The sequence below is a fragment of the Bacillus rossius genome, chromosome 7 (assembly GCF_032445375.1).
Source record: "Bacillus rossius redtenbacheri isolate Brsri chromosome 7, Brsri_v3, whole genome shotgun sequence".
In the NCBI taxonomy this organism is placed as follows: Eukaryota; Metazoa; Arthropoda; class Insecta; order Phasmatodea; family Bacillidae; genus Bacillus; species Bacillus rossius.
Window position 1 is genome coordinate 19,450,387 of NC_086335.1, and position 57,364 is coordinate 19,507,750.

General features: G+C 39.2%; 1 protein-coding gene across 3 annotated transcripts; it reads left to right on the top strand.

Moving 5' to 3' along the window:
- The first annotated feature begins 13,701 nt into the window (after positions 1-13,701).
- Positions 13,702-54,915, top strand: LOC134533695 (sialin-like). Of its 3 annotated transcripts, none has more exons than XM_063371253.1 (10): positions 13,702-13,904; positions 16,235-16,386; positions 20,238-20,462; positions 21,845-21,929; positions 23,374-23,582; positions 32,968-33,123; positions 38,012-38,144; positions 42,992-43,147; positions 44,698-44,783; positions 54,731-54,915. In XM_063371253.1, exons 1-10 carry the CDS (start codon positions 13,889-13,891, stop codon positions 54,899-54,901), a joined length of 1,389 nt encoding a protein of 462 aa, XP_063227323.1. In that variant the 5' UTR covers positions 13,702-13,888; the 3' UTR covers positions 54,902-54,915. The 3 variants fall into 3 exon arrangements, 2 of the variants coding, with proteins under 2 accessions (XP_063227323.1, XP_063227324.1); XM_063371254.1 differs by having other exon boundaries at positions 13,726-13,904; positions 32,971-33,123; XR_010075371.1 differs by lacking the exons at positions 13,702-13,904; positions 16,235-16,386; positions 20,238-20,462; ... (4 more) ...; positions 42,992-43,147; positions 44,698-44,783 and adding an exon at positions 50,260-50,490.
- Positions 54,916-57,364: the final 2,449 nt, after the last annotated feature.

Consider the following 57,364-nt stretch of genomic DNA (forward strand, 5'->3'; position numbering starts at 1 on the left):
ATTATATATATTCTTATATTTCGAAATTTTGGGGCTTTCACTTTTGCGGAAAGTTGATGTTAAGGACCTCGAATGGTTTGGAACACTCCATCTCGAAAGAATAGATATTTGAAATTCCTGAAATTGTCGAAATTTTGGGGCTTTGTTCCCAGAGGGGGGCGGGGGGTTCGAGGACCCTGAATCGCTCTAAAACACTTAAAATCGAAAGAGATAGATTTTTAAAAAATTTTAAACTTTCGAAATTTTGGGGCTTTAACCACCTGGTGGGGGGGTGATGTTGAGGACCCCGAATGGCTCGGAAACACTCCAAATCGAAAGAGATATAAAGGAATATAAGAATGTATGCATTTACTGTAATCCTATCTACCATAATAACAATATTGACAAATAGAAAGCTTATTACCTACCTATGAATAACTATCTAAATAATTTAATAAATAACTGTATGTTTAAGAATTTACGTACATACATAATACTAAACTTCAAACTATACACATAAAAAAAACTAAGGATGTTTGTGAAACTATTTTTTATTTGTCATAATGTTTAAAACATTTGTAGGATTTGTTTATATGTAAAACTGTGGTGGCAATATTCCGCTTATCCAAAGGAGTATAGAAATTAATAGAGATATCACTCCCTGTACACACCACAAATCTTTGAATTAAGTAAAAAAAAAAAAAAAACATAGTCCAAAATGAAACAAAAAGTATAAATAACAACTAATTTGACAAAAAAATATTATACAACTGTAATGACAATGTTAACATCCGCCTGAAATTTAATAGAAGTAAGTAGGTAAGAATATATATATAAGAAATTAAATGAAATTAAAACATACATAAATAAAATTATCTCACACTCAACCAAACATAATGTTTAATATGAAATAAAGGAAGATGGCAATTACACGTAACTATTCTAATTAATAAAAATAATCAACTTTCCTGAAATAGTAAAATTCAAATTTTTCAACAATATATTACATAATTGATAAATATTTCTGGTCTTCGGTCTCAGCAGCCCTAAGTCTCCTGACGCTCAGCAGATAAATTATAAACACTAAACCAAACTCCTTGCAGTTAAGTAGGTACTGTAAAAACAAATAACAATATTGACAAATAGAAAATATTAGTAGGCCCTACCAACCTATGAATAAATTTCGAAGAAATTTATAAGTTTAAGAATTTATGTACCTACATAATATTAAACTTGAAACTATCCACACAATAAAAACCTAAGAATGTTAGTGAAAGTAATTTTTTTTATTTGTCATAATACCTAAAATACGTATGTTTCCAAAATGAAACAAAGTATAAATAATGACCAATTTGACAAAAAATTATTGTACAACTCGAATGACATTTAAAACATACACGTGATATTTAAAAGAATTATGAGTTCCCTAGGTAGGGAGAAAAAATATATATAGAAGAAATTAAATAAAAATAATGGGTGCATGTACTTAGGTACGCGCATGTGAAGTTATACTTATTTGGCATCATTAAAAAATAGTTTTTAATTAAATGCAAAAATATTGCGTGGAGTCCCTCCGCGCGGAAGAAGTGAAACTTCGTAATGTGGAAATGAAAATAGGAAGGTGTAGAAATTGATTATTAGTGAAATCATATTGTATCAAATCAAACTAAAAAATTAAGGAAATAAATTTGTAACGATTCATAGATTGATCTTCAGAGAGAGAGAGAGAGACCTATTGAATGTCTATAAAACTAACTTTTTTATGAGAGCAGATTTTCATGAAATAAATCATGAAAATATTCAACGAGAAAACCTGTTTATTAATTAAGCGGACGGGTTCGCCCCAAGTAGAAAATAACGCGGCGAGACTTCGTGGACATAGAGAAATGACACACTCACTATTTATGTGTCTATGAAACATGATTTTTTTTTCTGCAATTTAAATTGTAATATACAAAAACGGTATTGAAAATTGAAACAAATATGACGACACTACAAACTGTCAAGATCTTTATTTTTTTCTTACTCTCTACTTAGTTCCTTACAATAGCAAAACGTAACGTAATGGCTTGAAAGCTATTGCTCGGCAGACATAGAGGAATGACACTAACAATTTGTATATCTATGACACACATTACATAAAATTAAGATATATTTTTTAACCCGTTTAAAGATTTTTTTTAGACAAAAGATAGCCCTTGTCCATCCCCAGGATATAATCTATCTCCTTGCCAAATTTCATTACGATCCGTTCAGCCGTTCAGCCGGGAAAAGGTAACAAACAAACAAACAGACAAACAGACAGACAGACATACAGAGTTACTTTCGCATTTATAATATTAGTAAGGATTTTAACATTGAAATTACGGGTTCGAGTAATATACCTAACATCAAATTACAAAACAATGAATAGGCACTAATTTATTTCATAGTTTACCAACTTTAATTTAATATATAAATATGCTTTTACTAGGCCTAACCATTATTGATATATAAGTGAAAACAAAAAAGAGTACCGTGATAGAAATAAAACTTCTTTGGCAATTCAAACCTCGACTCGTAAGAATATTGTTAGGGGTGAAGCGGCAGAGAGAGAGAGAGAGAGAGAGAGAGAGAGAGAGAGAGAGAGAGAGAGAGAGAATTGTATAACTAGAAAAATCTAAAAAAATTATTTCTCACTTTCAAATAACTGAGTTTTTTTTTCACGAAAACTTTGCATTAAAATTCGGCCTTGAAATTTCACTCTCATCGCATTCAAAGAAGTTTCACTTCAAAAAAAAATTATATATATGTTATGCCTTTGAGTTTAGCTCCCCTCAAAGAACCCATGACGTTTGGTGCATTCATCTTCAAACATCTCCGAACACAGCTCAAACGTAAAAAAAAAAAAAAAAAGTTTTAAAAAAGTGGTACACAAAAGTCTGTCTTCAATCGTTTTGAGCATTCGTTAACGGGGCTAATGTTGCGCGGCGAGAGATGGTTGTGTCGGGGCTCAAGCTCCTGATGGAGGGCGGGTGCTGATTGGTCGAGAGTGGGGGGAGGGAAGTGTCGGCTCGACCTTCGCAGCCCGAACAGCGCACTGCTGCAGTCGGCGCGTGTCTGCGGTCGAGGCGAAGCGTCGCTTACGCGCGGCGAGGCAATCCGGCGTCTCTCGTCACTCGTGCACTGCAGGCGGGGCTCAGACAGGTTCGCAAACTGCTCTAATGACGCTGGAGACTAGGGTACTTCATAAAACACTCAAGTCGCAAGACATCACCAACCCTACAACTTCAAACCATAAAACTCTAGAAAAAATTTCCAACGGGCTTATTTTCATGATAAATGTGTTTGTTTTTCCACGAAAACATGTGAGTTACTTAATAATTTGCTACGTTCTTTGAATGCTCCCTGCGACGGACAAGATTGGTTCAAACCATTATTTTGGAAATACGTCATTGCTGGTTTGTCTGTGTTCGTCTGTGCTGTCTTCGTTTAAAGACATCGCTGGGTTCGCATGTGCGTCCCTGTATTGTCGGTGTGTTTCCCGGATTATATATTTAGTGACGTTGTTGAGATCCTCTGTCTGTCGCAGTGTTGTCCAAAGTTTTTGTTTGTTTTTACTGTTTTTGTTGCAACTTTCTCGTCGTTGCCAGCCCACTGTGTTCTTCTGTGCTGTGATAAATATCTCACTTAATCCTTTCACGGAATTCTCTGTGCTGTCTTTACATTTAACATTCAAAGTCGTTGGATTTTGGCACGTTTTATGTATGTTTGTGTATTTATCTTTCTTTATTTGTTCTTCGGGTTTTTGCATTGTGACATTCAGTGCAAACAATCAGTGGCGGTTGTCCAAAATTATTTGAATCACACTAAATAATTTGATTCAAAAATATAAATTGCTTTCAATGTGCTATAGTAAAATAAGTGAAAACCTGATGTGTGTGTTAAAAATAAAATCGTAGCCTTCTTTACGCATTACGGAGCACTTCACGACAAATAATGAAGGCGGAAACGCAAGAAGTTGAAAGTTCGCTGATGATTACGTTTCGTTTTTGCGTCTTACCTAATATATTTTTGAACCGGTATATGAAAACATGGTTCTTTAATTTTCATGCAGCTTGAGTTTATTGTGTTCTTGCGTTCCTTGCGTGGTTAATAAACCCGGCCTCGTTGGACTAACTTCATACACGTTACAATTGTACAGGTAACAGGTGATCGACATGTTTTTGTACTGTCAAATCTGTATTTCATCAAACTTCACGAGCTAACAAAATTTTCATTAAAGTTATGTAGATTCGTACGGCAATTTTATGCATATTTGATTCGTAAAACTTTCTAGCTGACTATAAAGAAGCAGACAAATATTTCAAATGTTCACATACATAGTGTTATGAAACGGATGAATATATTTTGTTCACATATTTACACATTTGTAGAAAAGTCATCAAAAAAGTGACGAGTAACCTGTCATAGTGTAACAGTTTCTTGCTGCATGCATGAGTAACATGGGTGATTATTTTCGTGAATTTTAGATGACATACATTTTTCTTAGCTCTGATGTCAAGTCATTAAAGAAATGTAAACGTTCATGGAACATGGACATGTCATGACATACTGGCAACTATGACCATTAAAAGTAGATACTTGTCGCACATGTCATAACTATTAAATATCATGAATTGGGTTCGAAGTAGTTGTTGAGCCACCTGAAAAGAGGAGAAACTGTCATAGAAATAAAACAATAAACCATTTCATCTGCTGTGCTTCTCCGCTCTCGGTAGTGTGTGTTAACTTTTTTTTTTATAAAAAGGTCTTGTCGGACCCAAAAATAATAATTGAGTTTGAAAATGTTGTAATTTGTTATTAAATGTGTTAACATAAATGCAAAAAAAAAATTCAAAGCAGTCATGAGGACTATCCACAGAAGTGAAACTTAACTATAAACAGTTGTTATTTTTGGATATCCAAATTAATTGTTTGATCTTAAATTAATTGTAAATCAAAGTAACTATTATTATTATTCATAATAGAATTGATAAAATACAAATATAATTTGAAATAAGAAATACTAACTTTTTAAAAAATAATTGTGTAACATAAGAAAATATTTTTTGATAAAAATCAAAGACTTTTCTCAATTTTTACGAAAAAAATATTATCACACAACAAATTAGTTTTATCACGTCAGTAAAAAAAACTCCTAAATAACTATAAAATACACATTGCATAGTAATTGTAGGTATTAGAAAATGAATAGCCTAATGATGTTCTTAATTTTTAGGTTATATTGCTACAAAGACTCCATTTTCTTCGTTATTCAAACTATATATCTATATGAGAATATTAATATATTTTATACTCACTTTTTACTCCACAGTAATCGTATACTTAAGATTTAAAATAAAAATTGAACAAAAACACAATTTGAACACTAATAGGAACAGATATAGTGTTATCGTTAACACGTCACGTGACCATGTCGATGACGACTTACATGAATAGTCCCTATCTAAACCTTCCCATAGAAGTTTTCACTTCTAAAAAGTGCTGTAATTTTCCTGCAGAGGTAGGCCTACATGGGTAAATGCTGGTTTGGGGTTCTTTCTAGTAGAACGTGCATATAATTTTTTTTTATCAGATGAGTCGTAAGATGTAAATGTCATCTAAATTAGAACCTTTTTGTTTATTCTTGCTGTACTTGGGACCACGGCAAGCACGCACCGTGAAAAGGGGGGGGGTGATAGACTATGGGCTCTTGCTCAGGACGGCCCGGTATTACATCTCCGTGGAGTGTTCAACAAGCGCGGCTCCAGAGGAAGGGCGCAGGGGGCGATAGCCCCTTCCGAACCCAAATTTTACTTATTATTTCTTTGTAGGGAATATTAATGTTTTCTTAAATACTTTCGTTAATGTTCTAAACTCTTCTTTCAATCAAAATTTGTACGAAAATACTTAATTTCAGTATTTGAGACCATATATTTAGTGAATATCCCAAGGGCAATGTCATGATTATTAACTGCATCCTCCTGTGTGTGAGAGCCCTGCCCGAGAGGTCTTTCTGGAGCCGCCATTGGTCTTCAAGTCACTCTATGAACACGCTCAAGACGGTTCCTCGCGCCGAGACTGATCCATTCCTCTTGAAAGACTCCGCTTCCAGGTCGCCACAATTCGCGAAGATAATTCATCAATTATGTAGTTTCTTCCTTGCTGCGCCACGTAAACGCTGATACGCGCGGCTGTTACGGGCGTCTAGAACTTACACAGTCTCAACTGAACAAGTTTCCTATCACCAACCTAATCGGTTCGCCACTCTGCCACTGGGATACGATTTGGTTCGTCGAGGTTTTTGAAATTAAACTTCTTTGCTGAGGAAGGGGCTGCAATTTTCGAGCGTTACGAAGAAAATTCCGATCGCATGAGGGGAATAGTTAGGTACGGGGAGGGGGAACCGATAGAAGAGACGGCAGGGGAGAGGTATAAATGACGTAGTATAGTTGCACATTTGCATGCCTGCACAATTGCATGGTTGCATACTTGCATACTTGACATATACATACTGTCAGACGTTCACACTTGCATACTCGCATCTATATTTGACGTGATAACGTCTAATAAATCGATGAACGCCGGCTGCACGCACGAAAAAGTGTCCCGTTGCGCTGTGTCCCGTTACGCTCATTGTACGCTTGCGCCGCATTTATCTCTCTTCCACTCGACTGTTTATAAAGTGAAGTGAAAAGTTAATGTGGTTTTCATTGCTTATCACAACAACAATTTCGGCAATAAATGTTAATTATTCTTGCATTTTAAAAATATGATTACTAGTATAATTTCAAGTATTTATTCTTTTATTATTTAAATAAAAATTATTAAATTTTATTCATAAAGTATGCAATCATTTCATAAATGTTTTGTTATGACGTTGTCACGTTAAACTATCGTTCGCAAACCAACTTTACAGACAACCAATTTTTTTTATCTGAACCTCAGTCCTCAGTCAATTAGCATGATCTATCCTAAATATACTTACGCTCATCACTGAGTTAATGATCGCGTAACGCTGTAGAGTATATAATTTGTATTGCTCTTTGCTAACCTGTACCTCCTAGCATTGCGACAGAGTCCGTGGCGCAAAGATAATACTTTGACTGCATCTTGGTGTAGGGTAAGCCATTTTCCTGCACATTATAGGTGAGTTAAGTATCTTAAATGTATGATTCTGTATGTGAATTATTATGTGTTTGACCATTATCTTCCCATATAAATTGTTATGGTAGGAAATACCTACCTAACGAGAATTCCCTAAAAGGCAGGACAACAGCAATAAACGGGAGTCTAAGAGGTTGTATAACTCCTAGGCCCCAGGAAACCCGGGATTCACCGGCAGAGGCGACCCGAGGCTCACAGGCGACCGAGCCCTTAGCAACAACGCAGTGAGCGTTGATTGGCTCTAGATGATGTCACTTCGGGTCTGTGCTGATTGGATCTTGATGACGTCACTTCGGGGTTGCGCTGATTGGCACTTGATGATGTCACTCAGGGCTCGCCGGGTATAAATACGTGTTTGTTAGCAAGCAGCAAGCAGAAGGTGCCTGGCTACTAGCCCGAGGCTTCGGCTTACACCACCGCTCCGAAGAAGACTACAAATCGTCACGCTGCCGCCATCGCCCACGACGTCCGCATCTTCGCTGCACCAGGACGCTGCCGACTTAGAAAAATCCGCACCCGGGGCAGAAGCGATCGCTGCTCCGCCACGAGAGACAGTCACTCTGCATCCAGTTGCACCAACCGGACTCTGCCTGCAGCGGCCGCGTCATAACCTCCGGAGTCTATCACCTCCGTCCGAAGCCGAGGTGGGACTTAGCCCAATTCCAACAAGGCCGTAAGTGGAACTTTAACTTTTTCACTCTGGATCGGGACTTAGCCGCAGACGACATTCCACGAAGAAACGGACTTAACCTCAGACGCCACGACAAAAAATAAAACTCGCCACCAATACTCGCCAGGAGCGAGTAGGAACTCGCTCGGCGAGTAATTTTGAGGAAAGCTGCTAATCGAATTTGACGTCCTCAGGGGTAGGCGAATACCCCCTTAAGGTAAATAGTGAGGGGAGCAGACTTTTGATTAGGGACACTCGCTCAGCGAGTGCCGAAGGAGCGAGTCGGCGCAACGAGAGTGGAGGTCGACATCTACGTCGTCCGCATACGGCGACGAGGGTTTATAGGCAGCGTTGGCGAACTTACCCGAAATTGACTTTGTACATAGAGTAGTTAACTAATAGAGACCGGACCGAGACGCCGGAAGGACGGAACTAGGAATAAAGACTACGAGTTGGCCGCACCTCAATAGAGTGTAGGCGAAAACGCCACTAGAGGTCTGATTTAAATGTTTGTTATATAAATAGAGGACGGACCCAAACTCGCGGCGTAGGTTAATAGTGTAAGTCTAAGTCAAGTATATATTCTGAATTGTGTGTAAGATAAAGTTCTTGTAATTTAAAGTAAAGTTATAAGTCCAATTTTGCAACATAGTTTTTGGAAGTATCAGTAAAATAATTCAAAGAATATTTTAATACAAAAGTTACATTGTTTGTTCCCATTGCTATCATAATCTCTAAACGTATCTGTCAGGGTTATTATTCGTTCTGTGTTGGTACTCGTTGCATGGAATTAAAAGTGTGTAATTTGTGTTCACAGACACCGTCAGCCATTTGCTGTTAACCGACTTCAGCTATTGAAGCAAACGGCGACGTATAAATATCAAGTTTGCATGTTTCTCGTGTGTTATGTTATAACCAATAAAAGTGTCTTGTACACAAAACTGTTTAAGTTTTTTCGCAAGATAAAAACCCACCCTATCTCTCTTGTCAACTCTGTTCGAGTCGCTGCAGGAGATAACAATATGGCCATTATTATTCCATATAGCCTACATATATATACATATATATGCTCATTATATTCCCTTATGTCGTTATATGTTTGAATGATTAATGTCATAAAGTAGATGAATGGTCTTTTCTTTTTTTGGGATCACCTTTATATGCATTGAAATATGAAATTCATATTTTATTGTTCAAATGTATATTGAATCAACCAATAGCAAGGGAGATTGTTTAATCACCAGGGACAATTAATGCGTGATTGAAATATTTTTTTAATCATTTTATATATATAAAAAATAATTTTCATTTGCTATATTTTAAAATATATTAAAATAAATGTTATTTATATTAAATATTTCGTGTATATTAAATTGAATTTTTCTTATATTCATAAAATTTGAGCGGGTGCCTTAGGCGCCTTAAAGCTAACTACAATTCGTAAAGAATTAAATATTAAACTCAAATTAAATGAAATATTTTTTTGAAGTTACACTTCTTTGGGCGCGTTATGGAAAAAAGATGAGATGATGCGCGCGCTGCATGCAACGAATAATTGAGACAAGCGTGTCATGAAGCATAAATATCGGCCTACTACATAGGGATGTGTATAAAATAGAAAATGGAAGGGTAACTAAAGAGTAACATTTTTAATGCAGTTACATAAGTGGATCATGCCTTATTAATTAAATTAAAGTGTTTGTTATATTCATAATTGTTCAATGAGCGCCTTAGACGCCTTACAACTAACAGGTACCTGATAATATAATAAGCATGAAGTTTCACAACTTTTAGCGCGTAGACTCCACTCATGCATTTTTGACGTGACAACGGCTAATAAATCTATGAACGCCGGCTGCACGCACGAAAAAGTGTCCCGTAACGCACATTTTCCCGTTACTCTGTGTCCCGTTACGCTCATTGTACGCTTGCGCCGCATCTATCTCTCTTCTACTCGATTGGCCTATGCGTCCGAGGAGAAGAAAGACAGCGGCAGCACACAACTTACATCTACACGTGAACTGTTTCGTCGACTATTTATAAAGTGAAGTGAAAAGTTAATGTGGTTTTCATTGCTTATTACAACAACAATTTCGGCAATAAAGGTTAATTATTCTTGCATTTTAAAAATATGATTACTAGTATAATTTCAAGTATTTATTCTTTTAATATTAAAATAAAAATGATTCAATTTTATTCATAAAAGTATGCAATCACTTCATCAGTGGTTTGTTATGACTTTGTCACGTTAAAATATCGTCCGTAAACCGACTTTACGGATAACCAATTTTTTTTTCAGGCCACTCTACTGCCTGGTCCACCGTCACCTCGACGTAGGTGTCCGGCGAAGCTTGCCAGTACGTGTGTGGGTGTGTGTGCGTGCGTGCTAATAACACGTGGCGGCTCCTTGCATGACCAACACCAAGTGCCAAGTGTCCTGCAGTCTGCTGCCGGGCTGGCGACCTTGCCCCCCCCCCCCCCCCCTTGACTATCGGCCAATCACGGCCCGCCGCTACTTCCTCTTCCTCTGGTTACTGCAGCGCTGCCACGTTGCCGAGATCACCAGTTTATTCATATATTTTTACGTCACTTACATTTTACATTATATCTTTTGCATGAATAGTTGGAAATTAAACATTACGTCAGTAAAATATTATAGATAATATAAAAATACTATAAAATTTACGAATACTTAAGGCTTTGGCACCTTACGCCCTTCTTCTCTGACTCCCTTGAAGTGCGTATCTGTGAGTAGCCGCCTCAGGAAACTTAATGTTCATTGTCCCCGAGTCAGAAGCTTGAGTAATCAGCGTTCGTGCATCCTCGGATTTTTTTGTGTTGTAAAAGTTAGAGTTAGGTTAGATTTGTTACATGCATAAAATTCTCGCAAAATTCGTTCCTTTTTTTCAGAATAGTATGTTAATACACGTCTAGGTGATTAACTAAAATAAAAGTTTAGTATAGCCTACTTAGTTTAGTAACATAAATAATAGGTACTTAGAATCGTTAAAATATTACATTTTTAACCATTTATCGTTTTTTTTTCTGAAGGTTAGGTTTCCGCTTACACAGGTGATCGTAACGTAAATGATAAATTGTTTATTCTATAGATTAGCGACATTTAAAATATGTACTTTAAAATCGTGAAAATATATGACATATTACAAAATTGTATTCTTATACCCCAACCGTGAAGTTTCATGGGCGAGCAGAGAACTTCTGATGCGTCTGGAAGGACCCGGGGATTTTCCCATCCGTCTCTCGTGCTCTCGTGGTCAGTAACAATGAGTACCGAGATAGAATAACAAACTTGAGGCAGTGATGCCAGCCTCAGAAGCAGACAAACTGAAGAGAGTTAGCCGGCATCGACAGTGACGAAGTCCACGCCTCCTTTCCTTCTTCAAGTGCTCACGCTGTAAATGTTTTTTTTTTTTGTAAATGGAACAGAAATGTTCATGTAAAATTACAGATATTTGTACATTTGTACATTTAAATAAAAAAGTGTTGGGGGTACTAATACTGGGTTCGGGCCCGACCTTAATTGTCATAGAATTTTAAACTTCAATACCTGAGTAAAATTGAGCATCATATTTATTTCCAAGCTTGAGAAATAGAATTAATTTATACATGCATGCATTGATGGCTTAACTTTATAGAATATATTGAATCTAAATGCAATTATTTAAAAAAAATTGGTTGTCTGTAAAGTCGGTTTACGGACGATAGTTTAACGACACGTCATAACAAAACATTGATGAAATGATTGATCCAGAAGAAAAGGAAATATCATATTCGGCCTGAGACTGAGCCGTAATAGGTTTTTTCAACCAAACCATTTAGGTATTAAAAATATTATATTCTTTGAAAATTTTTTTTTTAATTTGAATAATTTTTATTGAATTATCACTATTTTGTATGGGCACAAAGGAGTGAAATTAAATGTACAATTTAATTAATAAATTTACTTTTATTTGCATTCATTTATTCAAATATATTTATTTCTTTTGAAATGTTGCGTGCGCCGTATTTATTTTTACAAGTACAAAAAAAACTTTGCAGCTGCCGGGATTCGAACCGACAATTTTTGGAATGGGATTTAGCGACGCTGATCGCACGGGCACGAGCCCAAATTTAATATATAATAGTTTCAGATGTCATATACATATTTATAAAAAAAAATTTCAAGGTAGGGGAATAGGTTTATTTCGTTTTTATAACACGATTTTATAACAAATACGCATCCCAAATACACCAAACCTATTTATAATGTGTTACAATATTTTTTTAAAACATTGTGCAAAATATCCCGGGTGTAATTTGAATTATGTGTAACTGTAAAACACCATTGTTGGTTCAAAATTATTTGAATAGTCAACATTACTTTTAATTAACCGTACAGATTGTGCTGAAAATCTGTGGACGATCGTTAAATTACATAATATTAATAATTCAAACGACGAAAATATGATTGAAAAGTCAAATCGATGGTTGTTCCAATCGAGTGGAAGAGAGATGCCACGCATGCGTACAATGAGCATGAAGAGAGATGCCACGCATGCGTACAATGAGCAAACAGGACACATCCGTAGTGGGACATCCGTAGTGGGACACTTTTTCATGCGTGCAGCCGGCGTTCATCGATTTATTAGACGTTGTCACGTCAAAAAAACCGGTATCATTACAGAATAGTGTTCGCAGTAATACTGGATTAGTTTTCTTACCAGGGAATTCATGCTTTGTGTTACCCCATTACCTCCAATAATTAAAGTTATTTGTAAGCCGTTCCCTTAAGGGCTCTCCAGTATTAACTACCCACATTAATAAGCAAGTTAAAAAAAAAAATTCAAATTGTTGAATATTCGATTATCTTTATCATGGCTTAAAAATGTATGCTTCAATGAAACAAAATTTAAAATATAAAATTATGCTGTAATTTTTGTAAGAAATTCTCAGTATTATTTGAAAAAAAAAACATTTTTAATATATACAAAAATAAATATAGCCATGTTTTGTATAAATTCACATCTTTCTTGTAGTTTACGAACTATTTCTTGGCAAATGGTTTCCAATGAATCTTCCGTAAAAGCACAGATAATGTTTTTCTGTGCAGACGGAACCAACGCGTGTGACCACCCGACTTCACTCGAGTCGTGCAGAGTCGCTCGCCAGTCCACTCTTATCTAGCCAGTTCACTCTAGTCTAGCCAGTCCACTCTAATATAGCGAGTCCACTCTAATCTAACCAGTCCACTCTAATCTAGCCTGTCCACTCTAACATAGCGAGACCACTCTAATCTAGCCAGTCCACTCTAATCTAGCCAGTCCACTCTAATCTAGCCAATCCACTCTAATCTAGCCAGTCCACTCTAATCTAGCCAGTCCGGTCGCTTTGAGCCCTTGTGCAAAAACGCGCAATATGATACCCTACCTCTACGTTTACCGTTTATCCAAGTTTGTTCAATTTACACCCAAAGTTCACTGAAATTTTTCAAAGCTCCCGAGCTATAAGGAAATTTCCAAAAATTTATTCAGAGTACGCGTCTTGTAGTTGACATTGGAATAATCCGCATTACGTTGTTGTGGTGATTTTTAAAAACAGGCTATCATTTTTACGTAAATAATCTTGTCACCTCATCATCCGGCAATATTCTACCATAGTCAGTGTGATAGCGAGCTTCAAAATAAACATTTAAACTCAAACGGACAATGCAGATCACATGGTTTCCGTTGTTTACTGTCTCCCGTATGAGATAAGAAAGATCTCGGTGTGGCTTTGAGAACAATAAGGCAGAGGATACTTACAGTGAACCTTGTAAGTAAACCGTGTTCTAAGAGTTATTTAAGCTGATTTATCTTTACAGCATCATATCACATAGAAACATCATGCAAGTTACCGACGATGTCAGAGTTATCTCAGGCTGTGCAACAGAGACTGCGTGGCATCGGAGATTCTGATGAGAAAACTGTAACTCTTCAGTTGCAAACGGCTCTGTGACGAACCAGAAGAACAAAGAAGAGACTATTTTTCTCGACACATTGGACAGGCCACGAGATGTGTTCTAATGAGGGTGAGTACACTGGTTTGATTTTGTTTCTCACTGAACACAAGATAAATATAGAAAAAAACAAGTGATTGCGGTTTGGTCAATTCTGGAAATAAGCACTTCATTTTACCTATCATATACACCATCATAAAACAGGACTTAAATGTTTTGAGTGTAATACAACACCTGGCCTGACTCAGACTCAACCATCTACATCTAGTTTTACCTTTCAGCGCATAAGACCTGTAAGACGTCAGAAGAAAAGGATACTGGCGTTTGGAGGATCAAGTTCTGATAGTGACTCATACATCGTGTGCCTTAGATGATGCTATGCCAAGCCACCCCTTGAACTCCCAGTGGGAGGAAAGGCTCCATATACAGAAGATGCTCTTTGCATGTTTTGTGAAGGGGCATTCACTGATGACTGCAGGGGAGAATTGTGGGTAAGGTGCGAGATTTGCGATCAATGGGCACATGGTTAATGTGCTGGGGCTGAAAAGGACAGTTCCTATATGTGTGTCTTTTATCGCTAAACTTTTTATTTAGTGGAATTTAGATTTTGCATATAGGTATTTTATTGATTATTGACCTTAACATTACTATTGTTCAATATATTTAAATTTCCATGGTCTGTGTTGTCTTAAAGCAATTAAAATCTTATGCAGACTGTTAGGGGTCCATATAACCAGCATGTATGGGTCAGTAGGTATTTTCACACTTGGCGGAACAACTCATGTCAGACCATTTGTGTGTCCAATTAAATTCTAGTAAATGTAAGAAATGTTTGTATGATAAGTTAGTGAAGTTATCCACGCATCAAATAATTGATCGAAGCTATAAAGTTACAAGTAACATTCAAAAAACAAAATGGGGGTCCATATTACCACCCATTCCTCTAAAATTATTTTATAATAACTAATGAAAGGAAAATTTTATTTATTTATTTCATAGCCATAAAATTTGATGTTCAGTAGAATGTAGGTAAAAATTAACCCATACGTTCAAGGTTTAATAAACTCCATGTATAATTGAGATATAAATTGACCAGCTCAGTGGACGAATAGACGAAAAGGGCTAACAATCGGAGTGGGGTACACGCATGTTTTCTAGCCTTTCAGAGAGTGGCGAGTAAATCAGGCCAATCTTCCAACATAACTGTTTGAGCAATGTGAGCGAGAGGCCAGGCTAGTTTAAGGGGGAGATACAGCAACCGAGAGACGCTATTTTGGTTTCAACCTCTTAGACTAACACAAAGTTTTTTTTTCTTTTTTTAATTTTCCAAATTTGTCTTCGTTAAAACGTTGTTTGTAATGTAATGGATTTCCGGAAGTTTATAGTGAGTGGTTGCGACCAATAGTTATCCTTGTGCAGTCATTGGACTTTAAGTATTTAATTAATTTTTGGAAATAACTACCACTGTAATAATACTATCAATTGACACTGTGTTAGTGTCTTTGCCAATTTCTTAATGACTGATCCTTAGCTTAACAAATTACAAATTTTACAATGCGAAACGACGAAAAATTGTTATGGCTTAAAAACACTGATGAACTGCTCGAGCTGTATTCCCGCCAACCAAAGACATGACACGCAGGATGAAGTCGTCTAAGCTTCAGAGCTGTGTTTTTCTCCAAGACTGTGTTTCAATTCTTTTCATGCATACGTCAATTCTATGCGCGGTTAAAATATGGCAGAAACGCAATTAGTGTGGTCGTTGTGGGATTATTACTCGAAATAATCCGCGATGACAGTGGAAGGCATAGCGACAGAGTTACTTGTTGGTATGACCCTATAGAGACAGGACCCCGATTTGTATGTAATCCTTACTTCCCAAGTTTTTTTCCTTAAATAGACAAAAAAATTTTAATGCGGATTAAAGTCCTTTATTATTTTATGTCCCCGCGATGTTCAGCATTTAAATCCTGTATTTACTCCTCATTACCTATGCAATACATTACGTATGATCGTCCCATTCTTAGCTGACTGTGTCGTTCAGTCGACTGGCAAGCAATATGTACTTTTTGGGAGCCAATTAATCCACAGGCTTGTGGAAACTGATCTCGGCCAATGTAATTAACATATGAGAAAATTAACGACTAAAATAATAACAATAATTCTATGTCAAGTGGAACCAGCCATAAACTTAATGGGAGGTTCCTCTTGATGGACAAGTATTGTTAGTTTTCATTTCACACTAAAATTATTTAAAATGGCAAATTGTATTCTTAACTAAGCAATGAGAACTTATGTAATTGCCACTATAAATAGGCTTATACACACACACATGTATGTTTGGAATAGTTCATCGAAATGAACTCGTTTGGCGTGTTTTCATAACAACTACTCGGTTTCAGGAGGAATACCGGTACGTGTGGTGCTGGGAGTGCTGGTTTTCTTCATGTTCGTGCTGACGCAGATGATGCGGACAAACTTGTACTTGGTTATCATTGAAATAACAAATGTTAAAAATACGACTGCAGCACAGAATGGCTCGACAAGTGCGGAGGTAAGTCAAGTATGCAGTTTATGCAGTATGTATGCAGTGATTGTGCCGCACTGAACTCTTATGAGGCTAGGGATTTCAAGCAAAATCCATTGACTATTTTGAAAAAACAAAATATTTCAACCAGAAATAATATATATGATAACGATATCAGTCATTAACGAACAAGAAGTACGATATATAGTATTATGTGCTCCTTTCCATGTAACTAGAATGGCATTAATACCATTTGACACCTGATGCTTCAAGTGTCATTATCGCGGATTCGTCATAGTGACCTTACGTTATATACAAAAAAGCTTAATTGTGATTCGAAGTGACATTAGTGCTTTTTTCAAAGATGTGTGCTAGCGTCAAACACTTTCAACACTTCATGCTGCTATGCAACCCAAGAACACACACACACTCATACATATAATATTATGTATATAGGGAAAGTCAGTCACGGTTTCGAAAACATGTATTCCTCGTAATGAATATTATTTAGTATTTTTATTTGAAATATTCCTTCAATTGGATCTTTTTTTATTTTTTAAAGACTTAGAAAATAGCTTTAGCTATAACTAATATTGTTACAATTTTAAGAGTGAGTCCACTATATTTATCCCAACAATTCCAAACAAAATGGACTCCCGTTAATTATTTTTTTTATTTCGTGCTATGCCTTGTTGAGATAAAAATTTTTATAATAAACATTTATCAGTCTTAAAACCTAGTACCCTATAGATCCAAGATTTCTTATACTTTCTTGTGGTGTCTGTCTCTTACTATAATTTTATCTCTCTCAGGTTAAAAATATTCAACTCACGTTATTTATCTAGAATTTTTTTGGCTACGTATTTAAATTAACAAGTTTTCACCAATCATACCGCCTGATATTTATAATGTGCTTTCTGTTGCTTTCACATTTTCCAGTTAACGTTCATCTAATTCAATTTTATATTTATTTATATTGCGTACCTACTTATTACCGAAGTGAGGTAGTTCAGTTTTAATATTCTTAGATCAATATGATGCATATAGCAAACTACATGTCAAAAGTCATGAAGGATAATAATATTTGTAAAAAAATATCTGAGTGGCTTAAGCCAAAGGGGTTGACATCACTTTTTAAAAACACAAAAAAAAAGTGTTTATTATGTGTTGTAACTTTCTTTATCGCATCAGAACTTTGATGTTTTCTATACACAGAATGTTTTATAAAGCTGCATTTAACGAAGAATTCTCACAATCTTTATGCGGTTGCCGATTTGTTTCTAAAGCGGTTCATATATGTATTAGTAAATATTGGTGGGAAAAATTGTTTTATTTGTAACGTGTGCTTGCATCGTTACCTTCTGACCACTGCGACGAGGTGCAAGCTCGGACTAAGAGAGTCAGCCTGGAAGTGATGCAGCCAGTGTGCGAAGAGTAGCCTAGTCGTGGGATACTTCCTGTCGCTTGTTGACCAATCAGCTCGCCGGTCGCGAGCCAAGGCGGGAAGCTAGTGTGAGAATGTGGCCAAGTGGCGCCATACGCCAGCTAGAGATAGTCGATGCTCTCCCAATGCTCTGGCATGTTCCAAGGTCCTCCCAGCGCAGCGCCAAGAAAGCAAGGGATGATGTAACATGTGCGCAGCATGCAACCCGAGATATACAAATTATTCTGGACTGCATCAGGCTGTCTCGAATATGTGAATCAACAATCAAAAGTGTGCGATTTTCCATTTTTACAACGACGAGAGTGATGGTCATACATCTCAGACTTTCCGCACAGTGGAGCAAATTAAAATACTCGGGGTCACCTTAAAGAACGGCACTAACCCAACTATAAACGACAACTGGGAACACACAATAGCAACATGCCAAGGACACATGATATAATATAGTACAACGAAGCTAGACTAATTCCAACTTGTTATTAATACCTTGAATCTGTCCAAACTTTGATATCTAGCGCACATCTTTCCACTACACCCAAGCCTACAAGAGCGTCAAACCATGTATGTCGGATGGCTTCTATAGAAGTCACATACGTTCCGCGTTGCCCGCACAAAAATTTACTTTCCTACAAGTGCTGGTGGTCTAAGACTAATTGACATTAAAGATAAGGTAACTGTACTATTTACTGTAAATGTAATTGAGGCCATTTTACGAGAAGACAAGCCAGTGAAACTATCGCAGCGGCAAGTGCTTGGTGGTGTTGATAAGACTCCCAACTGAGGATCGAAGGGCATAGCAGACCGTACACGCAATCATTCAGAAACTTCCCGAAAGCCAAACATGTTACAGCAAGCCGACTCTAAAAAACGCCCCTAAAGGAAGAAACTTTAAACACTGAAAAAGTGAGTGCTGCATTTAAATGTTTACTGGGTACAATTATGGCGAGAACTGTCCAATCAGGCATTACCTTTACACCTGCGGTCATCTGCTTATGAATTCTACAACGACATTATCACAATTGCATACAAGATAAAGAATATACATCTTGAGTTTACGAATATTTGTCACTGGTGTGTGGACATAGACACCGCCTACCACAGAGTAATATCATGTACATATACCAGACCATTATGACGCATGGTAAAACTCCGCATTGCTACCAGTATGACTGTTCCAGTCGTCGACCTGCCAGATGATGATATTGTGACTATTCGATTCAAGTTGTTGCTGCGAGTGCGCCAGCGCGGAGTTATGTGGCTCCTCACTCAAGCCTGCAGCACACATTAACTGCGACAGTTCCGCCGGACACACAGGACTTCTTGCAGCATCTCGGAATAGCGTGATGGGAACTAAGTCAATACGGCACCCTCAAACAAAGTTATGGACACGCCTCATTTTAGCTTTAAGCATGCCTTGTTAGTGGTAGCATTGCACTGGATTACTTAATTGATATGACCAGTATTAAATTGTCATGATCCCAATGCATATGTAATATCAATTATTCTGTTTATAAAAATAAAATTAAAAAAAATGGCCATGCAGTCAAGGTTGTGTGTTTTCCAACTCAGAGATCCAAACTTTCATGGTTCAAATCACCTCGGTTCTTATGTATTTTGTATAAAAAATAATAATTTAATATTATAAGGACCACAATAACATTAACAGGTAATGGAACATCGATCTTATATGCATGAGACAGAGAGATGCTGGTGCTCTTTAGGAACAAACAGCAGAAACAAAGATGGCGGTATCCAAGATGGCGGCCTCTAGCAGAACAGAAAAAAAAAACAAGATATTATCCTATATGTCATACAGTATGGCGGCCATAGCAAAATGGCGGATTGGCTGCCAGAATCTAAAAAAGTGGTGGTGACATCAGATCCAAGATGGCGGACATGACATTAGAATTCAAGGTAGCGACCATAGAGAAAATTGCAACGATGACGTCATACACATCTGAGATGGCGGCCGTGGAGTGGTATGTTTGAATTCAAAATGGTGTGATTGAAGAGGCGGCTGAGGTCAAAGGGTCAATATGGCCGTCGCGCTGTCTGAATCCAAGATGGCGGCCAGTCACGCCCGCTGTTGCAGGTGGCCTGGACGAGGCCGCAGACAGGCATGCTGATGGGCTCCGTGTTCTGGTGCGCCTGGCTGACGGAGCTGCCCGGCGGGGTGCTGGCGACCCGGCTGGGCGGCTCGCGGCTGCTGCTGGCCAGTGTGCTGGCGGCGGTGCTGCTGAGCCTGGCCACGCCGCTGTTGCAGGTGGCCTGGACGAGGCCGCAGACCGGCATGCTGATGGGCTCCGTGTTCTGGTGCGCCTGGCTGACGGAGCTGCCCGGCGGGGTGCTGGCGACCCGGCTGGGCGGCTCGCGGCTGCTGCTGGCCAGTGTGCTGGCGGCGGTGCTGCTGAGCCTGGCCACGCCGCTGTTGCAGGTGGCCTGGACGAGGCCGCAGACCGGCATGCTGATGGGCTCCGTGTTCTGGTGCGCCTGGCTGACGGAGCTGCCCGGCGGGGTGCTGGCGACCCGGCTGGGCGGCTCGCGGCTGCTGCTGGCCAGTGTGCTGGCGGCGGTGCTGCTGAACCTGGCCACGCCGCTGGCGGTGCGCCTGCACTTCTGGGCCGCGCTGGCGGTGCGCCTGCTGCAGGGCCTCGTGCTGGTGACTGCTCGTCTTACACCTGGGTTCTGAGGGGGAGCTGAATTGTTGCCCCTTGGATGGGCAGCCCTTCAGGATTTTTCTGACAGTGGTTAGGTTAGGTTAGGTTAGGTTAGGTTAGGTTAGGTTAGGTTAGGTTAGGTCACTTTACAAACTAACCACTGTCAGAAAAATCCTGAAGGGCTGCCCTTCCAAGGGGCAACAATTCAGACAACCTTTCAAAAACACTACTGTAAGAAAAATCCTGATGGGCTGCCCTTCCAAGGGGCAAGTTTTCAGGATTATTTAAACACTTAAAGAAACATGTTTTCATAAATTGGATGGGCTGCCCTTCCAGTCGCTGTACAAACAAACCATTTCCAGAAAAATCCTGAAGGCCTGCCCATCCAAGGGGCAACAATTCAGTCGCCCCGGTTCTGACTCTGTGATCTTCAGCTAGAGTCATGCCGGGCAGTTTATACCCACGACATATAGTAACTGGGTGATGTACGAGCGATCAGAGACCTCGTGGGCTGCTGTATCTTTCTTTGATACGTTTGAATATTCTTGTAAAAAAAACACACTAATTTAATCAAGTGGTTTAGAATAGCCTAACATATTTTTAATTCAATGCAGGTAGAAAACATATTTTATTTTGCATGTGAGATGATGAAGCTATTAAAGTATTAGTTTCTTTATTATAACGATTGCAGATGAGACATAATACATTGCATTGGATTATAATAAATTTGAAATGATTTGAATAATATTTTCTACAAGTTAATTCTTCTAGCATATTATTTTTTTTTCCGGAAGAAGATTTCCAGAAATTAACCAATTTTAACCACATGCCATCCCATAGAATGGTAAAATAACTAATATACACAAATTTTAAATTTAGAATTTCATTTTAAAAAATAAGAAAGCATATGCAAAATTCATTGATTTTAATTTCTTTGTAGTAGGAAAAGCATGACCCCCACTAGGGTGGGGCTGGGTAGACCCCTGGGTCCAGCCCTGTTTATTTTTAAATGTTTAACTATTATCATTTTTACAAACTAGAAAAACATATTGAATATTTAATAAACAAAGCTTAGTTTGGACTTAAAAAATAGTAACCATAATTATACCCTGTATTTTCAGGTTAAATAACACTTTAAAAAGAGTGTAGGTAAGAAATAACCATGGAATTATAATGTATCACGTGACTGTAAAATTGAGGGGGGGGGGGGGCGTCTCCGATCCTGGGTCCAGAGCCCGTAATCGAATATGGGGGTCCGAGGAAAAGGATAATGATATTTTTATCTGGCGAGTGGACTTTGCAGCTGCTGTAAGCTTTCCAGTATTCTTTAATAACTAAACATCGAAACAGAAATAGTATCGTGATGCATAGTTATATATTTCAGGGTGTGTCGTGGCCATGTGTCAACGCCTTGGCAGCTCGGTGGATTCCTGTGTTGGAACGCAGCAAGTTCATGGCATCCTTTAACGGCGAGTATGCTCCAACTCTCCCATATACCAGCATTCCGAAGTTTCAACATTAATCAAATACACTAAGATCATATTAAATTGTGTTTATCTTTGAAATATTTGTGCAATGGGAGTGCCTGACTTGATGTAGGCTTTAGGACATACGCCACATACATGTGCTTAGCAATGGCGTATGTCCAAAAGCCTACATCAAGTCATTAAATTGTGATACTAGCTAGTATCCCGCGGCTTTGTTAAATATATTTCAGGGTATTGCTGATAACTTAACATTTTAAGAAAAATTTGTGATTAGTTCCAAATATATTTACTAAAAAAAAAAAGACGCAATAAATTTTCAGGCGTATAAAAGATTTAATTAACAGCAAAACCGTTTAAGAATGAGGTTTTCATAGTGGTTAATAGTAAGCTTTTTATTTTTTTAGTATAGATAAACTCTTGTTTTAGTGTGTTCGGTGATTTATTTTACCTTGATGAAATCTCACCTCTTTTTAATTTCATGAGGAAACAATATTTTTTTTATGTAAGTAAGTGCCTATTTCATTTCCATTTTGACTAATCCATCGCTTATACTTTCACTGTTTTTGGATATTGTTATAATTAAAACGCTTGAATAATTTCACCTTATTACAAATACCTACGTTATTTTTAATTTTTTAAAACAAACTTATATTTCATTTAAATGTAGAGTAAAGGAAACAAATTTATTTTCTTACGTATTTGTTGATTCTTAGTGTTATGTCGGAGTATATCAATACAATTTTATTTTAAACGCATTAAGTTGTAATTAAAATTAGTTCTTTGCCTTGATGCGAGAGAAGAAAGTAAGGGAACGAATGTGCACCCTGTGTTTGTTCCTTAAAGGTAGAGACATTTGACATAATTTTGGAATTTTTGGGTACTTTTATTGAAATTTCTAATATAAAAAATAACAAATTGAAGTTTTTGAATTAAGTTAATTCAAATAATTTCATTTCTTAACTTTAAGCTGTTCATACCCTTAAATTGTCTGAATTAAACTTTCATTAAGTGAAAAAAAATCTCAATTTGTTCATTATCCGGAAGCTATAGCCACTGAGCCAACTATTTTTTTTCTTTTTAATGTTTCACTCATTTGTTATTTTGATTCTTTACCAAAGAACCAACCTCATTAATAACTTATTGTTTGTCTAGATAACATTTTTTGACATATTAAACTAATTTCAAACTAATTGTTATCGAGTTGTTAAGTGTATACTGAAAATTTTTAATTAATGTAAAAAATAAATATATCTAGTCAAGGTGTCCACACAAATCTGTAATGAAATTTCCTTGAATTTGACCTGACCCAACACTTAAAATTTACCAGCCGTATTATTTTTTTATAATTTACCTCAATGACAAAGTACACACAGTACACGCGCATGCCTTGCCCTGGAGGAAGGCTGCGAGCTGCAGTGGGACGCAGGCACGGCGGTGGGCGGCGCCCTCAACTACGCGCTGAGCGGCGTGCTGATCGCGCGCCTGGGCTGGCAGAGCGTGTTCTACCTGAGCGGACTGCTGGGCGCGCTGTGGTGCTGCGCCTGGGCGCGCCTCGCGCACGACTCCCCGGACCAGCACCCGCGCATCTCCCGCGCTGAGCGGAGCTACCTGCAGGCCTCCGTGTCGCCCGACCAGGTACTCGACAACATGCTCTCTGGTGGTGTGCCGTTTATTGGTGCTTTTGGCACGGATTTCAAATTTAACATTTTTTTTTTTTTCATTTTTGACGTGACAACGTCTAATAAATCGATGAACGCCGGCTGCACGCACGAAAAAGTGTCCCACTACGGATGTCCCACTCGATTGGAACAACCATCGATTTGACTTTTCAATCATATTTTCGTCGTTTGAATTATTAATATTATGTAATTTAACGATCGTCCACCGATTTTCAGCACAATTGGTACGGTTATTTAAAAGTAATGTTGAAAATTCAAATACGTTTTGAACCAACAATGGTGTTTTACAGTTACACATAATAATTCAAATTACACCCGCGATCTTTTGCACAATGTTTTAAAAAATATTGTAACACATTATAAATAAGTTTGGTGTATTTGGGATGCGTATTTGTTATAAAATCGTGTTACTATTATTCCCCTACCGTGAACAAATGTTTTATAAATATATATATGACATCTGAAATTACTATCTATATATTAAATATGGCTTCGTGGGCGTGTGGTTAGCGCACCTAACTTTTATACTAAAGGTTGTCGGTTCGAAACCCGGCAGCTGCGAAATTTTTTTTTGTACTTGTAAAAATTAATATGGCGCACGCAAGATTTCAAAAGTAATAAATATATTTGAATTAATGAATGCAAATAAAAGTAAATTTATTAATTCAATTGCACATGTCATTTCACTCCTTTGTATCCATACAAAATAGTGATAATTCAATAAAAATGATTCAATTTTATTCATAAAAGTATGCAGAGGTAGATTTTATCATGCAAAAGATAGAAAAATTAAAAAAAATTTCTTCCTCAAAGAATATAATATTTTTAATGCCTAAATAGTTTGGTTGCAAAAACCTATTACGGCTCAGTCTCAGGCCGAATATGATATTTCCTTTTCTTCTGGATCAATCATTTCATCAATGTTTTGTTATGACATTGTTACGTTAAACTATTGTCCGTAAACCGACTTTACAGAAAACCAATTTTTTTTTTCATTAAAACTATTTTAATTTTTGTCCGACTATTGTACACTTCTACCAAACCTTTCTCAGTCTAGTTCTCTGTCCCTTGTTCTCACCACCTAATACGATATTTTTGCAAGCACATGATATGCTAGCAGGATGACTGCAATTTCTCTCGCTCCCTAGCACGTCCGGGGTCTGTAATATTAATTCCCTACATGACTAAATTTGCATAGAGCAGCTTCTGGCTTGCAAGATCTATTTCTTAGAGGCCCGCTGAGCCCAGCGAGTCTCGGCACGACCGAGTATCTCGTGGACCCTCTTTCCCAGCCTCGTTGCGTTTTTTTTGTCCACCCTCACCACCCAGTTCCCACCCCCCCTTTTGGTTCTCAGAATTTAGCCCAGGATCATTGCCCTAATGTGAACTCGCCAGGCAGTGGCCTACTTCAAGGACGATTTGCCACCAAAAAAATATGTGCAAATATGGACCATACACGACATCTAGTGGCAGAAATAGTAACTTCTGCACTTGTCGCCAGCGAGTGGAGCTAACGCCCGCGACACCTGGTGGCGACATTGCTAACCTCCCTCTACTTTCCCCTTTAGGCCGCCAGATAGCAGCACCCGCTGCGCCATAAGCTTCTATTAGTCCACCAAAAGTCGATCCTATGTAGCTTTCTGTGCCCGCCGGTAGAGAGCGCGGTGGTCGTCCTTCGGCGCATAAACTGAGGTTGTTGTTGTTACGCCCACCTCGGTCACCTCCGGAAGTTCTCGGCCCAGAGCCGAACCTTCCCCGCCTTTACCCTAGGGCCGAGCGCCCGTTTTAATTAGGAGCATTGTCCGCCATTGCGGCACTTAGACTTCGGCTACTTACCGCGGAGTAGGACGGACTGTGTCATCTCGGCGTCCCCTCTGTTGAGAGGCTTTTTCGCGGCAATGACGAACTCTTCATTCGAATAAGGAATGTAGTCAGCTGTGTTGACGGATGTGATCCCAGTTTTGAAACTTAGTAGTAGCTAGTCAGTCGTTGTAATTAGGCAACAAGTAATGTCTTAGTTTAAATTTTATAAATTTTTTTATCTTTCTAAATTATGGTTTCTTCCGCGACCTCCGCGCTATTTTCGCTCCGCGCATTTTGGATTTCTGCGCGAGATTATTCGTGAATCCAGGAGCTACACCCTGTTTGGGTCCTACACTTGGGGGCCGAAATTTCACCCAACATGTTGTCCAGGACCTTGAGCTTCGAGTCTCTTTAAGAAGAGCTTTATCCTGGCCAGACGTCCAACTTTGAAGCCCCGGGTGATATTTAAAAATATAACTTCTTCCTACAACCAACAGACGAACTTATCTTAATGAATACCAGCGAGCAACAAATAAGAATATGTGAAATTGTTTCAATGAAACGATAATTACAGTAAAACGGTTATTCCGATTTAAACGGCCGCGCCGCTGTGACGTCAGGTGGGCTCAAGTGACACGGTGGTTGGTAGTCGCGCATGCGCAAGGTGATGGCAGCGCCAATAGCGGTGGTGAGCGGCGAGGACTGTGAATGTGGCAGAGGAGCGACGGAGTGGTCAGGCGGTAGACATTACGCGACGTGCTGGAAGTCTCGGCGAGCACGCAGTGAAGTGCTAAGAGACTTGGAGGGGACAGCAATCGAGGGTCCCTCGGGCAGCAGAAACGTAACCGGTCGACAAGGGAGCCTGCAAAGGGGTGATCGGCTCTTCAGTGACCCGGCTATGAATTGTGACACCCCCAGAGCTTATCAAGAATTAAAAGGTAAAAGGGGGGTGGCGTCGTAAGAAAAAAAGAATAGAGTGTGATGCTAGCTGTAATTGGCCAAATTAAAATCAATGTCAACAACTTCCACTTCATAAACAAATTACAATACAAAAACAATTAAATAAAAAAATATTAAAAAGATAAAAACCAACAATATGCACATATAAAAAAAAGCATTAACAGCCAAAAATGGGGCCAAGGGCATTAAACACTGAGAGGGTCCAGGCGGCTCCACTGCATTCACATGCATTAGCTTCAAAAAACCAAACCATACCCATCAGTGACTTCACTCATAAAGAAACCTCTTTCTTATCCCTCCCCTTGGTGCTCCCCTAAAACAATTACCTTGATCCCCACAGAATTATTGTACAACACAAAATTACAATGTTATTATAAAAAGATTTACTAATCTCAGGTGGTAATTTTATAATCAAAAAATATATAATAAATAACTATTTATATAGGCCTAACACAGTACTAAGATTCAAAAAGTCAAATAGGAATACTATCTAAGATATGGTAATAAATAAGTATAATGGTTTAGTGGAGCAAACCTCAAAAACAAATTGATTTGTGCCTCAAAAATGTCTAGCGCAAAAATAAAATTTACACCACAGTTTATAATTTTGTACTCAATGGCCAGGATTTAGCAAATCCTCGTATTATATTCACACTGAATCCTCAGCCGCACAGGACTGATAAAAGTTCACCAGATAACCAACAAATAAATATAAAAATATGATAAAATATTTATCATTAAAAAAATATATAACATATATAAAAAAGTGATTGCATTTCACAACACAAAACCTTCATTTACCACACAAAGACATTATTAAACAGCGACGTTATCAGAATTATAAATTATAAATTCAATTTACAAAGTGCGTAAAAAAATACTGATTTACTGTGGTGTACCCTGAAAGGCTCGAAATTTTATAACAAAAAAAGGTTTAAGCGAAAATAACACCATTAAATAGATATCAGACGCGCCGTCGAAAACTCCCCAAATGGGAAAAACAACGAATACCTCGTCCAATAAGCGACGATCGAAAACCCTAAGGGAAACAAGTCTACAAAAAATATATATTAAATAATTACGACGAATATTCCCAACACGAAAAGCAAAAGAAAGGACTTCCAACACTTACAGTTTTCTAGAAGCCTCTACGACGGACAGCCTTTAAAATTGCATCCCGCAATTTACAGCTGTTTGCACAAAAACTAAAAGCACCAACTCGAAGCCTGGAGTGTCTTGCATGCCTCAGTAGATTTCGCCTTCCTCACGCCACAGTCACGTTGTCAGAAGACTGCGGAGAACTTTAGAACGTCCCTTCTTGTCTTCAAACGCCCCATTAGACTTCTCCGTGCCCCTAGCATAATCTTGGTTACCAAACCATTCTTGGAAAAATTTCACAATAAATTGCACTTATAATCTTGTAACAGATACACGGGATGTACGCTCGAAGACCCAATAACTGGGACACCACAACTTTGACCTATTCTCGTACATTACTTTCCGTGATGACGCTCGTCGATCGCTTTTCTGCCTCAAAAGTTCAACAGCCAACCCATTTTAACCATTGCTTGCTGAAACTGAGCCGGCGCTCCCTCAAAATTTTCATGGAAAGACTTGCCTCTCTCACGCCGCTTTTTCAACTCCCCTCTCAAAACACCTCAACCTCGTCACACCAAAGCGACCTCGGCGGCAAGACAAACCACTTCTCCCAGCCGTCGCCAGAGAAACCACTTCTCCCACAGCTGACCACACAGTTGCCAACCCAAAGCCACGCGCGTAAAAAAACACCTCAGGGATTACCAAACTCACCGCCGTGCGGCGCCACCAGGCGGAAACCACAACAAAACCGGCGTTTGCAAACAGAAAAGGAACGCGTCCACCAACTGCGCGCATCATCCGTCAACAAACAAAAACACAAGGAGAAAAAGAAGAAGGAAGGGACACTCAAAAAGAGTGTCACAGAATATTGTAGCAGAACGAGTTGCTGCCGATTGGGCTACGCTGACGCCGTCCATCCATGGTGGTGGTCATATTGGGGTGACCAAGAGGATGACGTCTCCATCAGCTGCAACGGCCGCAACGTTCCGCAACACTTCGCAGGAAAACTAAACGGACGTGTGGCATAGCGTGGGAGAAAACTATGTAATAAACATTTAGGACGGATAATTCCCCAGAGGCTTTTCAAAAGAGTAAAATATTGTTAACTTGTTGTACCAGTGTAATCGCGTACTATCAGTTCCATCAACGTAACTATAATAAAATTCTGGAGGATAAAAAAATTATTTTTTTTACTAATTCGTTATGTTCACCTAGGGGGCTTAACAGTAATGTGTGGACAAAGCTAACATGCTATGATATGTCAGGAAGGATACTTTAAATTATTTCTTCGCTTGATTTGTTGTTTTTAAAAGTATAGTATAACTTTGTTTAATCATATCGGGCCGGCCCCTTTTTAATACCTTGTTAATACCCTTCATTGTGAAACGTAAAGACTCTAAAACAAATGGCAAACATTTTAATATAATTCTTTTTAAATAAACCAGGAAACCTATAGATCAAAATACTTATGTAGTGATTTATTTATTTCTTATATAGCCTACCTATATCTATTTAAACGATCCACTAGCTCCCAAGTTGCTTGTGTGCAGGGAGTATGAAATTGTCTTGTTCACCGCCTCGTGCCACCTCTGGTAATACTTGTATTTTTCTTTATAATTTTGCTGAGCTGTTTCCTAGGATTTTTTTATAAATTTAAAATAATCTAATTTTGGGGCACGAGGGGCGTTACAATGGCCCCTGAAACAGTAGATTATAAACTACCTGCGCGCCTCCATGTCGCCCGACCAGGTACTCGACAACATCGCCGCGTACACGTCTCATTCAGTCGTGTTGTGCCACGCGACGGAAACCCTACAGAACTAAACTTCATCAATACTTACCATTTTCTTTACACGCTTTCATTTGCGCATTCCAAAGCTTGCGTTTTATTCACAGTGTAACTCTATATCTCAAGTAACAGCATTTAAATATATTAATTTATTTTATTTTACTTTATATATGTATATATCATTAATCTTAACAGAATTATATTTTTCGGCCATACTTATTTATATCTATAGTTGTCACAATAAAATAATTGACAAGTAAAATTAAGCGAAATAGAACAGTAATATTTATCAAACACATATATTGTTACGATTTACCGCGGGTTCGTAAAGGATAGCCCAATTAAAGATTTTATTTCACACACAGTTTTATTGATGCCACTACTTATGGCACTTACAAAAATCTTCTAAAATGGCAAATAATTAATTACACTTAAAGAAAGGTCTATTCCCCAGTCACTCGTTCCACACACCTCGCTGGGCCGCACCTCTGGTGCAACTCTTGCCGCAGCACCCCTCGTGGGTCTCCGCCGCGGGACTCCGTCGCCATACTCCGCCGCCATACTCCGCCGCCGCCGAGAATCCGCTAGACTCCTCGCTCGCAACTTCGCTCGGGACTCCGCCGCGCCCGCGACTCTATCGCCCGGAAACACCGCCGCGGGAAAACTCCCGACTCCACTGAACTCACTCACTCCCTGCCCTGGAACCTTCGTCCAAGGACTTCGCCACTCTGCCGCACCCGCGGCACTATCGCCGGGAAACTCCGCCGCGGGAGAACTCCCGACTGAACACACCAAACTGACTCTCTGCCCTGACGTCCTCGGGCATATATATAGGCCCCGGCGCAATTCCAGAACTCACGAGAGCGGCCGGGGCCAGTCGCGTCATCGCGAGCCGTCCCGACGGCAGAAATCTCTCGAAAACACGTGTCGGCGGCTCGCGTAACTCCGCAGCTGGCAGGTTTCGGATGTCAAACTAACAGTGTCGCGCGGGGGGAGCGGAGGGCTGGAGGGAGATAAAGCGGCGACCCAGGTGCGCACAGCACATCTCATGTTACGGCGGCATGTGATGCAGCCCAGCTAGCTCTGCACCTGCGCATGACGTGCCCTTGCTAACGTTCGTAACAATATTCACATAATTCATTACACATTTTTACACCAAAGTAAACTTCTGTAGTGACTAATTTTCAGTTTTAGACGGTTCACCGAAGTCAACGTCCAACCAGATCCTATTACCCATGTACTCCTTTTTTTTGTAAAGAGTTTATCGATACTCTGTTTAACTGATTGCTTCACGTCGTTTGAAGTGTGTATTGTAGCTGTCTATGTCTTGAAAATGCGCTTGCTCACTTGATTCTCGTGCGGCACCGATTTACCAAAAATACAGTCCAACCACAGGTTATATTTTAAAGGTCCCTTTATTGCTACATCATCCGTAAGCTGATCTATTATATTCTGCTCGATATCACTAAGAAAAGTACAAAGGTATTTTGCCTCGCTAAAAGTATTTAGACAATAGTAGTCTTTCAAAACTCCTCTAAATACAGATTGCGCCAAGTATAATGCATTATTAGGGACCGGAAATATTCGTGGGTTCAATGACCTCTAGGATGAACTCCCTGGTTCTACGTACACTCGGTCAAATGTCACCCACTCATTGGCTGCTGTCTTGTGAGACGTCCCATCGTAGCAGCCTGTGATTCTATAAAGCTTTGTTCAGGTGTTTCTCATTGGCCCAGAGTCATCCAGGTGAGTTGTGAGCCAATAGCAGAGGCGGCACTGAGGTATAACTATTTGTATTTTAGCCTATCGCGAAATGAATTCGCGAATTTTTCCGGTCTCTATGCATTATCATTTGTCTGTAATACAGCGAGCACAGGTTTAGATTCACGATCAGTTGACAATATGGATGTTTGCAGCTTATCTGCTTCATTACTAGAAACAGTGCGCATGGGAAGCTCTTACCTGAGTTGAGGAGTCGAAGAGTTAGTAGGCAAGCGAACTTCACCTTTACATGTCGTCAAGTGTATTTTCAAACTTTCAATGCGAGTAAACCAGAGGCGACACTTATCGCATTGAAACTTCACACCTGCTGGATTCTTCGCACATTAACTTCTCTCATGCCTTCGTGCAGCATGAGCAAAAGCAATATTTATGTTACAGTAGTAGCAAGAATACCTAGTTGAGGGTAAACACAGTATCGAGAAACTCTATCAGGAAGAGGAAGACTATGTCAGTAAAGGATCTGGCTGGTCTCTGTCTATCGTAAACCTATTGGAGCTGAGAATCAGTCTCTTCAAGCCAATGCAGAACTATATGTTTATTATGTTGCCATATTTCATGTGTTTTCTTGTAGCAGAGTAGAAATTATTTAATATTTTTTTTATTTGTAACAATCTTTTTTTTTCTTTTTTTCTAATCTGTCGTTTCTTTTTGTAAATGAATTTTTTTTTGTATTAGTCAAGGATATAACTGGGGAGTTTTCGTTCTTTCTAGGACCATAGTTTTTTGAGGCATTTAGAATTTCGAATTTTTTATTTATTTTTTTGGAATAAAAAATTCTCTCGAAATATAGAAATTTCTAGGATTTTTTTTTTAGGAATTTTAAGTCTTTTTGAGGAAATTTGACACCAATATGGCCGCCGTTATGGCAGAATTCAAGATTGTGGCCGAGAATCCACAATCCACAGTTGTTACCTGTACTCGGACCGGACAATATATACTACTCATATGTATCTCTCGCACCTGAAAGCAATAAAAGTAATATTCTTAATCTACTTCGCATTGTTTTATGACAATATGTACACTGGCATAACTTGATTTATCTGTATTAATGGCATACACTTACTGTTGAGTACTGCTAACAAAATTTAGTTATATTTTGCACTTGTTTGCAATGCATGCAATGCCATGTTTACTAACATTAATTATAAAGTGAGTTTATTAGTAATATGTACAACTTACCTACAGTCATCTCCAACTGTCTTAGGATTTATTATTTTTCCTGCATGATTGATATGGTCTTTACCTTTACTTAAGTAGATTCGATCATTTATTTTGTGTGTAACCTATCTCTTACCCTTCTTAAACTTTACAATAGCGCCATAAGCATTAATTTCCGCCATGTTTACTAAGACACCAATATCTTATTTTTTAAACTGTTTTGCTAAATTTATTGATAAAATAGCCCATTCATATAACGAGGGTTATTTTTCCATAAACGATTTTTACAAGGGTTTTTCTTCCGTAATGAATCAATGTTCATATGGACGTAGTAAATGACACATGCACTTTTCTGTAAACCATAATCATGAGGCAGTTGCCCATTATTTTTAGCAATAAATTGATATGTGTATAATCATCAACAAAATGTAACAAGGGTGGTTTTTCTATTGCCCCTTCAATTGTTGCATTTCTGGCTTTAAATTTTCAAACAAATATATACTACAAAATGCTATATTTTTAAAATAGCTACTGTTTTACCTGAAAGAATGCTATAAGTAGGCTAGACAGAGTATTTACTTGCGTATCTGCGCACTTCACTTCCAATTGGGACAGACCTCGTTATGTCACTTCCGGTGGAAAGTACATAGGAAATACTTGAAGCGAATTTGGGCACAGCCTTTATTGTTTGTAATCAGTACATCTCGTGCAGATGCATCCACATGTTCAGCGCGTGTCTTGTTTTGTTCAGAAGAAACCCAGGAAGATCCCGTGGAGCGGCATCCTGGGGTCGGGTCCCTTCTGGGCCGTGCTGGTGACGTCACAGGCCGCGGTGTGGGTGTCGGTGACCCTCTCGATGCAGGTGCCGGCGTACCTGAGCAGCGTGCACCACCTGGGCGTGGCCGCGGTGAGTAGCCCCGGCTTCCACCCGCGTTGCCGCGGTGAGTAGCCCCGGCTTCCACCCGCGTGGCCCCGGTGAGTAGCCCCGGCTTCCACCCGCGTGGCCGCGGTGAGTAGCCCCGGCTTCCACCCGCGTGGCCGCGGTGAGTAGCCCCGGCTTCCACCCGCGTGGCCGCGGTGAGTAGCCCCGGCTTCCACCCGCGTGGCCGCGGTGAGTAGCCCCGGCTTCCACCCGCGTGGCCGCGGTGAGTAGCCCCGGCTTCCACCCGCGTGGCCGCGGTGAGTAGCCCCGGCTTCCACCCGCGTGGTCGCGGTGAGTAGCCCCGGCTTCCACCCGCGTGGCCGCGGTGAGTAGCCCCGGCTTCCACCCGCGTGGCCGCGGTGAGTAGCCCCGGCTTCCACCCGCGTGGCCGCGGTGAGTAGCCCCGGCTTCCACCCGCGTGGCCGCGGTGAGTAGCCCCGGCTTCCACCCGCGTGGCCGCGGTGAGTAGCCCCGGCTTCCACCCGCGTGGCCGCGGTGAGTAGCCCCGGCTTCCACCCGCGTGGCCGCGGTGAGTAGCCCCGGCTTCCACCCGCGTGGCCGCGGTGAGTAGCCCCGGCTTCCACCCGCGTGGCCGCGGTGAGTAGCCCCGGCTTCCACCCGCGTGGCCGCGGTGAGTAGCCCCGGCTTCCACCCGCGTGGCCGCGGTGAGTAGCCCCGGCTTCCACCCGCGTGGCCGCGGTGAGTAGCCCCGGCTTCCACCCGCGTGGCCGCGGTGAGTAGCCCCGGCTTCCACCCGCGTGGCCGCGGTGAGTAGCCCCGGCTTCCACCCGCGTGGCCGCGGTGAGTAGCCCCGGCTTCCACCCGCGTGGCCGCGGTGAGTAGCCCCGGCTTCCACCCGCGTGGCCGCGGTGAGTAGCCCCGGCTTCCACCCGCGTGGCCGCGGTGAGTAGCCCCGGCTTCCACCCGCGTGGCCGCGGTGAGTAGCCCCGGCTTCCACCCGCGTGGCCGCGGTGAGTAGCCCTGGCTTCCACCCGCGTGGCCGCGGTGAGTAGCCCTGGCTTCCACCCGCGTGGCCGGGATCTGTCCCTGCCCGAACACGCCCGGCCAACCTCGGCATCTGTTTTATTTTTGCGCAGGAAAAATGATTTCAAATATTAAAAGTGGTCGGTTAGGTTAGCTACATTAAAACACTTTAAAACACTATGGACGGTTATCTAGGTTAGTGTAGCTACATTAAAATAAACAGATAAATATAAATATATATAAATAAACCCGAGGTTGGCCGAAGGTGAATATTCGGGCGTGTTCGGGCAGGGACAGAACTTGATGTACATCTTAGGCTTCCCCTCATGCGCCGAGTGGAGGGCCTCACTTTCACTTGCCCCCGATCAGTCCCGAGCCGCTCGCTCGTGCTGCTTTGCGCTCGGGATGGAAGAAGAAACACCATTTCGACATTCCAGAGAGTTTTCAAAGTCACTGATTCAACTCAACCAAACTTTCATTTCAGTTACGATCACCTAGATGTGTAAAAACCTATCCTTTTCTGGAAAATATATATCATTTTTGCGTGAATTTTATTTATGTAATAGGTATAGCCTAACCAACCTTTCACTTTAACAACAGAGAAAACCCGAAGATACGCGGACGAGGTCTGACGCATAAAGGCCTTGCCTAACCAGGTGCACACACGGTGCGCAGAGCTTCAGAAAATATCACGCGATTTGAAAACTGCTCAAGATATCCGAGTGGGTTCTGATTACAAAAACCGTTGAAAAATACTCTGAGCACGGAATGGGTAGTTAAGTTTTCGTATTCAATTTTTAAACTGTATTTTTAGGATAACTCATACGCAACGTGCAAGTGTCATAACAAGCACACCTATGAAAGTCACGTTGGTTAAGAAAGGTTTACAGAAGGAGGAACAAAAATGTTTTAAGAAACAAAGATAAGAATCTTATTATGTAAAAAAAAATCGTTACTAACAAATTCCAAGATTGATTCCCACGAGAAAAAAAAACTAAGAAGCGAGAACTCCCTACACCCATATCTTCAGCTCAAACTTCCATACTGCAGTGTCCTGAGTGTGGTGAGATTTATTTTGACGCTCGATCAGAAGATAAGAGAGAGTTGTAAATGCTTCACAATGTGGCTTGAAGACTGATCAAACTTTGAAGGAGAAAACTTTGTTTGCGATTAGTGTTATTGAAAACACCGATTTTAAATTATATTAATCTACCATTAATTAATTGAATTTGTATCGCAAGAACCTTTCATTCATGAAAAAAAATACATAAAAATGTTGAATTAACTATAGTGCAATTGTTGCTTTCTAGAATAAATTTTGATCAAATGTTATCAGAATTGTCGTCTTGCCCGGTAACGAGGCAAAATAACACTTTTGCATTATATTTTTAAAACTGCTTAATAGTTTATGGATTTTACTGAAACAAAAAATCATCCGAATAATTAAAAATCAGTAAAATATTAATACGTTTACACATGCAAAGAAAACAAACGTGAGCTAATGTTTCAGTACTCGCCAGCGATGAGTAAACATCTGACCTCGGTAACGAGTAAATTCATGTGTTCTTATTTTGCAAACATACTTGTGATACGAAACTCGAATACTAAATTTAAGGTAGAATTCTTAAAAATAACTCCGAACGTGATAAATATACGAAAAATAATCTTTTTTAGGGGAAATTGTAAAAATGTTTACCCTTTTAAAACCTATTTATTATAATGTTTAACAAAATGATACTATTGGTTTATCATGGCATGCAACATTTATATAATCCAATATGGAGGCATAACGAAAAGAGTAACGATGACAACATACTCAACCAATATGGCAGGCGTATCGAAACATGCAATATTTATATAATCCAATATGGCGACCGTAACGATATGAGCAACGGTGGTTTTTAAGTAATATTTATTAAATTTTAATTAATTAAATAATATTTTATAAATTTTAGAATTTTTTTTATTAAAATCGGATAATAATTACTGATTGATAGATGGCGGGCGTAAGGATAATTGAAACAGTTACATCTTAATACAAGATGGCGGTTCTGTCTCAAACAGGCGATGCTATTATTACTTCAAATTTAAAAAAATTTACAAGTCCGAATATGCATGTTATTTTTATACAAACCTTATTTAATTCTTAGACTGGTAACTGTCTCGATGGTCATGCGGTTAATGGCGTATGTTTTCCAACCTTGAGGTCAGAGCTGCAATGGTTCGAATCACAGCGCTTCCAATGAATTGTTACGATCGCGCTTGGCTGCATTGCTTGGCGTCGCCGCACTCGTTCGGCCTGTCTGCGCCCCCTTCCACCCGCATCCTCTCCCTGGTATCTCGTGTCATATTATCTCGCGAAATCCTGACCTTCGCAGCGCGCACCTGCCTCAGATTGAGTTACTTAAAAGAGGCCGCAATGCGGCATAAAAGGACTCACACATGTTTATCGGCGCGTTTTGTGGGAACACGATGCTTGTTGCGTTCATCGGTGTTCTTTGAGCAGCCGCCGCGTCCTTCGAGGACTCACGACGCGTTTCTGGGCATTTCGACGGCGAAGGTCGCGCGATATCTCGGAGACATGCCCGATTGTTCTGGACGGGAACCCAAGGGCTATATAAGGAGGTTGGGCCGACCTTCGAGTCAGTCGGTCGGTGACTGAGTGAGTTCTCCCGCGGCGGAGTTTCCGGGCGATAGTGCCGCGGGTGCGGCAGAGTGGCGAAGTCCTTGGACGAAGGTTCCAGGGCAGGGAGTGAGGGAGTTCAGTGGAGTCGGGAGTTTTCCCGCGGCGGAGTTTCCGGGAGATAGAGTCGCGGGCGCAGCGGAGTCAGTGAAGTTCCGAGTGAGACGTCGAGTGAGATCTCGGCGAAGGGAAGTGCGTCGGCGGCGGCGGAGTGCGGCGACGGAGTCCCGCGGCGGAGACCCACGAGGGGTGCTGCAGTCAGAGTTGCGCCAGAGTTGCGGCCCAGCGAGGTGTGTGGAACGAGTGACTGGGGATTTTACATCTCTTTAAGTGTAGTTAATTATTTGCTAATTTAGAAGATTATTTGTAAGTGACAAGTAGCGGTAATAAATAAAACTGCGTGTGTGAAATAAAAATCTTTAATTGGGCTATCCTTTACGAACCCGCAGGGAAATCGTAACAGTATTTTGCATAAAAAATTAAATCTAATATGTCGATTAGGACCATAATAGCTCTGGTAGGTAATGTAACATCGACCTTATGTAATGTGACAGAGTAACGCTGGCGCTCTCTAGGAACAAACAGCAGAAACAAAGTCGACGGTATCCAAGATGGCGGCCTCCAGCAGAAGAGAAAAAAAATCAAGAGTGACGCTGGCGCTCTCCAGGAACAAACAGCAGAAGTAAAGTCGACGGTAACCAAGATGGCGGCCTCCAGCGGAAAACAAAAATAAATCAATATGGCGGCCGTGACGAAAATTTCATCATGAGTGAGTGGGGCTATCGATTCAAAGATGGCGGATCCAAGATGACCACAAAGGTCGTCAAGTTATCCAAGATGGCCGCCCTGAAGCCACAATCCAAGATGGCGGTTCGGCTCATCGGCTCCACAGCCTGCACCCTGACGCCGGAGGAACCAATATATTATACTACTTATAGTATTTTGTTTAAGAAAATTTTTATATTTGTGAAAGATGTTTATGAATTTAGTTAAAAAAATGAGTGTGAAGAAGATAAAAACATAAGTCCTATACTGGGGGTAAGATTCTAGAATTTTATAAAAGGGATTAAGTTTTAAGTTAAAACTGTAAATTCATATTTTCAATTTATATCAATACCATCATACTTTATATTCTAATAAGTTGTAAAATTAAATATAAAGATATAGAAAATATTTTTTCCCCTAACAATGTTTCTTTTATTCCAGAATGGATTTATCGCATCCCTTACAGAAATCTCCAAGTTTGTCACTGGTGTGATAATCTCAGCTGCAATAGACTCATCTATGGAGAAGAAAAAGCTGTCTATCACTGCAGCACGAAAACTTGCAGTTACTATATGTAAATACAATTTTTAAAAAACTATTTTTACTGTTTACTCTTGATGGCTACCAGGCTATTTTCAGCCAAATACACATTTATTCACACTATCACCACGTAGCATATTCTTTAACTGGTTCATTGGTTGATTCAATAAATGTATGTACTTATATGCGTAATTCAAGGGTGGCAAGGTTTGGCATTTGACGCCCCAGAACTAACTCAGTATTTAGCCACCCAATTTTGAAGTAAAAATATTAATCATTTACAAACAATAGTAAGATAAAATAATGCATGTACGGCACTTCCTTGATTCATTATTAATCAAGCCTTATTTAGCGCAGATTAAATAAAATGATTATTTGTAACTTGTATTTTTGAAAGTAACTAACAATGAATCTTTTACAGTAAATAGTGAATATAAGCGATTATTTTGTGATTTGTGGTGAAAATAGTCTGGAAAAGCATAAAAACTAACAATTTAATGGGAGTTTTAATTTTAATTTCCCGGGGGAGGATTCCCGGAACTACACCTCCCCTCCCCCTTTACAAGAGTGGGCAGTCCACACTCCCCAACTCGGTATGCCTTGCCACCCCAGTTAAACAGCTACATCATGAACCTATGGCGTGTGCCATAGAGGGGCCCACAACATTCCGAGAAGCCTACGATGTCCATCAAGTTCTGTCCCTGCCCGAACACGCCCGAATATTCACCTTCGGCCAACCTCGGGATTTGTTTTATTTTTGCGCAGGAAAAATGAATTCAAATATTAAAAGTGGTCGGTTCGGTTAGCTACATTCAAACACTATGGACGGTTAGTTTGGTTAGTATAGCTACATTAAAATAAACAGAGAAATAGAAATATACATAAATAAACCCGAGGTTGGCCGAAGGTGAATATTCAAGCGTGTTCGGGCAGGGACAGAGCTTGATGTACATTCCGGCCGAGTGCGAGCCTTGTTGATGTCGTCAGTAAACGTCCTTGCCACCGAAGCCAAGGAAACGAAGGAGTGAGCGGAATGTCAGTGAGGATCCAGTGGAGGTAGCGGGCCTCGCCTGGCCGCAAGCAGCAGACACGGCTGGCTCGCCCCAGTGGGAGGGGGGGGAGGGTGAACAGTTACCCCTTCAGATAGCCTCTCCCGCAGAACTCCGGCAAGTGCTTGCACCTCAACACGTGACATTAAACAAGTCGGCATTTACAAATACAGGCTGTAAAATACTCAACCGTAATAAGTTCGTACAATTTTTTAATAAAATATAAGTTAAATTGAAGTGAATTGGTTAAGTAAACATAAGTATTCCACCAAATTAATAAAACAAAAAAAAAAATTGGACTCGGTAGGGGTTAACCCCCTGCAACACCAACCAATAGGACAAGGCTTAAGGGGGTAGTATTCTAAATAAATTTGCTTCAATTATTTCTTGTGTTTGCTCATTATTTCAAATGAATTAATAATATAACTATTGTAAGTTGTTTATACTTTATAGAGTGTTTAATGTATTTGAGACGTATGTATTTAATAGTGTTGAGAAACTTAAAAGCCAATTTTTATGTCGACCCTATCATGAACCAAGAGTTTGTAATAGTCTTGTATAACACTTTAAGTAGTAATTCGTTTGTGTGAAGCCTTTGTCTGTATTACTTAATTTTTGTATATCAATAATCTATCTTTTATATATATATATATGTATGAATGTTTGTATGTAAGACATTGATAAACTCAGACGCTGTTTGACTGATCACCATGGAAGTTGGCACATCTGAGTGTTTTTTTTTTTTTTTTTTTCCATGAAGAATGTTTTTAATGTTATCCATTTTTTTATTGTAAATCGCCAGATGATGGCGCTGCAGCGCATCAACATCTACACAGTTCAACCGATCGTCATGTAAATTGGTATATTTACATAGATATTTGAACACGGAAGTTATTTTCGATACATACATTTTGCTATAACTCTCCACTAGATGGCGCTGCAGCACATCAACTTCTGCACTTCTCTCTCTCTATATATATATATATATATATATATATATATATATATAGAGAGAGAGAGAGAGAGAGAGAGAGAAAAGGGGGGGATAAATAAATAACCAATGACAGGACATCTGACGGGTTCTCCTAGTAAATAGTATAAAACAATGTCGCTATCCCCGTCTGTCTGTTCACTTACTTCTAAACTACACAATGGATTTGGATGCCATTTACACCATCGTTTAGAGGGTTTATTCAGGAAGGCTTTGATGTATAATAAATTCATATTAAATATAAATATGGTAGATAGATCTCCATGTTTTGTAATCAAGACGTAATAAGATACGTGATAATTATAAGTAATTGCTTATTAAATCTAAATGACGCTACATTAGTAAGCGTATCCGTGCGGAGCCAGGGTGTGTTCTTTGTCATTCATAAATCAATAACAAAATTGTTTTCCCACAATCCTACAAACCTGAGTTTTCCAGGGTTTTGTAAAATCCAAATTGTTATTGATTTATGAAAGATAAACAGTAGTAGGTACATATTAAAGCACCTGCGGCAGGAGTAAGAGAGTGGATGGTGTTTCTTCGTCTTGGGTTGTAACATCAAGGTGGCCATCTTGGATGTCTTTGAACTTTGACCTTGACCTTTGACCTAGACCTTGACCCCGGCGACTATTTTTACCGCCATTTATAATTATGATGTCATAGCCACCATCTTGTTTTCATCTGCTGAAAGCCGCCATATTGGATGACAACACATCGGCCAACGAGTGCCAGCCTTTCCTGCTCGGGCCGTACGCACTACCTTCGCTCGGGATCCGCTCGTAACTCCCGCGGAGGCCGGCGTCGCTGCTTAAGTACTTGAGGCGCTCTTTCGAACCGACGAGAGCGGCTGTAACGAGTCGCGTCGTCCTGTGCCGACCCGACGCCTGAACAGTCCAGAAGGGTGGCGTTCATTCTCGCTGCTCCGCGCGGTGGCGATAGATAACAGCGCCGAGGCAGGACGATGCGAGGGGAGCGGAGGGGGAGGGGTTAGTAACTACCCTTGTAATCCGACCAGGTGCCCGTGGCATACCTTACGTCAGTGGAGGCACGTGACACGGCGCGTGACGCCAGTGGCCGTGCAGGGCCGCCAGCCATATATGAACCTGGCATCGCGATCTGGACCCTCGCGCTCGTAGCACTATTATTCCTTCAAATTATAACAGATTACAAGTCCGTGTATGTGTGTTATTTTTTTATATGGTTCGAAGGATCATAACAACATTGGTAGTTAATGAAACATCGACCTTATATGCATGATACAGAGTGATGCTGGCACTCTCTAGGAACAAACAGCAGAAACAAAGATGGTGGTATCTAAGAGGCTGACTTTCAGCAGAACAAAAATAATATGACATCTGTGGCATCATCCAAGATGGTGGCCTCCAGCTGATGAAAATAAGTTGGCGGATGTGATGTCATCCAATATGATGGCCTCCAGCAGACGAAAACAAGATGGTAGCTGTGACATTATAATTCAAAATGGCGGTAAACCAGGAGGTGGATCCAAAATAGTCGACAAGGTAAAGGTCAAAGGTCAAAGTCAATGTCCTAGGTCATCATCCTAAATGGCCGCCGTGACATCACAACCCAAGATGGCGGACCGACAATCACTATCCACTCCTCTACTCCTGCCGCAGTAGCCCCCATTATATACTTCCGTGTCCAAAAAGTTAAGTAATATGTGACAAAGTCTACACAGAAACAATTAATTAAAACTATATACAACATGATTACATGATCTATTTAACGCTTGGCTTGACATAAAAATTTGAATTTTTAGTTTATATAAACTATTAAATAAATATGTATAAATAAAATACATAATAAACAATTAAATATTGATAAAATCATTCAAAATAATTTAGGATACTACTCATTTAAGGCGACCGGCATGTTTTCCGTAAGGGCAGGACAGCTTCTGCACCCTACCTGACGGCTAGCAACCTTGAAAAGAATACCTTTTGTACCAGCACTTATTAAGAAGCTGATCCCGTGGCGTGTGTTTCACGTCACATTATCTCCAGCTGCGAGCGAGTCCATGCTGCCACCGCATGTTCAGCCGTGTTGCGCTTCTCATTGGGATACAGCTAAGACGAAGTTGAAACGTCAGTAACCAATCACAAACTCGGAGTTTCTACCTATCAATAACCTGCCAGAAACTGATGAACTTTAAAGTTCACGTTGTATAAATGGCGAAACAATGCTGGTTTACTAATAAGAGCCTTTGTAAACGATGTCAGTGCTATATAAATGTAGTTATTAACCTGGTCTGACGTCCGTGTGTTCACACTTCAATGGGGTATTCATTTGCGGCCTAACGACCTTGAAGATGGCTGCAATAAGGAAAGCCATAACGACGGGACACAAACATTTTATACAGACGTGGCCTGAACCCTGAAAGAAGCAATTTTCAAAGGCATGGAGGAGTCCAGCGTAGAAACGTGCGCGCCAAGATCAGTTACGGCTGTCGTCACGCAAGTATTTCTTAGTATGATAAGTAATAAGTGAGTGGCAGTTTGAACGTTATTGATATTGAACTGATTAATACAGTATAGTAACTATTGAAACAGGTTTTTTTTCTTAGTCCTACTTATTATATTGTCCATCATTACCTTACTTCTACAGATGTTTACAATCATTGTTCTCACATTGAACATTCCAGACTACTCATACGTAAAGAGTCAAGAAAATGTTGAATAAAAATTAGTAGATGGTGCCAAAATTTAAACATGACAAAATGAAAATTACAACACTGTCATGTCACCTTTTTCAAATGTGAAACATTTGCAAAAGCCTGCCATAGCCGCGGGCGGCTCGCAGCTGCTGGTGTGCTTGTTGCAGCTATCCTGCTGCCAGGACTCGCTCTGGTGGTGCTGGGCTGCTGCGCGCACCACCCGGTGCTCGCTGTGGCAATACTGGTGCTCGCGAGCTCTGCTTCTGGAGCGAGCACCTCCGGCAACCTGGCCAACACTGTCGACATCTCGCCCAACTATGCAGGTGCTCGCAGGCCACTCCGCAGTCGAGCGGTGCTTCGTCTAACATTCACGCTACCTGTCCGTTGTTTTATCACAATATTGCTTGCATCTCCTTTGTAATTTTTAGCTATAATTTCTAACTCTAGACATTAATCGTAGATCTCCTTGACGTATATAATAGCATACATTAAATCATAATCTGAAAATAATAGCTAGTTTTGATAGGCTAGTTTAGGTAGGTTTAGGTAGGCGCAGTGGCTTGTGGCATAGGTCATAGGGTTCGTGATGTCATCTATGACGTCACAGATTTGCCAAAAATCTACATTCCCCCATTCCCCGAAAATTTCACAGCAATTTCCTTATTTCCCTCCAATTTTTCCATTTTCCAATCGAAATTTCCAATTTTCCCCTAAAATTCCTTCTTAAATCGCCAACCACTCCTAATTTTTGCATTAATCATTGATAACTTTGCAGACATATCCCTACCAGACACCAATAAGGGATCGTCCATTAATCACGTGAGGCTCGAAAGGGGGGGGGGAGGGGGGGGAAATCACGAAATATCACAAGGGGGAGGGGGGGTGTAGAGAGATATCACGTGTATTTTTTTTTCGCCCGATTTCTACTAAACCGAAAAGCGATGCATGACCTTGACTCGCCGTAGCCAGGCAACAATATCCCCGCCCGCCGCAACATGAACCACGCGGCTCGGCTTGCCAATCGCTAGTAAGACTGTGATTTTGGCGCCGAATACATGCGTAAATCACATATAAACCTTTCCTTTATTATTTTTATGCCAGTGAGAATAAACCTGCAACCTAAATGTGTGTCTGGACATTTTTATCACTGTGCTTAATTTTCCAGAATTAAATTAGATTATACCTATATTTAAAGATAATATTCCGAAATTTTTAAAAATATTTTGCACCAAAAAATACACGTGATTTATTGGGGGGGGGGGGGTGTTTGTCTGAAACCTCACCTCAAATCACTAGGGGGAGGGGGGTTAAAAATTTGCTAAAAAAACATCACATGATTAATGGACGACCCCTAGCCGCTACGGAAAATTGAAAATATGCAATCTGATTGGTTAGTTCATGCAGGTCATGTCTGTTTCTTGGGGTGTCCATTATAGGTTAAAGGTCGCACCTTGAGATAATCCAAGATGTCGGTGGTGACGTCAAAGGTCAAAGATCACAAATCCTAAATCCTATGCAACAAGCCATTGCACTCAGACCTACCAAAACTAATATATAATGTTATGTAGTAAATATAAATGTGTATTTAAATATAACACAATATTTTAATGTAAATGAAACAATAAATTATCTAATTAGGCTACCTTATGATCTTAATTGCTATTTGTTCAGTGATATTAATTTTATACAAACTAAAATTATAATTTCGTGGACATATAAGAATAACATGTTACAAGTTTTACTTCTTTAAATTTTTAGTTCAATGAATAACTCTATGGCTACAATTAAATATCGCCAATCACAAAATAAATTATTTAAAATACATACAGCATATAGCATCCTATGGAATGTACTTGCATGCTACTGTTTTCAGGAATCATGATTGGGCTTGTCAAAACTGTGGTGGTCATTCCCGGGTCGCTGGCTCCCCTCGTCGCAAGTATCTTAGTGACAGATGATGTAAGTTTTTGTTATCACTTCATATGGTACAAATTTTGTTGCACATGTTTCTATTTGGTCAGGGCGCAAATGGAATACTATCAAAATGGTTTCAGGCTGTTAAGATTTTCTGGAAGGTTATCGGAATAGCAGCTTGCACATTAACATAAACCTATGCTATTGTACACTAATGCCAAATACATAATTCTAAAAGCAATACATATCTACTATCTGTGAAAGTGGCTGGTTATATCTATTGTGAAAGCAAGGTATAATGATATAGAACCAAATTAATTGACTCAAGTTTACTTACTCTTTAATGGTACACAATTCATACGAACAAAAAACATATTATCACCATGGCAAAAAACAACCGACAAAGAAAGTCATGGATATCAACATCATGCAAACAATGTAAACAATGTATGTATAATATATGAAGTTTGTTCTCAGTCACAACACTCCCACTAGAACATACTTTGTGAATGTATTAGGTCACTGATTTGAGTCCCATTCCTTGAACACAGAAACGGTGTTTGGTGACTGGCAGGCCTTTGGTCAGCACATCAGCAATCATGCCAACAGAACCTTGATGAATCACGTTGATCACCTTGTCTTCTACAAGCTGACGTATGAAATGATGTTTTGTGTCAATGTGCTTGGTTCTTGCTGTATAACCAGGTGATGTCGCCAAATCAATTGCACTTTTACTATCACACAAAATGTTTATTGCTCCATGTGAACAAATATTGTCTAACTCGCCTATCAATCCTCTAAGCCAAAGTACCTCTTGACATGCTGCGGAGAGTGCCGTGTACTCGGCTTCTGCTGTTGACAGCGCTACAGTTCTCTGCTTCTTGCTACTCCAGGTAATGGCACCTCCTTGCATAGTGAAAACGTAGCCAGTAGTGGAACGTCGATCATCGATATCATTTGCCCAGTCTGCATCACAATGTCCTGTAATGTCACTGGATTCACTACTACTGAATTCAAGCTTGACATCTGCTGTACCCTTCAAATAACGCATGATTCTTTTTACAGCCACCCAGTGAGCCTTACAGGGGTTACTACTGAATCTACTAACTGCATTTAATGCAAATCCAATATCGGGCCTGGTTCCCTGATAAACATACATCAAACTTCCAATAGCCTCTTGGTAAGGTACGTTGCTGAACTCTTCAGGTTCTTGTGATTGCAATCCCATATTCTTCGACAGCCTTTGGTTGATGTCACTAGGGCAGACTGCTGGATTGCATTCTTCCAAGTTAAACTTGGACAGCACCTCCTTGATATAACCTTCTTGATCAATCCAGATCTTCCCTGCAGTACGGTCCCGTGTAACTCTTATTCCCAGAATGCATTTGACCTCTCCCAAATCTTTCATCTTGAATCTCTCCATCAATCCATTTTTAATGGCATTTTTGGTTTGGCTGTTGTTGTAGGCAATGAGTAAATCATCAACATAGACAGCTACAATGACGATGCTCCCACTTTCTACCTTAAAATATATACACTGATCTATCATCGAACGAGAGAGCCCAATCTCTTCCAAAGCTCTATTTAGCTTCTGATTCCATGCTCGACTACCTTGTTTAAGACCATATATTGCCTTTGAAAGTTTGCAAACCTTCTCTTCACCTTCTTCAAAACCTTTTGGCTGAGTCATATATATATCTTCCGAAAGATCTCCATGTAGGAAGGCTGTCACAGCATCCATGTGATCAATGTCTAGGTCATACTTTGCAGCCAATGCTAAAATTATCCTTATTGACGAGTGACGAACTACAGGCGCAAATGTCTCTTCATAATCAATTCCTCTTTTTTGAGCACAACCCTTTGCAACCAGCCTGGCCTTATAACGTTCTATTCCTCCTTCTGTGTTCCTTTTGGTTTTGAATACCCATTTGCAGTCGATGGGTTTTCTGTCAGCTGGTAGGTTTACGATTTCCCATGCGTTATTCTGTCTTAATGAGTCAATTTCTTCCTTCATGGCATGAATCCAATGTTTTCTCGCAGAGCATGCTAGAGCTTCCTCCAGAGTCTGAGGATCAGCAGAGTCAACATTAACCTTGTACATGATGAAGTCCTTCATTTGTTTTGGTTTCTGGGCTCTACCAGAACGTCGGAGCCGCTGATCTTGTGTATCATCACTAATTCGTTCCTCGCTACATACATAGTCTTCAATTGCACAGTCTCCCACTTGACTGAAGCCTTCTTGAGCCTCAAAACCCTTAAATTCATTCAAACTATCTGTTTCATGGCATGAATTGTCTTCAACATCATCTGGTACCATGATGGGAATGTCTTCCTTTAACTGGAGAGATGCAGTTGGAATAGGTTTAAACACATCCTTTTCAGCCTCACTGTGAACTCTGTGAACTCCTTCATTCTCAATGAACACTACATCACGACTCTTGATAACTCTTGTAGTTCCCTGTTTGAGAAGTCGATATCCTTTGGAGTTCTCACAGTAGCCTACAAAGATGCATTCTTCACCCTTTTCACTAAATCGTCTACGTCTTTGCTTGGGAACGTGTGCAAAGGCTTTGCACCCAAAAACTCGCAGATGTCGCAAGTCTGGCTTGCGCCCACTCCAGACCTCCTCTGGTGTTTTTCCAGCTAACACTCTGGAAGGGGAACGATTGTGCAAGTAAGCTGCTGTGTTCACTGCTTCAGCCCAAAAAGAGTAATCCAGCCCTGCCTCGATGAGCAAACAACGTGCCTTCTCCACAAGAGTGCGGTTCAGTCGCTCTGCTAGACCATTCTGCTCAGGTGTGTAGGGGCAAGTGGTCTGATGTTGGATTCCAAGTTCCTTCAAGATCATCGATAGTCCACTGTTGACATATTCACCCCCATTGTCTGTACGCAATATTTTGACTTGCTTATTTGTTTGTCTCTCAATCATGGATCGAAAATCCTTGAATGTATCTGTGACTTCACTTTTAGATTTTAAAAAATAGACGAATACCTTTCTAGAGTAATCATCTATGAGAGTGAAGAAATAGCGGGAACCTCCAATCGACAACTCTTCCATTGGACCACAAATGTCAGAATGCACTAACTGCAATGTGTCAAGTGCCCTTGTTCCTTGATGCTTGAATGGGAGTCTTTGCTGTTTGCCTTTTACATAAGTAGTACATGTAGCACTGTCAAAGTTCGAAAAATTCAGCCCCGACGCGGATCCATCCCGCAACTGTTTCATACCCCATCGGTTCAAATGACCTAGCCTTCTGTGCACAGAGCACTGCCAGAAACCGATCTGGTACAATTGACTCTTTCTTCAGATTGGTCCAGCTTGTACATATTGTTCACTAAAGAGCCTGTAGCCACCAGCTCCCAGTTAGTATCATAAATGCAACAACCCTTATCAGAGAACAACACAGTGTGGCCATGCTTGACAATTCTACTCACAGACAGCAGATTAGTTGAAACATCAGGTACATACAAAACTTCCTCTGCCTTAACAGTATCTACCTTTCCAGCTACAGATACCTTCAAGTGTACATCTCCTTTGCTTCTAGCTGGCAGTCTATTGTTATCCGCCATCATGATTTGATCATTTGTATCTTCACGAGTGCCTGATAGCCAGCTGAGTTTTCTTATAATATGTGCAGTTGCCCCCGAATCAATGTACCATTCCTCAGTATCAGCATTTCCTGTAGTGAGGACAACATTCAGAAAAGCACGGTGACCGGCGCCTTTATTTTCTGTGCCCTTGTGCTCTGAATATCTTGCACATTCAAATCGTTGGGGGCAATGACGTGCTATGTGGCCATACCCATTGCAGTCAAAACACTTGGGACCCTTGTTGAAATCCCTCCTCGCCTTGGAGCTGTAGAAGGCAGACTCTTGTTCAGGAACTCCTGGTTTTCTTGCAGTTACTTGGACTTCTTGCAATAGTTTGGTCTTAATAGAATCTCCAGTAATAGGCGCTCCTGAACTTTCTAGTCCCATTATCATTGGCCTATAATCATCTGGCAACCCGGCTAACAATAATGTTCCAATCCACTCTTCACTAACCTCAAAATTAATGCCTCTGAGTTTGTGTGCAGTAGTTATAATACTATTGACATACTCTTCTACAGAAGTACAGCTTTCTAACCTAGTCGTAATTAGAGACCTTAACAATCCTACTCTTCTTGTTAACCCTGAATCCTGAAAAGCATTCTTCAACTTGTCCCATGCCTCCTTTGCTGTACAAGTGTCTTGAAAATGTACATAATTTACAGAGCTGATTGACAAAATAATCTTTGCCCGAGCGCGTATAATCTTCTTGTCATCCTTTTCTTCACCTGTGACACACTGCCACAATTCTTCATGTTCCAGATAAGTTCTCATTGCAAACTGCCAAGTATTATAGTTTTCCCGTCCGACCAACTTTTCGATCGTCGGCAATGAGCTATGAGCTTGTCCTGCTGCCATATCTAATACCATGTTTTCTTACATCTATATCATAATTTCACGTTATCTGGGCCCATAACCTATTGTGAAAGCAAGGTATAATGATATAGAACCAAATTAGTTAACTCAAGTTTACTTACTCTTTAATGGTACACAATTCATACGAACAAAAAACATATTATCACCATGGCAAAAAACAACCGACAAAGAAAGTCATGGATATCAACATCATGCAAACAATGTAAACAATGTATGTATAATATATGAAGTTTGTTCTCAGTCACAACAATATCCAGTTACAGAAGCATTGACGATATTAAAACATAATTTATGTTTATCCAGTTAAAATGTCAGAAAACTTATACTCGCATACTAACAGCCTTCAAAACACATTTTTGTACTGTGCAAAATCAACTACAAAACAAGACATGGGAATAATAACAGTGGGTGCATTACCACCACAAGCGTTAGCAGTGAACCTTGCCAATAGAAGTATAATAATGTATATTGTATAATAATGTATAATATGTGCAAATATGCCAGTGACCAGGGGTGTAGATCCCCTGGAATTAAAAAGCCCCTTACTGAGGAGAACCACTTACGCTATCAAAATAGTTACTGTTGAAGGGGATGATAAACATAATTGTGGACAACCCAGGCGAATTCTACAGATTTTCACTCCTGAAAGTGAGCAAGTATGCGAGTGATCAAAAATGTGACTAAACAAATATGCAAGTATGCAAATACATAGGAATTCAAGTGCACAAGTATACAGTTGCACTTTCATGCAAACATGTAATCGAGAACCCCACTCTTGATCATCGCCTACAATGTTCGCTACCTAAACTTTTCGTTACTCACTTTATTGTTATGCTTTGGTGACATACCCTTGATTTACTTTACTAGCTGTAAAGAAGTTTCCCTTCATCAATCGTGGAATAAGGTTGGATGTGACACTTTGGTCAGAAGTGAGGCTTTTGTGGAAATAATGCTGGTTGTTAGTTCCTCTACAATATATTTTTTGGTCTAAGAGAAATTTTGTATTTAAAGATCGTTATTTGATCAAAAATGTTGGCATCCCTAAAATAACGTTTGATTTACAAGATGGCTGTGCAGCATGACACCAGCAGCTATTAAAAACAAATTCATCCATAAAACAAAAGCTGAATATGGACAAATTGAAATTAAATGCTAGGTAGGGACAATGGAAAAAAAGTATTCCACTAAGGAAGAAAAACTTCAAGAGGAAAGGTCTTCATGTAGAGTACATTGGAAAATGTTAATTGTTACTGTTGTTGAATTTTATATGAAAAATAGGTCTTCACTGGTAATTTACCCAAGTTTTTAATTATTAGTTTTTTTCCTTCTTTATGCAATATTTCTAAATAGATACAAGCTAAATTTAATAGATATAACATACTTTGGAAGTAAAATCAAGTTCGTAACTGGATAATATACAGCATTAATAAGTGCCTTTAAAATATCTTATAATTTTAATTATTTTATTCAAACCTTTCTGGCGAGTTTCTAAATTGTAAGGTGTCAAAACTGTGTTTGTAATAAAATGTTAATGATTTAAGAATGACAGTATTTCAGTAGTAATAATTTAGTGATCTCGGCAATGTGGACACACTGCTGTAACCAAGGGGTAGGGAAAGTTAGCAGAGGACCATGAATGGCTGGTAGTTGGGGAGAGGGCGCACAGTGCAATATGGGCTTTCCATCTGGACAAAAGTAATTTTTTCAATATTTTTATTTGTTTAAAAGGTGTTTGTAAATGAGTAGTGTATACTAATAGTTTCTCCGGCGCCAGGCTACAGGCTGTGGAGCCGAGAGCAGGTCAATGAACGATTGCTCTGTCATCACGGAGGCCATTTTGGATGACCTTTACCCCGGCGGACATTTTGGATCCGCCATATTGGATATGCCATCTGTAAAACGATAGCCCTGCTCACTAATGCTGCACCTTCCATTATGCCGCCATCTTGGATATGTATGATGTCATCGTTGTACTTTTCGTTACAGCAGACATATTGGATTATAAAACATTGCAATTTTCGTTACTGCCCATAGGCGTGCGCACGGTAGGTGCCACAGGTGCCTTGGCACCACCATTAGGGTTAACGTTATTTTATTTTTTACAAGCAGAAATAATACATACTTACAAAAAACCATATTATTTTCAAAAAATACGTTTTCCAATCGTGTTGAGTTACAGATAGGTGTTCATAACACTATCAGTATATCAATTATCAATCGAACCAACTATACACACGGAAACAAGCCAGGTGCATTTACTTGTGTTGTACACGCGGGCCGCGGCTACGAAACTTCTGAAATGTAAATACTTCTCCTAGTTCTCCTCGAATTACAAAGAATGCGCGCTCGGTGTCCACTGTTCACTCCACTCGGCAGGCGCACGGAATAATAGCCGCGTCCGCCAGGTAGCACTACTGTGCAGTGTTTACTATTAATGTTTACTCATCAGTTTACTGTTCTAATGAGTACACGAGTACAGCCTGTGTTTGTTACGTGGATCACTCATTAATTAATTATCATTTTATTTTCACTAATTGACAGTTGTTATGGTTCGTTAATTGCTGTATATATCTGGCTGTATGATGTATAAATGGGTGATTAAAATTAAAAAGCCGGGTCCCGAAAAGGATTACTCAATGACTTATATCAGGGGCGTAGCCAGGGGGGGGGGGGGGTTAGGGGTTCAAACAACCCCCTTCCCCCTTAGCACCAAATCTTTAATTAATTTCTTAAACATCACTCAAACAAATTTCATATTAAAATTAATAAAAATTTTACAATTACAATATTTAAATTTAAGTACCGAAAACTGCTAAAATAGCACTATTTTACACCTTAAAATCCAAATTTTCCCGGGGGAGGACCCCCCCCCCCCCCGTATTAAAGCGCTTTAATACGGGCGGGGGGGGGGGGGTGGCATGCTTCTTAACACCCCCATACACAAATCCTGGCTATGCCACTGACTGATATGCATTCCCTGACAAAACATTTTTGTTGTATTCCGAAAGTTAAAACTTTTGCCCACTCTTATTTCTGTATTTTTATTATTTTAATATTTTACATATTTGAGGTATGTTACAAAAACTCCTTTGATTTGTTGATTTTAAAACTTAACATTCGACAATGTTTTTTCTAGCATTTATTTGGCGTCTTCAGAAAACATGTAAGTACGGTTTTTTAAAGCCACCAGCATGAATTCCGTGCAAACAATGTGTGCAATTTAATTTATGGCTTAACAAAGCTTAAAACTGTAAATAGTTTAGTATGTTTCCTGGCGATTAAAACTCTCAAAGCCATAATTTGTCATAAAAAATGTTAAAATTTTTACATCTGTGTATTTAATGTTTTTGTTCGGAAACACCTTAAATAGCACCATTTTGCGCTTTCAAATCCAAATTTTTCCGGGGGAGAACCCCCGGACCCCCCGCTTTAGACTCGGGGTCCGTGAATGACAGGGCTGTTGTGTAATCCGGCACCACCACTACTGAAGTTCTGCGCACGCCTATGTTACTGCCGCCATATTGAATTCTAATTACATGTCCGCCATCTTGGATTTGATTTCACAGCCATTTTTTCGATTCTGACATCATTGCCGCCATTTTTTTTAATCTACTGGAAACTGTCAACTTGGATGATGTCACTGATGTTCTTTTCTGTTCTGCTGGAGGCCGCCATCTTGGATTCCGACAGCTTTGTTTCCTCTATTTACTCCTAGAGAGCACCAGTATCACTCTGTCTCATCACAGAAGGTCGATGTTCCATTACCTACCTAAGCTGTTATGGTCCTTATCAATACCTATATTAAATATAATTTTTTATACAAAATACATTGGAAGCGCTGTGATTCGAACCATCACAGCTCTGACCTCTTGGTTGGAAAACATACACCTTTAACAGCACGGCCATCAAGACATTTACAAGACTGAGAATAAAATAAGGTATATAAAGAATAACACACATATTCAAACTTATAATTTTTTTTAATTTGAAGAAATAATAGCATAGCCTGTTTGAGACAGAACCGCCATCTTGTTTTCGTCTGCTAGAGTGCGCTACAACCATGTTAAGTTTCAGTTTTACCTGCCAGAGTACAAGAATCATTTATTATTACTGTGGCACCCACCATTTGAAAATTTTGACACCATCTTGGACATTCGAAATATTTAGCTAGAAATTTGGGAACAATTCCAAAATTCATAAAAAATCACTCATTAATTTACTGATTGATTCGATCAGTTCATGTCCTCGGTTCGATACTTAACCGATGAAAATGTTTGAATTTTATGTAAAAAATAATTTTAATAAATATTATGGAAAGTCATAAAATCAGCTTAAGTTCATTATCTATCAGCCTCCTATAAGCCGATATGACCGCCATCTTGAAAATTTGTAATAATTAAGCTAGAAATTAGGAAAAAGTTGAAAATTCATCACAGAAATCACTCAATTTTCTGATTGATCGATAGACTCCTGTCCTTGCTTCGATCCTTGGTCAATGCAAAAAAAAATTATGTTAAAAATACTTATTTAATAAAATATGAAGAAAGATCCTACAAGAGGTTTAAGTTCCTCATAAACCAGCCTCCAGTAAGCCAATATGGCCGCCATCTTGTAAATTTGTATTTGTTGGCCTAGAAATTCGGAAAATTTTTCTAAATTCATCAAAAAATACACTTATTAAAATAATAAATTGCACTATAGGTTTCCATTCTCGGTTTTATTCTCTGCCAGTGATAAGAATAACTTAAGCTTAAAATTAATGTTATATTCTGTTTCCCATTACCTTTAGTTTATTTTTCAATCACTTTAAGAAAGACAAATCAAGACAAAATACCTGTCCAAAGAATTAAAAACCATTGTCACTATGCCTATAGAATTGTTTCTCATAAATATTAAATACTGATCTGCGAAAGGTTAGGAAATACCTTCAATAGATAAGCACAATATATAAACATTTTCAGAGTTGACAGAATTATCCTAATCTGAAATCTAACAAATTTTATCCTGTATCACATGAGCCTTCAAAGAAACCAGGTTACCAGCTAAAATGCACGTCAGCATGTAAGTAAAATATAAAACTGTCCAGTAAAACTTCCAAGTAGGTAGTAAGTGTTAAAATAATGTAGTGAGCATAGATTAATTGTTCACAACTCAGAGCAGCCAATATTAATTTACAGTGAGAAAAATTGCACATATTTTTACATGCACATAAAGTACATGCAACATTTGAATGAGTGCCCAAATGTGACTTCAGAGTGAATGAAATAATTATTGCTGATATAATAGCACTTTCTTTGCTATAGACCCTTGCAATACCACCATGGTCAGAAAACATTTTAGTGCTCACAAATTAAATGCATACTACTTACTGAACAGAAAAATATTGAGATCCAACTATTCAAATTTGAGCTATTTCTATGGTAATATTAATGCTCGTTAGTAAAATGCAACTGTAAGTGAATAAGTTATCAGCACAGGCATCACTGCCAGTGTTCTGTACACTGCTGCTGGCTGCACGCATGTTGCAGGATGTCGTGGCCGGCTGGAATCAGCTATTCTGTGTGACCGCAGCCCTGAGCACAGCGGGCTGCCTGGTGTTTGTGTTCCTGGGCTCCGGGGAGGTGCAGCCTTGGAACGACTACCAACCTAAACTTGAAACAGCCACCGAGACCGAAGATCTCGTGCAAACCAAAGAATAAAACTTTGAATTTCCTAAGAGCTGAATTTCTTACAACTGTTAACTTTGATAACTTTCTTCCTCTCCCCATTACAAAATCCACAAAATGAATTTTGTACAGTGTGGGAAAGTCCATTAGACAAAAAACAGCCAAAAGCACTCATCCCAACAGCCAGCAATCCCAGCTGTGATGCACTCTTCAGCAAATAGCCACCTGGTGGCCATTTATACTACGATTACCGATTTAAATTTGGAATTGTAATATTATAAAGAAGGAGTGTGAGTTTGTTTCCACAGATAAATTCAAAAACTACTAGACAAATCAAAGAAAATATTTTGCTGTTATAAAGCTACATTATTGCAGATGGACACTAGGCTATATCAAATTTTAAATTGTTTATAGTTTCATAATATATAGCAACATTTGTACCGAAAAATATATAAAAACAACCACATTGACTTTACCCTAAACATACACTGAGTAAAACATTACAGATAAAAAAAAATAAGTGTGATATAGATATGTACGGAGCAGTGTGGATAGGAATTATTTATACGAAATGTAAATATAAATCATCCCTAAAGAGTATCGCAGTTAGAGCTTTGCCAAAAATATTTATCTACCCATGTGTAGCACGGCACCGCAGTGTTGCCTCGCTTAGGTCTGTGCGAATACCAGTTTTTTATGAGAAGTAAATATCAAATTGAATGTGTAGAATATTAGCAAATTTCAATTAAACAGTGAATATTTTTATCACCAAGGTGGTGTTATACTTATTTTTATAAAATACTGGAATGAAATATTTTAATGTTTGTAATAATAATAAAAACAAATGAACCTTATGTTGAACACCCTTAAATATAAATTATCAAATAACCACGCATTAAATTAATTTTGATCATTCATAAAAGGAGACATGAGTGTGCCATTAATTAATTATTTTTTTTAAGTAACAGACTTCATTCACACAAAAAATATAACAAACAAAAAATAATTATTTTTATACCATAAAAGATGTTGTAATTAACAAAGTTTGGCCCAATTAAAAAAAAAATTATTTTCAAATATGTGAAGTACCAAAAATTATCATAAATTTGTTGTAAACTTTTATATTAACATTTGTAATAAACCAAGGCCACCCCATTATTACAATAAACACTAAAATATAAAAAATACTAGCTGAAACACTTCCTTCTTGTTACACACAGCACATTATTGACACCCTAAAAAAAAAAACATTGATATTGAAACAATTTATTTTTTTAAACTTCCTTGCTGTGTTGCAAATCTTTAACATATCACAACACATGTTATGCTAAATAGGCATAACTCACAAATGTTTAGAAATGTAAAAAATATGCTCTGTTGAGTATACTTTAGGGAAAGTTTAGCAGTGAATTAAAAGTCAAATGTATCTTCAAAAAACTATGAAAATTGTTGGAAAACATAAAATTCAATAATGTAAATAGGTTTCCTCATGTGTGGTTGATCATACTAACTTATGACACTTTTCTTAAGTTACGATTATCTGCAGTTGTGAAATTAAAAAGCACTTTTTCCAAATTAAAACATTTGGGCTTATAACTGAGAAAAATCTTTCTTAGGCATCCAGTGTTTTAAAGTTTGGCTACAAATGCAAAGCTTCACCTCAATTACGAAGTTTTGCATCACATTTGAAGCTTCAAATAAAACCAATAGCAGATTTACTGGAGAAGTCAAATTGAACCTTAAAAAGACCTTCAATTTGATTTGCGCAGTCAAAAATTCACACAGGACTAGTCTCATTTACCTGCAGTGAAAAAATAAAATTCAAACAAAAGCAGAAACTAAAATACATGAGATGTAATATGGACAAAAAGTGAATGTGAAAGTTGCAACTGATAGTAAAAATCTGTCTACAGCCATGTTCACGCAGAAGTATTTTACTTTCTGTATGAACAGACACAACAAAAAAAATCAACAAAGAAAAAATGAAAAAGAGCCAGTTTCAATGGAAAATTTAATGTGAATTTTTTGATATCTATTTAATATACCGGTTGTCACAGTCATTGTCAGTTGGTTGTAGTTGTCTGTACTTAGTCACATCTGAATGTAGACAGACGCATAATAAGTCTAGAAGATCACAGCTTACAGTTTAAATATCACAGAATTAGGTACATTTCAAACACAGTTTACATTTTCATCATTATTAACCAAAAGGTAGGGTGTTAGGTTTAAACATAAACTAATTTTGTCACTATTTCACAAATACTGCTTTCACAAATACTGCTGCTTTTAAACAATTTTGTAGCCATCATAAAATTGAACTGGCCCATTCAATAACCTATATTTATATTAGGGCCTAAATAACAAAATAGGTGCAATTTTTTTTTTAAGTTTATATTTTTGAATTTGTAAACATCAAAATATCCTACTCTGTGTCCCATTTCCCACTGGAATTTTATTTTCGCACCTGTGCTTTACCAGAACTAAAATTCCCTATCC

What these genes read in the sequence shown, in the direction of transcription:
- LOC134533695 (XM_063371253.1), top strand. An exon ending in ATGGCTCGACAAGTGCGGAG is followed by an intron (nt 16,387 to 20,237) that starts GTAAGTCAAGTA and finishes CCGCTGTTGCAG; the next exon opens with GTGGCCTGGACGAGGCCGCA. An exon ending in GTATCTTAGTGACAGATGAT is followed by an intron (nt 44,784 to 54,730) that starts GTAAGTTTTTGT and finishes CGCATGTTGCAG; the next exon opens with GATGTCGTGGCCGGCTGGAA.